Source organism: Lampris incognitus, chromosome 3 (genome assembly GCF_029633865.1).
Source record: "Lampris incognitus isolate fLamInc1 chromosome 3, fLamInc1.hap2, whole genome shotgun sequence".
Classification (NCBI taxonomy): domain Eukaryota; kingdom Metazoa; phylum Chordata; class Actinopteri; order Lampriformes; family Lampridae; genus Lampris; species Lampris incognitus.
In genome coordinates this window covers 80980901-81052989 of record NC_079213.1, presented here as the reverse complement: position 1 = coordinate 81052989, position 72089 = coordinate 80980901, and the positions used below count along the sequence as shown (strand labels likewise).

The 72089-nt window shown below is 42.2% G+C and overlaps 3 protein-coding genes and 1 long non-coding RNA gene across 5 annotated transcripts; 2 read left to right on the top strand and 2 right to left on the bottom strand.

Annotated features, from left to right (window-relative positions):
* The first annotated feature begins 14274 nt into the window (after positions 1 to 14274).
* On the top strand, positions 14275 to 18925 carry LOC130110762 (GTP-binding protein REM 2-like). The gene is made up of 5 exons (XM_056277943.1): positions 14275 to 14328; positions 14906 to 15215; positions 15485 to 15558; positions 17254 to 17431; positions 18627 to 18925. Exons 1-5 carry the CDS (start codon positions 14275 to 14277, stop codon positions 18923 to 18925), a joined length of 915 nt encoding a protein of 304 aa, XP_056133918.1.
* Positions 18926 to 20500: 1575 nt separating this feature from the next.
* paics (phosphoribosylaminoimidazole carboxylase, phosphoribosylaminoimidazole succinocarboxamide synthetase) lies at positions 20501 to 25500 on the bottom strand. The gene is made up of 9 exons (XM_056276272.1): positions 25366 to 25500; positions 25010 to 25207; positions 22862 to 23040; positions 22474 to 22653; positions 22265 to 22378; positions 22058 to 22141; positions 21538 to 21718; positions 21001 to 21159; positions 20501 to 20913 (listed from the first exon to the last, which is right to left on the bottom strand). The coding sequence occupies exons 1-9, from the start codon at positions 25379 to 25381 to the stop codon at positions 20747 to 20749; spliced, it is 1278 nt and encodes a 425-aa protein (XP_056132247.1). The 5' UTR covers positions 25382 to 25500; the 3' UTR covers positions 20501 to 20746.
* A 112-nt stretch (positions 25501 to 25612) lies between these two features.
* ppat (phosphoribosyl pyrophosphate amidotransferase) lies at positions 25613 to 64698 on the top strand. Of its 2 annotated transcripts, XM_056276271.1 has the most exons (12): positions 25613 to 25772; positions 25960 to 26125; positions 32566 to 32632; positions 32925 to 33131; positions 33586 to 33698; positions 33871 to 34016; positions 61722 to 61794; positions 61877 to 62028; positions 62376 to 62503; positions 62602 to 62823; positions 62931 to 63051; positions 63740 to 64698. In XM_056276271.1, exons 2-12 carry the CDS (start codon positions 25998 to 26000, stop codon positions 63907 to 63909), a joined length of 1527 nt encoding a protein of 508 aa, XP_056132246.1. In that variant the 5' UTR covers positions 25613 to 25772; positions 25960 to 25997; the 3' UTR covers positions 63910 to 64698. The 2 variants fall into 2 exon arrangements, with proteins under 2 accessions (XP_056132246.1, XP_056132245.1); XM_056276270.1 differs by having other exon boundaries at positions 25613 to 26125.
* On the bottom strand, positions 26587 to 28155 carry LOC130109388 (uncharacterized). The gene is made up of 3 exons (XR_008809996.1): positions 28128 to 28155; positions 27272 to 27340; positions 26587 to 26708 (listed from the first exon to the last, which is right to left on the bottom strand). It is a non-coding gene; the product is annotated as an uncharacterized LOC130109388 (long non-coding RNA).
* Positions 64699 to 72089: the final 7391 nt, after the last annotated feature.

The window sequence follows — 72089 nt, the reverse complement described above, 5'->3', positions numbered from 1 at the left end:
TTCATTCCAGTTCCGATTGTATGTGATTTCTGTGTGCTTGATGAGGACTTTTATTGCGAGGTTCTATTGGCGAGAGATGCGTGCATCCGGGGTCTCAGTTGGGGAGCTGCTGTGATTGGCTGGTTTGCGTTCTGGGGGTGACGTCGGGAAGGTTGGTGCAGCTTCGGAGCGGGGACTCTTTAGTATGACGGGACGAGGACGGACTGGTGAGTGATTGCGGGAGTGAGTGAGTTGTATTGTGTGTTAGCTTTGAGTTGAGGGTAATTGAATGATGTATGTTTGTATTTTGTGTGTTTTCTTTTTCAAGGTTCGTAACCTGTTGGTTAAAAATAAAGAAATTTTCGACCATTGAGTGACGTCCTGTTCATCCTCGCCTCAGCTGCGGGGCTTGTTTGACAGTTAGCAGCACACCTAGGACACTGGACAAATAAATGTATTAGAGTTTCACACTGTGAACAAGAAAGACACGCCTCCCTGTGATCAGGATCCAGGTTCGCTCTGTGTCTATTCATGGCTATCACTCCGTGCACAATCCTCCACTGGAGGTCAGCTGACAGTTTTTCAACTGGTAGCTTGTACAGGGACCAAAAGCAGCCTTTTGGGGAAGAGCCTGGGCCAAAAAATTCCAACCACCTTGACGCTCGACTGAAAGTGCCTCACCTTCACACACAGGATATAAGTTGCCTTTTTTCCCAGGTCCTCAAACTTGTCTAGCCGTGGGGTCATGAAAGAAAGGAGTCAGCCCTCCACCTCCAGCCTCTCAACTGTGGAAAGCTATAATCCACATCCTCCTCCCAGTGGCCAGCTAGCTCACGGTTTGCCATCATAAATGTCCTCAGGTACTCTGGAAGCGATGCACACACCTCCTTAATAATATGACTCAACAACCTGGGTTTGATTTTGGTTCGTTGTTGCAGGGTCCCTGTGGGCATCAGCAGATGTCCCAACTTCACACATCCGGCCTTTTTCAGAGATCTTATGCTGGCTGAGGACAGGGCCCGAGCCCGAATGAAGCTGTTGTAAAACAGTGGCTCCTCAAACAGCCACAGACCATCCATGTCAGCAGGCTCCCTGGAGGCCTTCAGAATCTTCCATGTATCCAGGACAGAAGTGTAGAAAGGCAACAGGCCTATGAGATCTGCCTCCTCCAGCCTCAGCAGAAACAGTTACTTACTGTACTCTAGATGACCAACTGTCTGCAGGATGAGCTTGGCTTTGTCTAGCCACCACACTCTACAGTGATAAAGCAGTCTCTGTGCGGTCTTCAGTCTAAAGGCCATCACTCGAGAGGTAATGTCCACAAGACCCTGTCCTCCTTCTTCCACTGGCAAGTATAAGGCAGGGACTCGGCTCCAGTGCTGCCCTGACCAGAAAAAGTCTGCCATGGCCCTCTGAACATCTTCAATCAGGCCTCTTGGTGGAGGTAGAACAATCAGTCTGTGCCACAGCATCAAGGCAACCAAGTTATTGGCAACCAAAACTCAACACCTATACGACAGCTGGAGTATTTAGACCTAACTTTCTGCTCAGGAGAAATGATCAAATCTGCCATGACAAGATGGTGATCAGTGAAACCAACTGGAGTAATGGGCTACTAACTAGACTGGATGCAAGGGATTTTGAAATGTAGAATTTATCTAGCCTAGCTGCACTCACCCTGTTATTGCTCACCCTGACCCACGTGTCAATGACGTGTGGTCAGGGTAGGCAGGGTAAGCAGTGTCTACCCTGTGATAATTTAATCAAAATAACCATGTAACAAATTCATAACAACATATCAAAATCTCACTCTAGTTACAAGTATGCTGTGTTATAATGTATTTTTAATGATATTTTTATGTTCTTGTCCTTTTTAAGTCATTCAACTTCTAAGAGCAAAACACCGTTTTGCGCACAAGCTCGCCTACCTTTTCAATCAGAAGGGTAGGCTCTGCTTCTTTCAGGATTTCCTTTAAAGAGCAGGGTAACCAAATTGACAGTTTTGCTTCAAAACACTTTATAAATGTGGGAGATGTATTGCTGTTGACATGTTAAAATTTGTTGAACCATGTGAACTGATCTGTGGAGTTAGACCGTTTTGGGGTATTTTTCCCGTTTTCCTTTCTTGATTTTTTGGTCGGCTTCCTTGGTGACGTCGCCGTCTTCCTTTCGGTGCCACGCCCCCAGAGTCTGAAACCAGTGGCCGCTGCAGATTTTTCCACGTTTTTGAAGCTTTGTTTCATATACTTCGCAACATTTTTAAAGTGGCGGGTAACTGAGCTCAAATCTGTGTTTTGGGATACCCATACCCCAGGAAAACATGTCAGTAACCACCCAGCCAATTCTGTATGATTACAAATGTTGCGAAGTATATAAAACAAAGCTTCAAAAACGTGTAAAAATCTGCAGCGTCCACTGGTTTCAGACTCTGGGGGCGTGGCACCGAAAGGAAGACGGCGACGTCACCAAGGTAGCCGGCCAAAAAATCAAGAAAGGAAAACGGGAAAAATACCCAAAAACGGTCTAACTCCGCAAATCAGTTCTATACATGGTTCAACACATTTTAACACGTCAACAACAATACATCTCCCACATTTATAAAGTATTTTGAAGCAAATCTGTCAATTTGGTTACCCTGCTCTTTAAGGCGAAATTAATGGACGAGGAGAGGCACTGCTTATGGCAGGAGTGCAAGTCAATCAGAGCCATCAAGGTAGAGATTCGTGGAGAAAGACAGGCTAATGGACTTCGTTTTCAAGTTAAGGTAAAACATTGATTTTGCGCTTTTATGCTCATGGCAGTGTTAAATTAAAATAATCTGTAAATGTGTTTTTCATGTACTGTAGCTGTGTTGGACAAGTTAACATAAATATGATTTTTAATTTGATTTTATTCACTAAATTTAGACTTTTTATAGAATGCTGCCCTGCATCAGACAACCGTCGCTGAAACGCCTTCCCTATCAGCTGCACACACTTATTTCACATCCTTATTAACAGCTCTTTATACTATACAATTATTTTACTGTTTTGTAGATGTTTTCATTCAAGTTTCATTGTTCATTTTTACAAATCAATGCAAAATTTGCATTGATATTTATCATTAATTTTTGCTGATCTATACAAATGTAGCGTTCACAAAGGTATGCAACTGTAGCTGAACAAATACAACATTTAAATTGACATTTATTGTTCATTTTTAGACCTCTAATTTGCATTGATATTTATTGTTCATTTTTACAAACCTCTACAATGTAGAGTTCACAAAGGTATGCCACATTTGTGTGCTTTTGCAATTGTGTAGCTGAACTGAAGTGTTTAGCTGCAGTGGATACTTGCATGCATTCTTTGCAGCCAGTATCATCTATTATGCTTTTATCACTTTGTGTTTTCTAAGATACTGGCTAAATGTGAACTTGAGTACTGTGAATTACATGAGTATATGGGTCATAATATCGCTTCCCAAGTCACATTCTTTTCTTCTTCTTTTTTTTTTAACTTGTAGTTTTGCAGTGTTTTTTTTTTCTTCTATTTTTCCAGGCTGGCTCATGGCATCATGCCACATTTTATTTGTATTGATTGACAATTCATCTCCTACTAATACATCAAAAACAGTCCTGAAAGTTGTCAACCATTTTAAAGTTTACAGATTTGTGCAAGTAATCTCCGTTTGTCTTCCATTTCTACAAATCAGTGCAGTTACAAATATTTACTGTTCACTTTCACTATACAATGTTTGGGATTATGTCCATTCACTTTTTAAAATTATTACAAATTGTGATATTATGTAGTTGAACTGGACTGGGATCTAACTGCACAGGAGTAGCATTAATGATGGGATACATGATATTATATGTTTACTATCTCACCATGTGTCACCTAATATGCTGATGTCACTTCGTATCTTATACGTTTGCTTCTAAATCGTTAGCGTAAAGGCATGCCCTAAGTGACTAACTGCTATTTTCACACGTATTACCCAAACATTAGTGTTTTAAGTTGATCTATAGGTGACCTCAATACATATGATCTCAACGATCTGTCACCTCAGCACCCAATTTATTTGTATGAATTCACTCTCAGTTCTACTAGTAGTAATTTTATTATACATCATAATACTGGAAATGAATTAATGAAATGATACATAATTTCAATATATGTATTTGTATATTTTACATATATTAAATTAAATATTTTTACCACAAATGTTGTTTCTTTGTGTTGTGTTTGTGTTATTCTTTTCAGTTAATGTTTCAACAATATTTACAAATAGTAAGTCATAACTGCTGTTTGTAGTGACCGCAATGAAATCCACTATAGTTTGGGAGCTCCAAGGAAAAGCAATGATGTAGCTTAGTCATCAGACCAAGCTAGTCTGACTAGCTTGGCCTAGTCAGAAAGGCACGAACTGAGGAAGCCTCTTGGATGAGCGGCGAAACGTCTTCACGGATATATACCAAGTCCAGTTGCACTTGATTCAACTCCTTTGGATTACCATGATGAGATGTTGATCAGTGAAACCAACTGGAGTAATGGAGCTACTAACTAGACTGGATGCAAGTGACTTTGAAATGTAATACCTAACTAGCTTGGCTGCACTCACCCTGTTATTGCTCACCCTGACCCACATGTACTGTCTAGCAGTGGGGTGTTTAAACCTCCTTGCATCTAGTAAATCTAACTGAGTAACTATTCTGTCTAAGCTATCAGATGACTGAATTTGTGGTTCTTCACCTGTCCTGACCATGGTGAAATCAATGGTGCAGTTCCAATCCCCACCTAGGATCAGCTGTTCCTGGCTATACTTCTGCAGCTCATCCCTAAAAACAATGAGAAAGGTTAATCTGTCAGCCCCCTGAAATGAGGCATATACATTGACCAAACAGAAAAGCCACCCTTTGATTTCTACCCTTACAATCAGACACCTTCCTTAACTAACTCCACAGATGATAAAATCCTTGGATTGCTTCTTTTAGTATGCAAAATTGCTACCCCCCACCACCCTACCACCCACCCGCACACACACACACACACACACACACACACACTGAAGTTGGTGCCATGGCTGAGTGTTTATGACCCCTCCCATCACCACCCCCAGTCTATCTCATTAGTTTGGTCACTATGAGTTTCCTGCAGAAAAACCACATCTATCTTTTTCTGCTTCACAACCTCAGCCACTAAAGTTCTCTTACATCTGTCCCTCCCACCATTAATGTTAAGAGATCCAACCCTGAACCCCTGCATAAGATGGGTAGAACAGAGAAAAGGATAAGAGACAGAAACAGACCGGCATGAACCAGAAAAAAAGAACACAGCACCCTGTGATGCGTTGATAATTTATTTCACATCTTTTGTCCATCTTAGAGTTTTCCGCTTTACTGCCTTTCTCAAGACTGATATGTTTTTTTAAGGCAAGGGAAGGGCAAGGCAAATTTGTTTGTATAGCACATTTCCGCAACAAGGCAATTCAAAGAGCTTTATATAAAACATAAAAAGGCACTAAGAGGTCCAGGTGGCATAGCAGTCTATTCCGCTGCCTACTAACACAGGGATCATCTGTTCAAATCCCCATGATACCTCCGGCTTCATTGGGCGTCCGTACTGACACAATTGGCTATGTGTGCAGGTGGGAAGCCAGATGTGGGTATGTGTCCTGGTCACTGCACTAGCACCTCCTCTGGTCAGTCGAGGTGCCTGTTCGGGGGAGGGGGAACTGGGAGGAATAGCGTGATCCTCCCATGTGCTATGTTCCCCTGGCGAAACCCCTCACTGTTCAGGGGAGAGGGGGAACTGGGGTGAATAGTGTGATCTCCCACGTACAACATCCCCCCGGCGAAACTCCTCACTGTCAGGTGAAAAGAAGCAGCTGGCGACTCCACATATATCGGAAGAGGCATGTGGTAGTCTGCAGCCCTCCCCGGCTCGGCAGAGCGGGCGGAGCAGCGACCAGGACGGCTCAGAAAATAGGGTAATTGGCCAAGTACAATTGGGGAGGAAAATGGGGGGGGGCATTAAGAGAAGCAACATAAGGCAATAAAAGGTATTAAGAGAAGCAACATAAGGCAATAAAAAGACATTTAAAAACAAATAAAAACGGTAAAAGTTACAGTGCAAAAATCAAAAGCTTTAAGTTTTATTTACTAAAAGGCAGCGGCAAAGAGGAAAGTTTTCAGCCTAGATTCAAAAGAACTGACAGTTGTAGCAGACCTGCAGTTTTCAGGGAGTTTGTTCCAGATATCTGGTGCATAAAAAACTGAAAGCTGCCTCTCCATGTTAGGTTTGGCTCTGGGGACAGAAAGCAGACCTGTCCCAGACGATCTGTGTGGTTCATAGTGTAGCAGTAGATCAGAAATGTATTTTGGTCCTAAAACCTTTCAGTGCTTCATAAATCAACAGCAGTGTTTTAAAATCAATTCTTTGATGGACAGGGAGCCAAGGTAGCAACCTCAGGACTGAAGTGATGTGATCCACTCTTCTGGGCTTAGTAAGGACTCGAGCAGCAGCATTCTGAATCAGCTGCAGCTGTTTGATCGATTATTTAGAAAGACCTGCAAAGACGCCGTTACAGTAGTCGAGTCGACTGAAGATAAATACATGGACATCCATCCATCCATTATCCAAACTGCTTATCCTACTTGGTTGCGGAAATGCTGGAGCCTATCATAGCAGTCATTGGGCGGAAGGCAGGGAGACACCCTGGACAGGCTGCCAGCCATCAGGGGGCCGACACATTCACACCTAGGGACAATTTAGTATGGCTGATTCACCTGACTTACATGTTTTTTCAAATCCTGCTGAGGCATAAATCCTTTAATTCTTGATATATTCTTCAGGTGTTAGTAATTGTCTTAATTTGGCTATCTAAATTCGGGTGTGAGTCAGTGACTATACCAAAATTTCTGGCTTGGTTCATGATTTTTAAGATTACCAATTGTAGCTGAGTGCTGACTTTTAGTCATTCTTCCTTGGCTCCAAAGACAATTACTTCAGTTTTACCTTTATTTAATTGAAGAAAATTCTGCGACATCTGATCATTGATTTGCTCAATGCATTTACTCAGTGCTTGTATGGGATTATAGTCCCCTGGTGATATAGTTATGTAAATCTGCATGTCGTCTGCATAATTACGGTAACATATTTTGTTGTTTTCCATAATCTGGACTAGTGGGAGCGTATAAATTTAGCACAAAAAGTCAGGAAATTTTTGTTTGGTAGATTATTTCTTTGTTGTAACAATGCTTCTTGGCAATGAATCTTATATCAGGCACCTGATTGTCAGCACCTGGGTTACCAGAAGCTCAAAACAAGAGTCAATAGCAACAGCAAAATAAGATGTTTGGCATTGGCAGAGAAGATTTGGCAAATTTTTCATGGGCGCAACCCATATACTCAGCTCTGCTGCTCATCCCACAAATGCAAGTTCCATACAAATGTGGCATCATTTAAAAGGGAAATAAACAGGCTTTCCAACGGTATAAGATTTATTGCCAAGAAACATTGTTACAACAAAGAAATAATCTACCAAACACAAATGTCCTTACTTTTTGTGCCAAGTATAGATGTTAAACAGAAGTGGCCACAGAATGGAACCTTGGGGAACTCCACAGGTCATCTCTTTGTATGCTCAGATTTGGAATTACCTATAGACACAAAGTAGTCCCTGTCTTTTAAGTAAGAGTCAAACCGTTTAGTGCTGTGCCAGAAAGTCCCACCCAGTTTTTCCAATCAGTCCAGTAATATGTTGTAGTCAACTGTGTCAAATGTAGAACTGAGATCCAAAAATACCAAGACTGAGATTAAGGTGAAAACGTTTTTCTCATCAATCAGCTCAAAACTAACCAGCTTCTGCAAATGACAAACAGACCTGATGAACTTCTTTGTATTATTGAAATAATCTTTTACTTTTACTGACTTCCCAAAAGTTTCATCCAAAAAACAATTTATGTCCTCCAGAGAATACGGTATGATGTATTGCGGTATGATGTTTCACCAACTGACACACTATCAGATTCCGACTCATAATCCATATCCTCAGCCTCACCTGTTACCTGGCTACTGGGAATCTCCTCTACAATCCCAGTATTCCCTTCAGTAGGCCTACCTACTCTGTCCTTCACCATTGAACACTTCCTCAGTCCCTGCTAAACTGCTGGATGCAGCCACCTTGTTCAGCTGCAAGTATTTCTGCAAGATCTGCCCCCGACTCCGAGGCCATAGGCTGAGAGCCTATTTCCTCATCTACAACTGGTGGGGCAGCTTGTTCTTCCTACTGAATCAGGGGGCAGGATGTTAGCATCCGTGGTGTCTGCCTCCGCTTGCTGTCTATGCGGACACGCAAACCACTTTTGGCCAGCATCGCCACACTCAAAACATTTCAACTGCCCCGAAAACCATGTATGAGCCATTACCGTGTTTAGCTCTAACATAAACTCCAAACTCTGTCGGAGAGTCCAAAAACATAAACATCTGTCTCCTGAGTGACAGACTATGTTTTAGCTTCGGATCTTTACATCTGAGACTGACAGTTTTGAAAGCACTGGCGAATTTACCAAACCTCCGCAGCCCATTTTCCAACAGCTCAGTTAAGATAAACATCGGAACACCAGACACTGTGATTCTGGTCGAGGGAACCGACAATGGGGAAACAGCACTATAGATATCCCTGATAACTATACCACTCTCAATCACCTCATTAACATGATGCTCCTCCTTCAAAAATACCACCACAGCCTTGTTCATCCTGATCATGCACATAGGACAGATGAAGAATACGGGGGGGATTTCCAAAAAGAAAAAAAAAAGACAGCAAACAACTAAAACACCGCACCAATCTCACATCCACCACCCTCACTCACGTCCCACACCAATCTCACATCCACCACCCTCACTTACGCTCACACACCCAACCTCCCAGGATGCAGTGCAGAGAGAGAGAGACAGACAGGCAGACAGACAGACAGACAAACAGACAGACAGAGAGAAAGAGAGAATTTTATTATAAAATGAATTTTAAAATGAATTTTAAAATGGACCTTTATTTCTATCTGGTTCCATTTATACAAGTTTTTCAGTCATCAAAAACTACAACTAAACAAATTCATGCAAAAACCCAAAACAGAAATACTAAAGATAAAAATCTCAAATATTCAGAACCAAAGAGTTCTCTCTGTCTGAACACAGCACATCCTGCACACCCCAAGTGTTCACAAAAACTTTTGTCTTTTTTGTCAATCTGTAAAACATCCTCCTTGATAGGGGGAAGAGGGAACGACCATCCCTGAACGGGGGGGGGGGGGGGTCTAAGAGTACAGAGTACGTCTGTCGCCATTTTACAATGCTGTAAATGCAACTAATTCCCTAACCCTCTGTGACTAGTACACACGACCACTGAAACTCTAGTTAATGGGCATACCCATATTTGATCATGAAACTGGTCGTTAGTTCAGTCGTTATACATCTGTTGCCATTTTACAATGCTGTGATTACAACAATCCCTAATTCTGCGTGAATAGTACACATGATCAATGGTCACACCCATATTTGCATATGAAACTGGTCGTTGGTTTCGGTCGTTAGGCCCTGTATTGTACTGTATTGTTTGTAAGGGGTGTGGCAAACAAGAGCACAAGGCGCAGAATGTTGAGATAAGGAATTCACGTTAATCACTGCTATTGAGATGTGCCGCCCAGCGGAACAGACGGACATTCGAATGAGAGCAATGGGAATAGCAAGGCCACACACCCACGTGGTTCACACCGTCGCTAAGCAACAATCCAGGCGTAACCAAGTGAGGCGGAGTAATTCACCCAAATCTGTATATGCAGACTATGCATGTAAATACTGTGGCAACATTCAACTTTCAACTTTATTTCACACAAAAATGGAAAAATAACATTTATACATATATAATAAACAAAATGGTGTCGAGAAGGGACACCCCAAGGAAGCTCAGTAGAGCTTATGGACGGGAACTCACATTCAAGGAGCAGAGAACCCTGCCCAGCATTTGGGAAACGATGCAAATGTGGAATGCATAATCACTTTAAGAAAGTGTGTCAAAAAAGCAAAAGAAGACCTACTGATGGAAAAGTGCACTGCATGGAAAATATGGCAGAAAATTCAGTGATGAGGACATATACATTCATGAGTCAATCTGTGCAGTACAAGCTAAAAGGAATGGTTTGTAACATTACAATTTCACGACAAGCCACAACAATGTCAGTTGGACTCTGGGACCACTTGTAATGTAATGAGCCTCAAGAATAAGAAAAGGCTGGCACCCAACGCACCACTCCGCCCAAGCGACACCAGAATAAAGCTGTACTTGGGGGAGACATTGGACTCCATAGGCATCTTTGAGACTGAATGTACAGTAAGTGGCCACAAATATGAGTTCTCATTTGAGATAGTGAAGACAAGCCAAGATCCTTTTCTGTCGGGCTCTAGCTGTGAAGGCCTGGGTCTCATGCACTTTACAATCCCTGATGATGTACTTAATGTGGAACATGCACAGCCCGGAGCCCTAACCAAGGAACAGTAGGTCAACAGATACAGTGATGTGTTCAACTCACCTGTGGAATCCGTACCCGGGGAAGTCCATTTTGACCTAGATCTCAGGATTCCTGCAGTTCAGTGTGCTCCTCACAACATTGCCATCACAATGAAGGCAGCTGTTAAAGCCCAGCTGGACATTCACGAGGCTGAAGGCAAAATTGCACCCATCACAGAACTGACTGACTGGATCAGCAACATGGTAATTGTGAAAAAGCTGGAGAAGCTGAGACTATGCATTGATCCTAAGTTCTTGAACAAGACCCTAAAGTGCTCTCACTACATTATGCCTACTCTGGAGGAAGTCCTATACAAATTACCAAAGGCAAGAGTCTTCACCTTTGTGGATGCCCGAGATGTGTTTCTGCAATGCAAAATCAACAACAAGAGCAGTGTCATGACCACTTTCTGGACCCCCTGGGTGAGGAAACGCTGGCTCAAGCTACCATTCGGGGTATTGTGGCACCTGAGGTGTATCAGTGAAAACAACATGAGCTCCTGGTTGGACTGAAAGGCATTGAGCCTATTGTGGATGACATCTTGGTTGTGGGCTGCGGAGACACAGACAAAAAAGTTGAGACTGACCATGACATCAAGCTCCTGGCACTGATGGAGCACTGCCGTGAGGTCAAGCTGCAGCTACACTTAAATAAGCTGCAGTTCAAGGTAGCTGAAGTCCTGTTTCACGGCCACATTCTCTCATCTGCTGGACTGAAGCCTGACCCAGAGAAGGTGAGGGCCATCATCGACATGCCCAATCCAACAGACACAAAAGGTGTTCAACATCTCATCGGCTTTGCCAGCTATTTGGCCAAATTCATGCCACACCTGTCGAGTGTCTGCGAGCTGTTGCGACGCTTACTGGACAAAGAAACCCCCTGGCACTGGCTGTCCAAACATGAGGTGGCAGTTCATGAACTCAAGTCTCTGGCTACAACCATGCCTGTCCTCCGCTACTATGATGTGACTAAGCCAATCACAGTCCAGAGCAACGCCAGCCAGAGTGGGCTCAGCTGCTGCCTCATGCAGGAAGGCCAACCCATTGCGTATGTTTCGAGAGCTGTTACGCCCACAGAAGAAACTACACACAAATCAAAAAAGAGTGCCTCAGCATAGTCTTCACCTGTCAGAGGTTTCACCACTACTTATGCAGACGTGACCTGATCACAGCAGAGACAGGCCATAAGCCTCTGATTTCTATCTTCAGGAAACCTCTCCTCAGAACACCCAAGAGGCTTCAAAGCATGCTCATGACCTTACAGAACTACAGTCAGAAGGTCATCTACAAACCAGGGCCTGAAATTTTCATCAGTGACACGCTCAGCAGAGCAACAGCAGGATGCACCAGCAGAGGAATGGCCTACCAGCGACACACTATTTTCTCCTTACAGCAAGAGCAATAGGATGCACAGCACATGAACCAGGCAGACTACTTAAACGTAAGTGACCAGTGCTTAGAACAAATCAGGCTGCACACTGACTGTGATGAATGTCTGCAGACACTAAAGTCTACAGTTCTCACGGGCTGGCCGGATGTAAGAGAAAGAAGTGCCTCTCATTATCAGAGAATACTGGCCCTACCGGGATGAGGTCAGCTCACAGAACGGCATCTTATTCCAAGGGCAGAAAGTCATCATCCCGAAATCGCTATGCTCAGAGATGCTTACATGCATGCATATGAGTCACATAGGAGGAGACACAGGCAACTGGCAAGCTTGAGAGACATTGTACTGGACCAACATGCATCCAGAAATAAAGGACTTTGTGAGCACCTGCTCAACCTACAATGAGTATGCTCACAAACAGCAAAAAGAGACCATGCTCTAACATGAACTGCACACTAGGCGATGGCAGATCATGAACATGGACCTGTTAAGCCACAGGCAGAAGGACTATCTGCTCATAGTTGACCACTATTCAGATTTTTGGGAGGTTGAGCTCCTCCCTGACTTATCTGCAGACAGTCATCAAGCATTGTAAGGCACAGTTTGCACGATATGGCTAGCCAGACAAGGTCATCACAGACAATGGCCCACAATTTACTTTGCAGTTTAAACGTTTTGCCTCTGAATGGGAGTTCGAGCACTTGACCTCCTCTCCAAGTCACCCGAAAGCAAATGGTAAGGCAGAGTCGGCTGTCAAGATTGCAAAGAATCTATTGCGTAAGGCAATGCATGACAGTGACAACCCTTGGAAAGCCATACTACACTGGAGGAATACTCCCACTGAAAACATGGGACGGCAGCCTGGCACAACTCTTCATGTCTCGTTGGCTGAAAACCTCCATTCCAGTGACAAACAAACTTCTTGAACCAGTCGTTGTGGTAGGGGTCACTGAGAAACTGCACCACAGGGAGAAACTTGCCAAGTTTTCTACGACCGGTCCACCCAGGACCTGCCATAGCTGGAGGTAGGGGAAACTGCCCGAATGAAGCCCCTGCCTGATGATAACACTGGTCTCTGGAAGGTCGGGGCCTGCTTCGGCAAGGTTGCACAGAGATCTTACCTGGTGGATGTCGACGGCTCACTCTGTCGATGCAACATGGTTGACCTCAGAGTGGCAGAGTCAGCTCCTACTTGGGCCTGCGAAGAGAATGAGACAGAGCCTACAAGTGTTCCAGAGAATAGTGCGATGGAGGCTCCCCCAATTGTGGCCGAGTCAAGTCCCATCAGGCTCACACCAAGGGTCGCTCCCATTTCAGCTGGAGCTGGACCCTCAGAAGGACACAGATAAGAACTACGTATGGCTGTTACCATTAAAAAAAAAAAAGGAAGAGGACCAGAAGGAATGCAGAAAAACAGTAGTTAACAGAGACTGTTGTAGTGTTTTGATATGGGAAAAGATTTATTTTATTTACAAGTTATATTGTGACATTTTGCACTATGTACTTGGACTATGCTCTAATGTGTTGGTGTTTACTTTGGAAAAGGATGATGTTACGGGGTCTAGTCAGATATGCCACAGCAGTCTACTTGTTTGTTTTATGCATGTCCCCTGATGTAGGGAGTTGTTACATGCATTTTCAGATTACACATCCTGAACTTGGCACACGTGTCTTGTCATTTATTCATGCATTCAGTACATCCTAGACAAACAACTAGTGTAAACTCATCGTTTACAAGCAAGCTATTTTCTATCAGCTGGTTGACAAACCCCTGTTCCTTCATAAATACAACCACCGCTTTATTCAGACGTTTCCATTCCCTACCTGTTCTCCTACCGCTAACTTCACCTGCTCCACCGTGGTACTGGGACGCAGTACTACCCTCACTCCCTGCCTCAAAGACAGGGACGGCGTCTCAAACGACGCCATGCCCGCCAAGAAGCACGGTTCACCATCCACCAAAAACAACCACCGAACGCAAACCAAACTATAGTAAGAACAACCAAAACAATCATACAATAAACACAGTAGGAAAAAAAGAAGAAAATCGAGAAAGTCACAGACTCTCAGCCAAACTTACCAAACTCTCCACCACCAAACTCCCAGCATGCACTCAGAGAGCGAGAGCGAGAGAGGGGGGGGGGGCGTGAAAGAGCAAGAGAGAGCGAGAAAGCGAGCGAGAGCAAGAGAGAGCGAGAACAAGAGAGAGCGTGCTCACTTAGTAGTTGCTTGCGCGCGCCGTGTGTCAGGTGAGATCGTGCTGTCTTTTGAGGCTGAGCTTGCGGGGCTGCTCAGCAGGAGGGCGGGAAAACAGTCTGGTCAGAGTCTCCATGTTGCTCGGTGTATTCAGACCGCAGATGCCTACAGATGTGCCCGAAGACAGCACCAACGCCGAGGAACCATCGACCAAGGTAGGTGGAAAACGACACTACTGAATGAATATAGGCTTTCTGACAATTTCCAAATATTTCTTCCTTTAAAAAAATGGTTTCTCCAAAAGCTCATGTTCAATTAGCCAGTCTTAATTTAAGCATGCAAGAGCATATGACTGATTATTGTTGGATGAGCTAATTGTTTGATGGGCCTTTTTTTTGACGGGCTCACCGGTTACAGATATTATTAAGTGACGAATATGTATAACCTATGATATCAGAAGAAAGTTAGGCTGTGAGCCCATGTGTACTTGAGAGAAGCCTATAGGGAGAATGTAGTGTTGTGCAGGGGGTGACGAACACGACAGTCATATTGGGGTAGACTGGATATAGTGATATTCTCACAAATCAGATTTAGCTGACATATCTGTGTGCGTGTGTGTGTGTGTGTGTGTGTGTGTGTGTGTGTGTGTGTGTGTGTGTGTGTGTGTGTGTGTGTGTGTGTGTTTGTTACTCCTCTGTCTTACCTTAAATTTGAGCAATACCAGATCTGAATGATCATTCACTGAGATGTCATGTTGTATCACTATCAATTCCATATTCATTTTCCCCCCAGTGTGACAGTATGACTCTGTCTAGTACCCCAACTGTTCGGCGAGGAAGCACTCCTCTGCCAATCAAACATCAGCTTAGAAGAGAGGAAGCTGTCCATGATGATTGCGATTGGACACTATCTGTGGCTGGACCTTCTCCACCTCCAATCAGCTTCAGCCCAGCTCTGGAAGACACGTTGCCTGGGGTTGTTGAAGGCAGATCTGATGGGCCTCTGAGGATTGCCCTGCTTGGGCAGAATGGGGTAGGAAAGTCATCCCTGGCCATCACCCTTGCTGGAGATATGGACAGGGCTGCCTCTGTGGATTCTGATGGTACATTGTATTCACTCTCTCTCTCTCACTTTCTCTCTTTTTATTTGTGTATGTGTGTGTGTGTGTGTGTGTGTGAGAGAGAGAGAGAGAGAGACAAAATGACTGAATCCAGAGCAGTATAATGGTGTTGAAATTACAGGATAGCCCATGGCAGTGCCGTTGCCACTATGCTGTCTATATGCACATCCCTTCAACAGCAAATTGCTAGTTAAGACATCACAACAGGTATCTCCCATCTGAGTCATAACAGTTACTCACCCTTTCCCTAGGGGAGGGCTACATGCGCACAATCACCGTAGATGAGGAGGAGAGCACCATCATTATCTATGACAACTGGAGACAGGTGAGCAAAAGAACACCTTACTGTTCCCACCTCTGCTCCCTTGTTAGCTTTAACAGCCCTGCCTCACTGTAGCCTGTCTTTCGACTGAGCTTCTCTTGCCATTTAGATGTTTCCCCATAAGTGAGTTCTTTCATCCTGTTTTTTCATAACACTGCTGGCCTATCTCCGTCTGCAGATACGCCCGGGGAGCAATGCACAGAGATCTATTTCTGTGTATGTGAATTAATAGAAGAAATAAACACCCATGTTTCCAAACATGGAAAACAGTCATTTCGATACAGATAAAAAAATAAATAATAATAAATCACAGAAAATGAGACCAGGTGAGGAAAGGATAATTCAAAGGGAGATGAAAGATAAAAAATACTTGCAAAGATATTATGTACAAAGAATATGATTTATTTTTTTTACATTCTTTGCAGTGTTGCTTTCAGAGATGCATCAGTTTTTGCTTTGTGCCTCCAAGTGAATTGCTCCAAAAATACACAGAAATATTTGAATAAATATGAACATTTCATCATGAAGTATAAAAAAAATTCCTTTTCATTTATTTTGTTATTTGGGATTTTCTATCTGCACAAGGTATTTAGTTATATCTAAATATCACACACACACACACACACACACACACACACACACACACACACACACACACACACACACACATATAGCTTTATTTACAGCTGATGATTGCTTATGGCATGAAACAGGCTTGTACTGTTTCATAAAGAATTTATCTGACTCACTGGATTATTTTGCTCCTTGTTTGTTGAGCACGTTCCCTACCATTGAGTGTTTCTTTTGACAAAGTTATATATAAATAAATACATTTAAAATATTTTTTTTGTTTTTGTTTTTTGTTAGAATATCATATATTCTAAATATCAACATTCATCCCTGAAAGCAACACTATGGTAAGAATGTAAAAAATAAGTCTGCTATTACAGAAGTTAACAGTATGTGAATGTTTAATCGCATTTACATCTGGTTTAGTGTAAAGAGCTCATTATCAGGATATTTTTCACTGCTTTTTTTTCTTGTCTCCCAAGGTCTGTTTGGAGGCATCAGTGGGTGTGAGAGAGGGGTGACCACAGAGGAAATGTGCCAAATGACTGCATTTTCTACTTATTAATGCTTCCAAATGAGGGAGATGTTTGGGAATGCAAACCACACATCCTCTGGGTCACGTTCTGTCTTTTTCATGTTATATGATTTATGTGTTTGTAGTCTTGCAATTAGCTATTTTTTTCACCAGTAACATGAGATGAATTCCCATTGGCAATTTGTCTCTTAATCACAGGGCACCATCTCTTTCGTGTTATGTGCAAATCTATGGCAATATGCCTTTGTTCAATTTCACAATAACTGCCTTTTCACAAATTCGTCTGGCTTTTTTTTTTTTTACCATCATGTGGCCTTGACAATCGGATTTGCTACTAAAACATTGACTGTCTCACTCACCATGCTTTCCAGCAATTAAGTGTGATGACATTGACTCACAAACCATTCAGACCGATGATGGCAGTTGTCTTAGAAAATGTGGCCATGTGGGTCTCTGGAAACCCAGTTAAACCAGCTCTTTAATGAATGCTGCCTGAAATTTTGGACGAGTTGTGATGATACTGGACCCCCGAGTGGTATTTGGCTGGGGGAGGGGGAAAAGTGTATATTGATGTTTCCCTCTCCATCCCTCAGGACCTGTCGGCGCTGCAGTGTGAGGTGTGTGTTCTGGTGTTCTCGGTGACAGACAGGCGGAGTTTCCATCGCACCGCCCAACTCCGACTTCTCTTGAGGGAGACTCAGCCCCAGACTCCCATCATCCTTGTTGGTAACAAGAGTGACCTCGTTCGCTCTCGTGAGGTCAGCACTCAAGGTAGGTTGGCTTCTCGCGCTCTCTCTCTACTACATATGATGCTGTGTTCACTGCCCATCTTTACTTATGTAAAACTCCCATACTACCCATGTTGTTCTTTCGTGCAGTTGTGTTCCTGTCACCTCAACAATGAGTGTTGGTATATTCAGCTCTGTATCCCAAGCAGCAAGCCTTGAGAGGATAAAATATGCCAAATAGTAATTGGTATAGTGTTTTAGCTGCACCACAGTGTGGGAGTACGAGGGCAGGAATAATAATAGGTGAAAGTAGAACCACATTCATTGTGAGTGCACTCCATATCCATATTCACCAATTTTACCAGGATCTGGCTTACCTACCCAATATGCAATTGAAACCCTGGTTCTTACCTATGTAGGGAGGTCCATCTGCATGGCTGTCTACCTCTTTAAGTGGTGGACATTAAGCAGGATTGCCTGTTCATCCAACAAAAATGCAGGCCACGTTTTGGTGTTTGGTAAATCAAAGTAGTTATCTACTAGTTTTTTTCTGACCATCTTCATTGCTTCTAAGGAAATATAATATGACCCCCCCCACCACCTCTCTGATTTCTTCACAAAGGTAGCCCATTGCTTGTCTTCATACTCCAAGCATTTTGATACATGGACTAGGTTCTTCTCTTCCTGTCTGTTAACGTCTTAAACGTCCAACTATAGGCATGCATTTGACAAGATAAAACATGGTCCCCAGATTTCATTATGGGAGATAACTTGATCTCATTTTACAAATGTGATATTCATTCAAGCTAATTAAGAAAAATTGCTCTTGCTGCTTATCACCCTCTTGCCTCTCCCCTCCTTCGTGCCTTGTTTAACTTATTTTACACTCCTGTGTGTATGTGATTGCATGTCAAAAAAATGTGAGGGATTCTCATTTGTCATTCAGTGAGGATCTAACTCTGAAGATTCAAAGACATTGTAATGTTTTTTTGTAGGTCAGAGGTGAGCATTGCTCTGTGACAGCAGTATAATGAGATGAAAGGAGCAGAAGTCATTGCCATAAGTGCCAATACACTGGCATCTAGCACCGCAGCATACCCTCTTTATATGCAAACAGTCTTAGTTTGACAGCTTCTTTCATTTTTGATGGATTTTTTTTTCTTCCTCTTCCTCATCTCTTCCCACTCATCTTATCCCTCCCTCTTTTGCCCTATATATCTCACCAACTCCTTTGTTAGAGGCCATGTCCAGTGCAGCCTTGTTTGAGTGTCTGTATCTGGAGATCTCTGCCTCTCTTGATCATCGCACCCCAGAGCTTTTGGAGTCTGCAGTGAGGCTAGCCAGGGGGCTGACCCCATGGCCCCCGGGAACCAGTGGGGAGGACATGACCGGAGGGGGCCAGCGTGAAAGCATAACATCCCGTGCCAAACGCTTCCTGTCTAACCTGGTCCCACGGTATCCACGTGACAGAGAGCGAGAAGCAGGCAAGTTCTTCAGGCAGAAGTCCCGGTCTTGCCATGACCTGGGGGCACTGTGACCATTGAAGACATGCTTTATGATGAGGTTTTAAACAAGGAATGTCACATAATATGTAAACAGAGCAAAAAAGTTAAACGCATCAATCTGGAAAATAAGACACCGAGATATGAATTAATAATGTGATAAGGAGGCGCAAATGTGAAGGTGCTGCAGGTCCTGAGGAGAATATCGTGGATGATGTTCATGACACAAGCACACAACAAACAGGACCAGAGTAGTGAATGACAACCAAGTAGTGATCATGTTTATGTATCATTTGATATTCAAATTTTGTACTTAAGACTCGAGCATTAAAGAACTGGGGGGGGGTGCTGTTTTAAAAAAAAACTCTTGGTAGTGATACTCAAAAGCCAATTTCATTGTTTTTGAGAGAAAAATAAATGCTTTTAGAAGTCTTGAGAAAGTCACCGTATTTGCCTCTGTTTGACATTACACAAAACAGCCATTGGTTTACTAGGTGCACTGAGTGATAATTCACAGCAACATCGAGGGATACTGCAAGCAAAGGACAGTTGTCCACAATAGTCTATTTACGGTTCAGACTTCACTGATGATTCAACCAAAGCGTCTCATTTTCTCCAGACAAGGGATCATACTTGCAGCCCAAGGAGAGAGAGTAATAGATCAAATTTTAAGAGCATGAGAAAGAATTAACGATGGAGTGCAGATTATTGTATGCAATTGTTGCCAGGTTACGGTTGTCTAGGAGACCTAGAATCATAGTGGCATATGCATTGTGTAAATTGCAGCTCTGTATTTGCGTCCCACTTCTCTTTTTCTTGCAGATGGATTGTGATTCAAACATGGATTTTCTAAATATGTACAAAATGCAACCCTCTAAAATAAAATGCAGAGGATTTTGTCAGATACCAGCCATACTTCACTCATCTGTACCACGCTACTCTCTGCTTTTCCTTCCTCCCACTTACACCCACACATAGTGAGCATATCATGGGTCATTATATATCCATCATTTGTTATCACAGGCAGTGAGTGCTCTGCTGTAATAAAAGTTTAAAAAAAAGAAAGAAAAAGAAATGTAGCAGGAGATTCTGACTCATTTCTTTCGCTCTAAAGCACTGGCGTAGCGAGGTTCAATTTTAAATTCTAGGCTTAATGCTCCCTCTTGTGGTAGGATAAATCAATGGACAATTTCATGAGCGAGATCTTAAATTGTCAGATTTTGATTTATGTTCAGTTCCTACTGAGAAAAAAAAAAGTGTGTGTGGGGGGGGGGGGGGAGTATAAATGGGAGCTGTGATTTGACAACTAATTTTTTTCTCTGCGGTAACCTTACAGATGTTGCTAGAAAACTATCTGCCACATTGTGGTTGCTACAAGCGCTTTGACAGGATGACACCATGAATAGCAATTGTGATCTGAATTGATAAACACGGTCCAGTTGGCAAGCGAATACTCACTGCTATTATAGTGCCAAGTAACAAATGTAACCGAAAGGGGACACATAATCAAGGGCCGGGGACAAATTGTGTTACCAGACCACACAATCAGCATGCAAGAGACTCTGTATGTTTATATGTTAACATGTTTTATGTTGACAGATCCACGCATACTGAGAACCATAACCACCTTTAAAAACATCACAAAAAAACAAAATGCTGATGCAAATTCAGTTCCTTTTAATGGAATGATTTTTTTTCCCAAGTATGTGCTGATGTCAAGTTTTAATATCAAAGATTTTTCATGGTGAACAAGAAAAGGTTAGGTAGAGTGACAGAAACTGGAACAGTAGAGGCATAAACAAGGCTCAAAAGGCAATCTGGAATGAAGCAAAATGGAAAGAAAAGGATGCATCTCTTCAGAGGCTGCAGGCCTGTAACTTCTTATCTGCCAGCTTGAGAGACACCCAGGTGTTGAGCATGGAGGCCCTCAGTTTGCACCACACCAGATGGTCACTCAGCCCAAAGATCTGGGCAGCAAATTGAGCTGCAGCCTCTGGAGAGAGGACTGTGGAGCAGCTGAGACCTGCAGGATGACAAAGTAGCAAAACGAGTGAGACAGATGTGAAAATAATGCAATGCACACACACTGACTGCTGATAAATATGCTTACCACTTGGCATACGAAGGGATGACCAAACATCTTGCGCCCCCCAGTCTGGAGTTAGGGGTGGACAATTAATGACTGGATAAGCAGTGTTTCCTGACATCACAGGACCAAGGCCATTACTTCTACCTGCTACAGCTACAAACACAGTTCGTGTACCATCACCTAAGGAAGAACATAAGTGAAATAAAAATGTTTGAAATTGTCACACAAGTAAAAGGGGGAGAAAAAAAGAGAGGAAGAGACCATTACAGAAAATCCCTTGGGCTCATTTCACTGCAACTTCAGATAAGACAGACTCTAGTTGCAACTGAATGGCTTTTTTCTCTAACATAATGACACTTCAGTCTTAGAAAATAATGTCTGTTAAGGTCTGAGGGATCATAAGAGTGCTAGAAAGGCAAAATTGTTGTCCCCACCCCAACAGAAGTCATATTATAGGTTGACAAGCAAGAATTCCACAAGAGCACCCCCTGCACAGACACATAGAAGCTGATACATAGCATTATTGGTTATAGTCCAATTTTTGTTCAAGATATTTACCTTCATATTCCGCTTTGATGCGGAGTGTCTCATCAGGTCCTTTGTGCGCCGAGGTGACTCTCAGGATGCACTGGATGCCATAGGAGTTACAGGCCTTTCTGATCTTCTCACAGTGAGCCATGTCAGAGGTGGAGCCCATCAGAACCACTACTCTGCCACTGGCCTGGGGCTCTAGCAGCAGCTACAAAACAAATGACTCATTAATTCTACAGCTAATAATCCATGGACGTGGTTCAATAAAATGATACTACAACCAAAGTTACTGCTCATAAGTGACTTTAGTTTTGACAAGCAGGGTTATGAGTTAGAGCTGAACCAGTCTGAACCCATATCATAAGCACCCTAACTCAACTATACATCAAAACTCAGGAAATTGGTTTATGTTCAACTATGATTCTCTACAAGTACATGTTGACTCTAAGCAAACAGCCAAACCTGATAACAAAAGAACACTTTGATGTAAGGTCTTGTAGCCTAAAGGTCAAATTGCATGTAGCGAGGGCAAATGGGTTCAGCATACCTTGACTCTTTCAGAGACCCACTCAAAGTTTCTCTTCACCATTTGCATCGCTTCAGGTGTAACTTCTTTAAGGTCACGGTACACCTGTGTGGGGGGGGGGGATTTCACTGCTGTCAACTAAAGAAAAAAATCTCAAAAGACAGCATTTTTCTAAGAGATGTGAAAATAAAAAAAAATTCAAACAAGGCAAATCAGTGACCCACACACCTGTTTATCTTTCTGCTGGGTTCGATCGCCTGCTGGCCACAGCCTCCATGAATCATTGTCAATCACATCAGCAAGGACGATGTCTTTGGTTTTCACATTAACACCAAACTCTATCTGTAACAAAAAATGATAACGACAAACTGCTCAGTATCGACTCAAGGATGCCATAATCCAATACAGCCAACAGGGGGCAGAGTAACACTACGTGCCTTCATGTCCACCAGTGTGCAGTTTTGAGTGGCCCAGGCCTTTTCCAGAATCTCAAAGATGGCCACAGTGCTGCGATTCATGATATCCACCTCACACTGGCCAATGGTGAGTCCAGCAAGGGAGAACTTTGCCTCCAGCAGCTGCTCCTCTGACCATTGGGGATCATTATTGGCATCATCCTACAGCAAACAAACACCAATACAGTATTAGGAAAACAGATGACATGCGCTACCTATAAAACAAGAGGCTAGTTTGTGAGTGCAACTGCTTCCATTATGATGGAAAAGACGTAAGAGCCAACCAAGACATGCAGATATGTAAATGTTGGCTATTATTTGATTTGAGTCAGATGTCAATCCATATTTCATAAATAAAAGACAAGCGTACTTTGAAAAACATCTCCATCTTCAGAGGAGAGAAGCGGTAGCCTTCTTTTACTCCCGGATTTCTCTTGAGGAAGGAGCCCGTTGCCACTCGCCGACACACCCACTCGATGGGAATCATCTCACAGTGGGCTGCAATAAATGCAGTATCCGAGTGCTGCTTCACAAACGCAGTCTTTATTCCTGGAAAATGGGATACAATTTGACTAGACTCAGACTACTCAATAGCCTAAACTGTTATCTTTTGACCTATATCATTTATGAGTCTAGCAAAACGTAATGTACCAGGTGCGGTTTTTTTTAAAATTCTGATGTTTAATTACTTTTATAGCTTTAATATACATCTATAACTGGTGTTACATTTTACTAATACACGGTAGTTACAGTATTTGCAGACAGCTTCACAGTGGAGTCATAAAATATCTAGAAACAAGTTCAGACCAGATAATTGCAAGGTCTCTTGTAACAACTGTAGGGATGTTGCTCTGAGACTGATTAGGTCATCATGAGGAGGTTATCGTCATGTGACCTGACCACAAAAAAAAATCTTTTTTTTAATATTCCTTTTAGAGGGTAATGAATCGGACTGAATCAGATTACTGTGAGAGTGAAGACCTGCCCTCAATTTTATGTGATTAATGGTAAAGCAGTCTCTCTCTTCACATTCAAAGGTATTTGTGAGGGCAGACTGATACACTGTGTACAATGTTGTAGCCTGAGGAACAATCCTTGCCTTATGTTGCCATCTAGTTGTTACTTGGTGGTATCGTTACGTGAGGTGACTGTCAGGTTGAGAGATATTATTTATTGATACCTGTGGGGAAATTACGCTCTGCATTTAACCCATCCAAGCTGTGTAACTAGGAACAGTGCACAGCCACAGTGCAGCCCCCGGGAACCAACTCCAGTTCGTCTTGCCATGCCTCGGTCAAGGGCACAGACAGGAGTATTAACCCTAACATGCATGTCTTTTTGATGGTGGGGGAAACCGGAGCACCCAGAGAAAACCCACTGCAGACAAGGGAAGAACATGCAAGCGCCACACAGAGGACGAACTGAGATGACCCCCAAGGTTGGACAGCCCCGGGGCTCGAACCCAAGACCTTCTTGATTTGAGACGACAGCGCCAACCACTGTGCCACCGTGCCACCAAAGTTAGCTAGTCGACTTAGGTTAATTGAACGGGTCACCTTAGCCATCATCGCAACAATTGCCACCACCCAATTGAGATATTAATGCATTGCATGTGTTATTATGTCTGTTAAATGACTGACACCAAAATTAACATTTTAACAACTCTTTCAAACAATTTAAAATCGCCGCTATCCAACGCCTGTAAATACTGCAACGCCACGGTGGTAGTCATGGTGCATCGGAAACGGCATCTGTAACCAGACACATTGGCAATAATCAAAAATCAAATTTAGATTATTACTCTGCACTGGAGACCGCTAGTGTGTTTCTAGGACAGAGCAGTGCACTTCGCAAAGGAAATGATGCGACCAACACACGTCGCAAATGGTGACGCGCAACATCACTCGCAAATTACGAGCGGTCTTTTTGACGACTCGTGGTCGTTTTAGGTAGCTCTTATAACTTTTTTTTTGCAATCGATATAAAACGCGTTTTAACGCAAATATGTGTCATTTTAGGAGCATTCACGGAGCGGCAGGTCTGCATCTTCTTTTTCGCAGTTATTTAATTTTGAAAATCCAAAACCGTCAAAATGACGGTCGTTCTAGTTTGAGGGTGGAATTTGCCCCCCCCCCATCCGCCCCTGACATAATATGCGGAGGATGTGGTTGGTCACATTCTAGAGAAATCAGGAGCATAGTTTCAAGTCACAAGACAGTAATCAATTTGGCTGACAGATGACCGTCATGAGGGGCACATGGGTAGCACTTTCCCCAATTACTTTAAATTAATGCAAGTTTGAGAGCAATTTTGGAATCAGGGCTTTTTCAATAGAATTTAAACTCAAATAAGGTCAAAATACATGCATCACGACATTAATCAAGACGGCAATATGCCTCAGCCAACTGCGGGCATGTGTATCTTTGTCCATTTTCCCCCGATTCAGTTGAGCATGCCAACTCGATATATTCCCAAGTGAATCACAGTTGCCCTTAAACAGAGCAAAAAAAGTCCTTACCAGACTCTTGGAGCAACTTGAAAACGCTGCTGGTGGTTTTATTTGCGATCGCGGCCTTGCCTTCCATCTGATCCTTCCTCACGGCATTCCCAGCAGTGATCTGGTCTTTGGACTGGACCAGGACGAGACCGGGCTGGTCCACAAGCTCAAAAATTTGCTTCGTCTTTCCCTCACTTAGTTTTTGGCCAGTCTTCAGTACTGATTCGAGACACACATGCAAAAAAAAAAAACTCAGCGAACATTCAACATCACAGTGCCACTTCAATAATGCCCTCGATAATTAACTTGCGTCATGTGCAAGCAACTGTAAAGTGATCATCATGAATAAGCATACGCCGCTAATTAATGAACTGTACCTGGTGCAGAGGCCATGGCGTTCCTGTAAAAGTGTTCCTGAAAGGGAAAAACAGAAAGCAAACAAGGCTCAGCTCAATAGGCAGCGTTTTTTTAAAAAGTCGCGGAGGAAACTCGCAAGAGTGTTAGCGGCACGTCAGGGGGAAAGAACAGGAAAGACGCCCGAGTCTTACGTGAAGTAACAGCCAATTACAACTCACTATCATTCGGACGCAACCAATCACAGCAACGCCGTTCCCTTCCCACTTGCCATGTGGGGGTAAAAAAAACTAATCACCAGTAAAAAAAAAAAAGTTGTTACGGAAAGTTTTAACAACAACCAAAAGTAGAAGACGCTGTTTCAGATCGTCGTCCTCGCGTACTCCGCATCTCAAGGGATGCGTTAGGAGGCATCGGAAGGAAACGACACGTACGACTTGATGTGTTTGGATTGATTAACGATAGACACGTTAGACACGTGTGTGTAGTCGGTGTACATGCGCGGAGAGTTTAGGAACCGAATTCGCCATGTCGAATCGGTGTATTCGCTAACTGGTGTAACTAGTAGTCTAAACTAGTATATACCGGCTGACTAGAAGTCTGATCTGTCTGTCAAGGTGAGACACGGGGACGCTTGAGGGAGAGGATACCGGAGATGGAGTTCGAAGAGTCGGGGATCGGAGAGGAGTGCGGGGTTTTCGGCTGCGTCGCTGCCGGAGAGTGGCCAACGCAGCTAGAGGTTGCACAGGTGTTAACTTTGGGACTTGTGGCGTTACAACACAGGTATGTTAGGATGACTAAATGAAACAAAGAAAAATGTAGTGTAGAACGTAGATGGAGCCCGTTGTGAAGATCCCGTTGTCACTACGGCGAAGTCAACGCAATCATTGGTTGTTGTCGTCCATCCTCCGAGTCAAATGACTCGTTATCGCTTTGTAAAACACCCTCCTCCCTTTCACACACTTTAGGCCGGTTTAAAAAGTAAGCAGATTTGATTTATGAAACGTAGAGGACCCCCCCCCCCCACACGCACACACACACACACACACACTCACACTAATGCGCGATCGATGACTTAATGGGGGAGTATGTTTATTGTCTTTCAAGTTTGAAACTGTTTTCCCCACGCTAGTCCGATGGCTTTCTGGAGATACTCAGTAACCGTCGCTTAGAATTTGTTTTATTTCTTATCGCACAGTGAGTACGCTTACCTTCTCCCCTGGGAGCAGATCGAAGGGGGCCATCGAGCACACCGAGTTGATCTCTATTATCGGGATGTGCTCCTGCTCCTCTTTACAATCGGCCTCAGTGTTTTCAGCACAGCCGGACACAGTAGACTGTCTTTTTGCTAGTCTGATTGTGGTATCTGAAATTAAACACAGGGTCACACGCGAAAACGATGTAATCGTTCTCTGTGCTATAGGGTCAATATTGGGTCCCTGCCAGCACAGCTCAGATACAGCCGATTTTCTTTTTACTGGTGTGTATTTAAGATTAAAAATGAGGAAACATGTAGTTTTTCTTAATACCTATATGCTTTTGGGTCGCCATTAGATACATGATCCAGAACAGACAATACACGCACTCACGCGCGCGTACACACACATATATATATAATGTAAAAGTACTTATTTTCCTTAACCAGAGCATCAGATGCAAATGATCAATTTGTCAAAATGTTCTGTCACTCTAGAATAAGTGAAGCATTCCTTTTCACGTGGTTCACTAAAGGACTACATTACTTTTTTTCTTTTGTCAGGTTTTACAAGTTTTACCCACCCCTCCCCCATAGTTTAATTATGGGACTCCATGGTAAGTCACAAGATGCAGTCGCCAAATTAGAAATTACAAGGCCTATCATTTCTTTGCTTTAAGAACTCTTATCTTGTGACATACAATTTAATTACAGGGAGAAGGCACACTTCAAACCTTGATCCATAGCTTTCCTCTTCATTCCTCTGTTTGCTGGCAAGGAATCTGCCTTACTCTCAGCATGGCCTGCAACATACATGTGACATTTTGTTTAAAGATGGACAAAAGAGGATTCTGTTAAAGGAATAAAAAGAAAAATCACAGTATTCACTTATTTGTGTAAGGTACATCAACAAGTCTTGCACAAAGTATGCATATATGCTGACTATAATGTCCACCGCCACTTGACGGTGCTCCCAATATTGCCATTATTGAATAGGACACTACTCATTGCACCTAGTGAGGATAAAGGTAGTTGTTTCTTACACAGGTCTTAGCCGTATTACTGTTTAGAGGGGAAAATGATGATATGACAGAGGAACAGGTCCAGAAACAGGTCTTATCACAGATAAGAAATTAAGTTTATGAGCTTATAGCCTTTGGAGAAAGTTATTTACATTACTGAACACCAATTTAAGTGTCAGAGCAGAAAAATTCTCTAAATCCTCAGGTTATTTTCCTTTTAAATGCCAACTCTGCTGAAGAGGAGGTCTGCATAAATTTGGTTCAAGTAAAATTTAATCTCCGCAACACACTTTTACTTTGCTGTGCACTCATTGCAGCATGACATCACTGGCAATTAAGCTTTCCATAGAGTCTGTCATTTATTTTCAGGTTCTAAAAAATTTGTTTTGCATGTCTAAATCTGTTCTAAGCATGAGAGAGTGGATTGCGAAATCTTTCCAATGTCTAATCATTGCCTAAGCCAATTGTTTTTGGGTTAAGAAAAAAACTATTCCAAGAAAATTGTCCCTTCACCTATGAAGAAAAAAAAAATTTTGGACCCCCCCCCCAATTGTACTTGGCCAATTACCTCCACTCGTCCGAGCCATCCCAGTTGCTGCTCTACCCCCTCTGCCGATTGGGGGGGGGGGTGCTGCAGTCTACCACATACCTCCTCCGATACATGTGGAGTCGCCAACCACTTCTTTTCACCAGACAGTGAGGAGTTTCACCAGGGGGACGTAGCACATGGGAGGATCACGGTAATCCCCAGTTCCCCCTACCCCTGAACAGGCGCCCAGACCGACCAGAGGAGGCATTAGTGCAGCGACCAGGACACATACCCACATCAGGCTTCCCACCACAGACACGGCCAATTGTGTCTGGAGGTAACATGGGGATTCGAACCGTGATCCCCGTGTTGGTAGGCAACAGAGTAGACCGCTACACTACCCGGACGCCCCCTATTTTTCTAAAGTCAGTAGGTCTTCGCAACCCAATATCTAATGAATTGAAATCATTGGGTTCAATTTAAATTCGGTACAAATCAATTTAAATTCAATTTAAAATCAATTAAATTCCATTTAAAATCCTGAATTTAGATTAATAGGTTCACGGAGACAAGTGTTTGTTAATTGGGAATGAAATCTTAGCGTAGTGAACCAAACTGATTAGAGAATCAGTATCGCATGTAGATTAAACAAGCTGAAAATCAATGGAAAGAATTGCAGGCTTTCAATAATTGTCAGTAATGCATGTTCAAGATATAATCAATATCTAGCTGGAAACCCCCTCGGATTTATTTTATAACTTTGAATTTGCAATGTGATTCAAAGGGATGCATAATAAGCAATACAGAATAAAGAATTGCTATGTATTGCTGTCATAGCTGAAGTTTCTTTTGAGCATTCAAAAATTAATGGAATTATGTGGTTGAAAAGTAAATATGCTCTAATGTAGAGTACCATTTCTAGTTGTTTTTCACCCAACAGCTGCATACTAGATTCGAAGTGATTATGATAGTTGGCTCACTTAAAGTGAGTATTTTTTGTTGTTGAGCCAAGCCATACTCCTTGCCTGTAAGTGACTTTGGGTCAGCAATGTTGTGTGTAGGCTCAAGGCTTGTAGATGAGTCTGGATTGTGAATTTTTTCATCCTTAGCTCCCATCGTTGAAGTTACTTTAGGCGCATTAGTCAGATTGATGTCTGTATTGCTGGTCTCCTCACAGCCTGCTAACAAGGTTAATCCTATTGTCTCAGCTTGGTGGTGGTCTATATGGCCTATGTTGCATGGCGATCCATCATTTGTGCGGTTCAGAATGGCATCCACCTCGTCATAAAACCTCATGAGGCGTCTTGGATCAGTGCCGTCTGCCTTGCCCCTTTGGAGAGAGCGGTACAGGTACTTCAGGTTCTTATATTTGGTGTGGCACTGTTTCCAGTCACGCTCGACACCCTGCTGCATTAACCTGTTGGAGATTTGGACAAAGATGTCCCTCTTTCTGGTGGAGCTCTCAAGCTGCCTGCACATGCTCTCCTCGGACCACACTTGAATCAGCGCCCGGACCTCCTGGTCACTCCAGTTTCGACCTGTGTCCGACACTGTGACCACATGGAACTGGTCTGAGCTGGACAGATCTGTGGGTGATAGATGGGCATCTGGGGCAGCAGAATATATTTTAGAAGGGGGGGGGCATTGATGATTGACATTAGGAATGCAAGTAAACTTCATTCATGGGTTAATTGATTCACCATACCTGCTCTCCTCCATTTTGCTTCCATCTCGACGTCGATTTCATAATTGTCACTGCTGTCATCTGAAATTAGAATGTGATCAAACGATAAACAATTTTTTGCTGTATTCTGACCACAATAGTACTTGTGTGCAATGCAAAATGAATACTCGCCATCGTCGATCTCAATGACCAGCTTGTTCTCTGGTCTTGTTGTCTGTGTGGTCTGGCCTACTGGTGATCCTAGCTGTCCTGCTGCTATCTCTGCATTACACAATCTCCTCTGCATCTCCTGGGTCCCATTTTCCAGTCCTTTGTCCATCAGAATGGCCTCCACCTCATCAAAGAACTTCATGTACTTACCTGGGCCACAGCTGCTGCCTTCAGCAGCCTGTGCACCCTTGGCTGTCTTGTATTCATACTTGAGGTTTTTGTATTTTGTACGGCACTGTTTCCAGTTACGTACCACTCCGAAGCTTTTCTGCATCTTACAGGCCATCTCTTGGAAGATGGACTTGTTGCGTAGCGTACATTTCAGGCGCTCCCGAATCCTCTTGTCAGCCCAGACACACAGCAGTGCCCGCACCTCCTCATCGGTCCAGTGGCGGCCCCCTTCTTCAGCCACGCACTGGGTATAAGGGAGAGCCCCATGAATCCGACTCTTGATCACTGCGCACGAACGTGCACACACACACACACACACACACACACACACACACACACACACACACACACACACACACACACACACACACACATTTTTCTTTGGGATACTACAGGTACAAAGTATAGAAAGATTCTGGCTCGCTTTTGTTACACAGGCTGAATTCATTGTTGTACAGTTTTGATTTCCTACAATCTGAATTATCAAATGAACTATTTTAACTAAAACAAAAAAAAACTTGTTCAGTTTGTGGCCAAAGTAGGTCAGCTGAGATGCTTTTTTTTCTTTTTTCCTGTTCAATGAAAAAAAATTTTTTTACACAGGTTTTGAGTAATGTGATGTTGTGATCCAGCCAGTGGATCAGTTATGCCAATGCCAACAGACACTGCAACCTGCAGGGGGCGACAAAAATGGTGTCATGAGGCATTTCTCCATAGACAACTGTTATAATCCTAGGCTGTGAAATTTGGAAATTACGTTTCTGATGTCCATTCTGTATTTAAAATTAAGATAAATAATCATAGATTCTGTCATTAAAAAGCAATCAGTCCTCTGTTGCCTGTAAACATCCTACATTATCTTTTTTATAAAATCTATATTAAACATAATACCTCGCGTGAAATCACATGTAGATCTGCTTAATCTACCATTACCTTACGAGCATAGTTGTGTCCATTTGTCTGCATGTTTCTCATTTTAAAAAGGTTACATCATTGATCAGATTCTTGTAAACAGTGCCTGAAGTGGTGCTGGTGGCTTTAAATTGACAGTGCAGCACTTTTTAGTAAGTGTTAGATTGCTCATTGTTAGATTGATCATTTGTGATAGCGTTAGCATTAGCACATTAGCATCTAGCTTTAAACTAACTTCATGTGCCGCTCAAATAAGTTAAATGATAAATGAATAAAACATAATCCGAGTCTTTATTTACTAAAGGTGTACATAAAACACAAAAAACAAAAGTAATTTGTGATTTGTAGCTTGAGGAAATAGCATTATAGCCATGGGGCTCTCTTAACTTGATTGGTCCGGCAGGACTTTGCCATTAAGGCTGAAGTGAAATCTTGTTGTTATGCTTTTAGTTCTGTCTTTTTATTGTTTCAATGAAATGACTGCTCACCATCCCGGATTTAGCGGGGGGGGGGGGGGGGAACGGCTTCAGTGCATGCCAGTAGAAACCAACTGGGTTGCTCTTTCAAGGTTTATAATATTATTGCTATGGATCCAGCAGCACCATGCTTGTTCAAACTAAAATTACCTTCCTGTACTGGAACTGTGACTGAGGAAGAGTAGATGCCCCTCTCATTGGCCACATTGCCCTCTTCGTCCCAGCCCTCTGTTGGCCTTGCATTAGAGGTCACGTGGGAGTCCACTCCTGGGCTGTAGGTTTTTGACGTGCCTGCTGCTCCAGCAGTCCCGCTCTGCAGTCCCAGACTCCTGCACTTGGCTTGGCACTCCCGCCAGCTGCGCAGCACATTGAGCCGTCTCAGACAGTCTGAGACCAACTCAAATGTGGCTCTGCTCTTACTTGTGCGCTGTGCTCCCACTTCTTCCCACACTGACACGAGAGCCAGCACCTCTGCTTCCCCCCACTGCCTCTCCACCCCGGTGTTCGCCTCCAGTGCCTCCCCCTCCTCACCTCTTCTTTGTTTCTCTGCTCTCCTCTCCATGTTTGAGCTGACCTGGAAACGCTTTGCTATCTTCCCCAAACCCGCCTGTCTCTGCTGCCCCGTTCCTGTGGCAACCAGGCGGTTAAGCCTGAAAGCAACGCCCACGCGCAGCAGAGCAGCCTCACTACTGGCTTAAGCTGTGTGGTGTGGAGGCGGGATCAACTGTAATCCGAGAAGCAGCTTGGGTAAATAGGTTGAAACTGCAGCATGATGTCTCTCCATATATGGCACCTCCCCCGCAGACACACACATGCACGCACACATTCTTTGGCTTTCGCTGCTGGAATACCTCGCTCAGTCCTCAAACCGCTTTGATATGCCACAGGCTGTGCTTCTCTGAGTTGGAATTGACCAAGTTGATTTTTGTTTAGCTCTTGTTGGTTTGCAAAAAGTGCAGGATAAGCACTCTTCACCTGGCATTGCTGTTAAATGAACTAATTTGTGGTATTTGTCTCTACGTAGGGGCCAAGAAAGTGCTGGAATTGTCACGAGTAATGGAGCCAGCCCACCAATTTACACAGCCCTCAAGGTAAAATTACTTTAAGGAGCAAAATATTGGCCCTGATCTGTGCCAGTAAGTAAGGCATATCTTCAAAATTGATCCCCAGTTTCAATGATGAAACGGTTCAAACACAACTACAATCAAAATTTTAAAGGAAAATTCTTGGGTCTAACAAGGATAAATCTTCCCTCATTTACACGTATTCAAACTGTGGTCCTGTGTTCCACTTTCCAGGATGTGAACTGAGCAACTTTTTTTAATTTGTGCACAGACTAGGTGACTGAAGCTCAGTTCTCAGTGAGTATTTCTCTTGTTTTAGGGAATGGGCTTAGTGAGCAGTGCTTTCCCAGCGGAAGCCCTTCTGAAGCTGCGTTATGGTAACTGTGGTATCGGGCACACTCGCTATTCAACCACAGGAATCTCAGAGCTACAGAACTGCCAGCCCTTTGTGGTAGACACACTGCATGGCAAGATTGCTGTAGCACACAATGGGGAGCTGGTCAATGCTGCTGCTTTACGCAAAAAGGTAAGCCCTGCCTTCCACATGTCGGCAATAAACCAGGCACATGAAGTTACTCTGGATTCCTGTAAATTTGTCATCCTTGCCCATCCGAGGGTTATCAGACTGAGGTTTTATTTAAGCTCTTTTGGGGTGGGAGGTGGGGAGGGGGGACATGTTGGCACTGGGATGCTTTCCACCATGTGGTGATTAGTAGTACCACAATGTGAAACCAGCCTGTGGGCATCATGAAAGCATACCCTATAATCTTATTCACTTGTGACTGATATGATACAAATTGTTTGCTTTAACAACATGTAACATTTTGCTACAGTGATGTGATGCTTACACATTAACTCTTTCCTCGATTCAGTACAAAGACTATACATGGTAATGAATAATTTTGTAATATCTGTGTATGACTGTCACTTTTTATGTGTAGTGTAAAAATCAATTGTGTGTGCGTGTGTGTGACCTGCAGGTGATGCGCCATGGTGTAGGCTTATCCACCAGCTCAGACAGTGAGCTTATTACCCAGCTACTGGCACTGACTCCACCTATGGAGGAGCTAGATGCTCCTGACTGGGTTGCAAGGTAAGTGTGATAACAGGTGATATTGTAGATAATATTAAACTTCTCTTAAAGCCTAGGAAAACTCTCCCCATTGTTGAAGATATTTTGAAACCAAGAAAACACACTGGAACAGCACTTGGTGAATAGAATTAAAAATGATTTAATCACTTATTTATTTGGACTTTTATTGCAGAATAAAAAATCTGATGACCGAGACGCCTACGTCATACTCACTACTGGTCATGTACAAAGATGTTATCTATGCTGTCCGTGACCCTTATGGAAACCGACCCCTCTGCATTGGACGGCTTGTTCCTGTTTCTAAATTACACACTTCAGGTACTCTGTTTTGCATCTTTATCACTGTGGATGGATAATAAAAGATACTCGGCTTTAAACAAGCTAAATATTAAGATTATTCACGGCTACGAACTATGGTGGCCCTGAAGTGCAAAACACTACGACAAATAGGAAAGCACAACAAATCAAAAAACAACAGCATATGACAACGACAAATAGGGATTCCCAATGGCAAATCACAAAACACAAGGGCGAATTGGAAAATGAACAACTTACAAAACACAACGGCAAATAACAAAACACGACGACAAATTGCAAATCAAATTAACAAAAGAGAAAACACGACAAATCAGAAAACACTACAAAATATTGGAAATCACAATGGCAAAACAGAAACCATAACCACAAATCAGAAAACACAATGACAAATCAGAAATCACAATAGCAAAACGGAAACCACAATGACAAAACAGAAAACACAACCACAAATCGGAAAACGCAATGAAAACACATAAACTCCTACCTCAAAAGGTGGGTATCTATTGACAAGGATCGTCACTGATTGGACACACTGTCCGTCTCTTTAAGAGGAATAAAAGTATCTTTCATGTGGCCATACGAAAGAGAAACCCAAAGGAACCACGACAGGGGAATTAAAAATATTAATATGCATTGCCCTGATTGTGGCAAAAATAATTGCATGTCTCACTTTATTTTATGGTACACTAATAAGATGTACTTTATCAAATTAGGCAAAAGCTAGAAATATGTTCTTTATTAGACAGTTAACAAACGGTTATACCCTAATTAGACACTATACACCTAAATTATGCTGTAATTAGAAACCACATATAATGCCGTAATAGACCCAAAATATACTATACTTGGACACTATTATACCACCAATCCCACCTGGTCACTACTTCATACGTACCTTGTAGCCTGGATGTTCTCTGCGGAGTTTTTAGGTAGTAATACATATCCTAATACATGCTTTCTCAATGCTCTACTCCCATATCATTAAGACATCAGACCATTTCATGGCATGTCAGTATGTTGACTACTAAACTTGTTCTGAATAAACACGACGTTTATCTTCAGTGAAACCGACTTTATTCACTCCATTTCTTTACGATACCAAGCGACCAGCAACTTGCTCTCAGCATCAGCACCACCACAACTGCGCATGACAAGAGACTCCCGCCTAGAAGGGGCAATACACTGCACATGCATAACCTGACCAGAAGGGGAGCTGTCCTCCATTACATTAACTAAATAGGGATGCATAGAGATAACAACATGTTAACAATCTCATTCTCTTTTTTTAAAGAAATAAACAGAAAACAAAAAATGAAATTCACAGCGTGAATTATGGAACATACATTTCCAGAGAAATCAACATGTCATGGAAACATTTGAGAACAAAATCAATTGTCCATCCAACACCCTTTTAACCCAGGTCCCATTGTCCTTCACAGAGTGCCTTTAAGAGCACAAGAGCCGATGCTCCTTTCTTTGTGAGACAGTCAGCGAGTTGAGTTTTCGTGTCTGACCAACGCACCTCCTTGATCTTCTTGCTTTGTATGAGTTCTTTAATGCTACTGATTTCCAGCCGAAGTCTTTTCTCTGTGACTTGCTTTGTAGACTTGAGAGCATCATACAGAGAGTGGTTATCAGTCACACAGAGCACGGAGGGAGCATTCAGTTCAGCATTGCCAGTAGTTAGTTCAGAAAATAGTGTGGCCAGAAACATTGCATTGTCTACTCCATCTGACATAGCAAGAGTTTCCCCTGCGAGTGTACTGCGGACCACACGTCTGATTTTCTTAGAGTGCCAGCTGAGTGGGGAAAACTTCCCTCTTTCTCCCATAAGTGTTATCAAAGTACCTCCCTGTGTACCTCCATCAGGGAGGTTCCCAAACGAAGCATCACTGAATACTATCAAGTTCAAAGCATCAGTGTTTCCAAGATGTTGGAATCTGAGTGTTACCTTTTCAGATTTAAGCTTACGGATAACCTTATTAGCCTCATGAATAGATTGTACTGTTGCCCCTTTTATATTAGAAGCCAAACAACACGAGTCAAACATAACATCAGGTCTTGTTTGTTTAGCAACCCATAGGATTTGTCCTATTTTTGACCGTAGCTGCTCTCTTTCAGTGTCATTAAGGGGCTCACTTCTCTGTGTGGTCCGACCTGCTTGAATGGGTATAGGCTGCAGATTGTCAATGTAACTTTGTTGGTGTACCTGTACCTCACCGTTTACCGTTACAAAATCCATTCCTACATAAGAAAACGTTTCATGCTCCTCACGACCAACCTTAAACACAGATTTCAGTTGCGGGATTACGTTTGATGAAAAGTTTGATGTGCCTGCCCAGAGAAAATCATCTACATGACATGCAAGCACCCCAGTGACCTTACATTGCTCATCCAACCAATAAAATATTGCTGGATCCACCTGAGACACTCTACCACCAGTAGTCTGCATGATTTCCTTCACTTTGTTGTACCAATATAGTGATGCGTCTGCAAGTCCATAAACACATTTCTTAAGTTTCCATACAACATGTTCACAGCCTGCTTCTGTAGGGGGGCGGATATAAATATCCCTTGATAGTTCCATACCCTGTAAAAATGCCGATTTGATGTCCATAGAATGCACTTCCCACTGGTTTTGACATATCACTGATAACATAAGTCTAAGTGAATCAGTAGCACATGTAGGGGAATCCTTTTGTAGCTCTTGAATATTTATCTCTTCAAAACCTCTGGCAACCAGTCGTGCTTTAGGCACAATACCCTTAGGTGTTTCTTTAAGACTACAAACCCATCTAGTAGAGATACATTTCTGACCTGCATCTTTAACTACCTCGAAGACATTATTATTGTGCCAGTTCTTTATTTCTTCCTGTTTAGCTGCATCAAATGAGATGTCTTTCGTTATAAGTACATCAGCTTCTCTGTCTGTTTCTATGTGGAGATTATCAACTTCTGAGATATCAACTGATACCTTTTGCCCATCACTTCCATTATTCTCTAGATGTTGCATGTTATACCATGTTTTATATTTCCCTGTAGCTTTGCCTGCTCTCCCCAAGACTCTTGCTCTAAGTAGAGTATTGTCACCTCTGTTCATATGTGTTACAGTCTGTCCTGTTTTTAAACTCATACCTGCAGAGGGGACAGGATTATCATGTGCATTAGGCTTATGGGCCATTTCAGTTTGTGCAACATTACTTTCAGGTAACTCATTCTCTCTATTTTGTTCACTGGCTAAATCATCAGCTACATTGTTTATACCTTGTTCATCATTTCCTGTTTCTGTGTCTTGTTGATCATTTACTGTTTCAGCATCATTTTCATTTTGTACCATTTGTTCTTCGTTAACCCTTGTGTTCACCTTGGAAAGTCTAGAGTGATGTACTCGCACTAAGATTCCACCATGCCTTACAAAAACAACAGCTCCATCCTGACCAATAACAATTCCTGGTCCTTTCCACTCATTACATTCAGCTCGTTTGTAATACACCTTGTCACCCATGTCATATTTTTCATCTGTAGCTCTGAGCTGTTTACGTAGTGCTCGTCTTATCCTTTCTGAGCACTCTGCTTCAGTGAATGCTTTTCTAGCAGCATGTAGGGCCGAAATGTGCTCTCCTACTCTAGCACTCATAGTAGTACCCTCTAGTGCGGGTGGTTTATCAACCAGTACAGAAGGAATGTTAGGATTCAAACCATACACAAGTTGACGTGGACTGTAGCCGTGCACATTATGCATACTGTTCTTAGCCATAAGAGCCCAGTCCAGGGCCGTTTCCCAGTCACAGCCACTTTCTCGCCTGACCTTCAGAATGATGTCGGTGAGGGTCTGATTATGCCTCTCCAGTAGTCCGTTGCTCCAGGGACTGTATCCCGCTGTTGTTTTCGTCTCAATGTTAAAGTTCTCAGCCATATCACGGAACTCTGCATTATTGAATTCTCCTCCGTTATCGCTGTAGAGCCTCTGGGGGGCGCTGTGGATTCTTATCCATGTATGAAGAAATGACTTGACGATCTCTGAGGACTTCTTGGTTTTTACAATGCTTCCTGCGCTGAACCTTGTGAATTGATCAATGATGTGGAGGTACCATACCCCTGGTTCCAACTCATGCAAATCTACTGCCACCGTTTCATTAAACGTTGAAGCAAGAGGCAAGCCCACAGCAGGCTTTGGCTTCGTCTTGATGTATCTCTGGCAAATGTCACAGTCCTGTACTATGTGCTGCAAAATCGTGTCACACTCTGTCTTTATTTCCAGAGCTATGGATGAGCCGCTGTAGCCTCTCGGCGGAGGCGTGACCGAACTGTTTATGCAATTTCAGAAGAACTTTGTGTTTCTCATTTGCGGTCATATTTTCTGTGACTGTGAGGACCTCATCTTCATTCAGGCTGTTCTCTGGAGCCGTCAGTGCTTCAGTTTCTATTGGCTTTGTTTCTGTGCTCTTGTCTCTGATATCTATACAATAGTGTCCCGAGCTGGTTAATTCAAGAGGGATATTTTGATTAAACATCACAGCACTATCATTCTCCATATCCAAAATGGTCCCTGCCCTTTTCAGTGAAGTCTTACTCAGAAGCAGTGGGATATCAGCTTTAACTACTTCAGTTTCCACTTGACATTTTGTCTGTCCTATTTTTGCAGGCAGTTTCAGTATTTTGGAGGAATGTACTATATTCCCATCTCCAAAGCGAAATGGTCTGCTACTTGGAATTTCACTTTGCGCTATCTGGTTCACTTGGCTTTGACTGAGGTCTGCGACAAAATTTTCCAACCACTTTTCTCCGCATACTGTGCGGGTACATGCAGTATCAATGATAGCTGTCCCTAACGACTCAGTCAGAAAGATCTCTCTTGCTGATTCAGACAGCGAGGCTTTGGTAAACAATGTGTCCTCTACTTTTGCTGGCTCTTCAGTTAGCTTTACTTGCTCGCTATTCTTGTGGGGACAGTCCTTGGCCCAATGGAACGTGCTCTGACATACAGCACATTTTGATCGCCTACCGAACCTATCCAGTGGGTTAGTACCTTGTAACGGTGGCTTTTGTTGTCCAACCTGTTTTGTCTGTGACTCTTGTCCAGCTTGCTGCACAACGTTACTTGTTCGTTTAAATCTTCCTCGCGAGCGCTGCTCTGTGTAGAACACTTCATCTTTTACTTGTATGCCATTAGTCGCGTCGACTTGTATTTTCCCTCCAAAAATCCTCTTGAGCGCGGACTTCATTGCCGCAAACGTTAGATCCGTACATGCTGTCAGCGCCATTTGCCTATTTTTCTCGTCTAGACAAGCCGTATCCAAAAGGTTAAACGCCAATACGGCATCGGGAAGAGTCATATCATACTTTTTCATTCTATTGTATCGCTGCTCAAAGTCAATCACATAGTCCGCCATGGACACAGAACTGTCCTTCTTGATACAGTCAAAATACGAATAAGCATCGTAAGCGCGGTCCCTCTCTTCTCTGAGAAACATTCCATCTAGTTTTGCAATTAAAACGTCCATACCCCCATCTGTATTCAAGTCTGCAGCGGGTATTTCCATGGCGATATCCCTTGCCCTTCCTTCAAGCCCCAGGACGACAGCAAGGGCCTGTTTCTTCTTATCCAGCTCAGTAACGAGCTTCCACATAGCAACTTCATTTTTCCAACTCTCGTACGGTCGGGACTCATCGAACTTCGGTGGAACTTTGTAGCTAGCAGAAGCCATTTTCTGCTAACCATCCTCTGCTACCAATGTTGACTACTAAACTTGTTCTGAATAAACACGACGTTTATCTTCAGTGAAACCGACTTTATTCACTCCATTTCTTTACGATACCAAGCGACCAGCAACTTGCTCTCAGCATCAGCACCACCACAACTGCGCATGACAAGAGACTCCCGCCTAGAAGGGGCAATACACTGCACATGCATAACCTGACCAGAAGGGGAGCTGTCCTCCATTACATTAACTAAATAGGGATGCATAGAGATAACAACATGTTAACAAGTATCCGACCCCAGTAACATTAGGCTATGGAAGCTGTCGGGACATTGCATCTTTATTTCCCACCATTTGGCCCTTATTAGACTTTTTTACAGGATAATTTGCGACACATTACAACAGAACTGTACCGTAAACTAAAGTGAAATCCATCTTTGTTTCCCAATGTAAGACCCTTATTAGACTTTCTTAGAGGATAATTTGCAACACATTAGAAAGCAGTGGAGGGAGTGGGTGCAAGGACTAACTGGTTTGTGGTTTTGTTTGTGTGCCTGTGACAAAGTGGGTGAGAACACACCATTTGTCCCGTGCCTTCTTTCCAGTGATTCCCCTTCAAAAATCAAACACATAGAATTACTGTCCTCCTTTCTCCCCTTCTCAAAATGTAGTCATTCTTCTTGCCTCACACACACCTACAACATCCCGAAATGACTCAGCCTTAACTGACAGTGGCACGCCACATATTACTCCATTCATCCATTCTTTTGATCCGAGTGGGAAGCAAGTCACACAGTAATAATCTCTATATACATCCATCTTAACAGCTCTATCTCTCTGATAATTTGATATACAATCAATGATAACCATCCCACTTCTAATTATCCTGATCGATTGTACATGTTTTCTCCCTACAAACTTTCTGACCGCATTTGGGTCCTTGAAAATACCATCTTCTCTTGTCACTCATCTCTTGTCATGGCTATCATCCCAACAAGATACTTTCATCTTTTCTCAATGACTGACTAGAATAACTTGAGCAAATTGATGTATTCTTCCTTTTCTTTTTATTTTCTAACCCTCTCGTGTCCTCATTTCCATTTCAAAGATCGCTCTCTGACGACGCCATTTCCGCCATCCAACGACCACTACCATATTGTGTCTACAACAGTGTGTTTTAAAAGCAGGGTCGCATAATCTTACGGATCACGCACTGTGACTAAATTCACATACTTCCGTTGGCATACACAGTGTACTCCATGTTAGTACACTATGTACTTACTTGCGTAGTGGGTGTCCTGTCCTCTACCTCCAGCGCCTTGCTGCAGTTGACAGTCGTCTCCAAAATTACCATGCTGACAAGAGGGCTCAAGATCACTCTCTTTACTGAAGCCAGATGAAGTAGTGTAAAACTGAGAAACAAACATAGAATACATACAACAAAACAATAAACAGCCACAAACAATTTGACTGGCAGGAAAGAAAATATGGTCTGTATATATGACTTGTTGGCCAAAATGCAAGTCAGCTTTTTCTTTATTAAACGTTCATGCTAAATTAACATTGAGTTCACACACACCCCGAATACTCTTTGTTAACAGAAATAAACTTTGTAATTTACATTACATACCAACAATGCCTCCAAAGACCGGCTTAAAGTCAAATAATTTGTAAAACACAAAGTGCAGCATACTTTCAGAATAGAAAGAATAGCGGACTCCTACTAATGACGTTATTAAACAAGGACAGATTCGCGAACATGTTGCTGTGAATGGTAATCGTTCCAAGATGGCGACCTATGCATTGGTGTATAGTGAGCTCCTAAGCTTTACAATTCAGTTCAATTCAAAACTTTATTGCAGACTCAGGGTCCATAACAGACAAAGACAAATAGGTAAAAGACAAACCCCCGATAATACAAAGAGTAAACACAATAAATAACATAAATGGAACAAATCAGTGTCTTATAAGAAGGCAGCTATACCAGTGGTCCCACTGCTGGGATTGGTAGCGTATCGCACTGAATCTTATATTAGTTGAACTGTTGATGATTACATTATCAGAGTCATTGAGCCAGCAAATGAATTTATACATGCGCTTTCTTAGAAGAGCCCAAAAGGTATTGACTCCTGCAGCCACAAACATTTCACTTGCACTACACCATCTAGGTCTTTTTAGCAGTATTCTCATAGCATCATTATAAGCTACTCGAAGCCCCTGTAAGCTTGCTTTTTTATAGTTTGACCACAGGTGTGCAGTATAGAGTATTTTACAATATGCTCTGAACAGAGACATCTTCACACTAATTGAACACATACCAAACTTGTGTGACAGAGTGTTTGCTTGTGCATACATCATCCGGCATTGCCTAAATATATCATCATCGTCTGTCATTTGTTCAGTAATATAGTGCCCATGATATTTCACCTTATTACATACCCTAAGATTATTATCAGACAATTTAAAATCAGGAAATTTTAGATGATTGACCTCTTTGGTTCTCAAGATCATGACAACACTCTTACTAGCATTTTATTTGATATCATGCTCCACACCATACACGGAACATATATCAAGGAGCTGTTGGAGACCAGCGCTACAGGGACTAAGAATGACAAGGTCATCTGCATACATAATATGGTTCACCAAGGTATTACCAATCATGCACCCAGTGTTACAGGCTTTCAACTGCTTGGACAAATCATCAGTATATAAATTGTAGAGAACTGGAGACAAAATTCCCCCTTGTCTGACACCATTGCTAACCCAAAAGGGGCTGAAACACTACTACCCCATTTCACTTGCATAGTCTGGTGGGCCTACCAATAAACCAGAATTCTCACAATGTATTTAGGCACCCCTCTTTGACTCAATTTAACAAACAACTTTCTATGATTAACACGATCAAAAGCTTTACAAGCATCAATAAAACACAAGAACCGATGAGTTTTGGTCTCTGTATTTGTTTACAATTTCCTTTAAGGCATATATACATAAGTTTAGCTTATGTTTAGCTTTAAAACCAAACTGGTTATCTGTGGAGTTGATAAATTCATGCACTCTATCCAGCAGGATTCTTTCTAGGGCTTTTGACAGTATGCTGGCTGGAGCTGTAGGCCTGTAGTTCTCTAGGCTGCATACTTTACCAGCGTTGTCTTTAATGACTGGCACTAACAGTACAGACAATATTGAGTCTGGTAACAAGCCATGGACCATAAAGCCAGTAAAACAAATAGCAAGGAGAGGAGCTATCCTCAGACTGGCATATTTAAGGTGTTCAGCAGTAATATGATCTAAGCCACTTCCCTTGTTAACAGACAGCTTGTTTATAGCTTGGTACACCTCGTGTGACATGATCACCATTGAATCATCCCTCTCAATATTGCCCACCTTATACAGATCACTGTGGATACAGTGATCTGTCTCTTTTAGTTGTACCACAACAAAAAGAGACAGATAAACCAAGCATTGACTGCTGTGCCTATGTTTTGAAAAAGAAGAACATTGTGAGTAAATGGAACATCACATAACCCGGATTTCTTCGAAATAAACCTGAAAAAGTACCACGCTAACTTCCTAGCTTTACTTAGCCTAGTGCTAGTTTAACATCAAGATCAACATGCCAAAAAGAGACTCTAGAACCAAAGACTGTACATCACTACTTAAACAAGAAGTCGTGGGCTTTGACGGTTTGTGTTCGCCATTACCTGTTACTACAGGCATAACTTATGGGGGGGTCACGGGGGACATGTCCCCTCAATATTTAGAAGAGGTGAATTTGCCCCCCCCCCCCAAAATATATCATGAATGATAATGTTAACTCCCTCGCCAAAAAAGGTAAAATAACAACACAGACCGTCGAACTACTTAAAATGCAATTCATACTTGATTTCCAACGATTTCATACACTCCTATCCTTGGACCATACCATTTTAACCTTGCCACTAGGATTGCCAACCTCGTTGCTGTCTTGCAGTTGCTCCTGACAACCAGGAGACCGGAGCATGAATGATCGTGTAAGCAAGTGTAAGTAACGTAGCTAGCCAGCTTGCTTGTCTAGCCCAGTACACCACCCTTTCTTACCTTTGGGGTTTCTGAGTTAGATTTTCTTACGTATTTCTGGATGAATTATAGCCTTATCTAGTTTATAACTTGTGTTTGGGGTTATCAGTTCAGACCCCCTCACGAACTAGCTAGCTAGCGCTTGCTAACAGTAGCCCCAAGACGTTTATGTTAGCTTAAATGAACTTGAACTGATAATTTCGGGCACATGAGATAACATAATAGGTACATCTACATAAATAAGACATTTCCACAATAAATTGATGTAGAAAAAGAGCAAATTGGTGCATACAAATTCACCAGAAGGCAGGAAATTAAATGTGTGATGCTCAAAATTTCCAGGGGGAGGACCCCCTGACCCACCGCTAAATGTGTCCCCCCCAATGTTCAAGTGAAACTTACTCCTCAGCCTGTTACACCAACTAAAAGCCCAGAATCAAAGAAACAGCACTCCAATGATGTTGAAGAATCCAAGGTCAAATACTGATATCCTAAAAGCAGTGATTGATTTGACAAAACACTTCACTACTCTCTTGAGCAAAACATATCCAAGAACACTGACGCCATTACCACAGTGTGCGAGTAGCTGAAACGGATGGAAATTCAAGTAAAAAAAAACAAAAAAATGAAAGAGATTTCGGGGCAAGTCTTGCAACTGCAAAAGAGAAGTGAAGATGCTGAACGTTACAGTAGGCGATGGAATTTATGCCTGCATGGAATGAGAGAGACACCTGCAGAAAACACCAAAGGTGAAACCATCAACCTTCTCACATTGCTCGCACCTGAAGATAAGGAAAAGATGGGCTTCTTGTCAACACGGTGCATAGAGTTGGAGTGCAACATGAAAATGCAACTCGGCCTGTTATTGTGTAGTTTATAATGCAATCCTTCAGAGACAAACTCTGGAAGATTTCCCATGACAGTGGGATCCTGAAAGAACGGAAACTACTCCTCAAGGAAGGTTTGACACAGGCCGACAAAATGGAAAGAAACAAACTCTGGCCACTTGTGGAGGCAGCCAGAAAGCAAGGAAATTGTGCCGGTTTTTGTGGTAAAAAAAAAAAAGTTGACCCGTTAAGTTAACACTGAGTTTAACATTCACAATGTTCCAGAAAACAAGCCACAGTGGTATTGACTCTTTTTTTTTTTTTTTTTCTGATTTTTCCCTTTTTTCTCCCAATTTAGTGGCCAATCGATCCCTATTTTAATTCAAACACCCACCCTCGTACTGCATGCGTTCGCCAACTGCATCTCTCCAGTCGGCAGTCTCGAAGGAGACCGCCTCCCCACTTTGATGACCAGGCGACTCCAGGCCGAACCACTGTTTTTTCCGACACGCACAGAGACGCATTCACGTGACGAAGACAAGACAACTCCGCCTCCCTCCCGAAGACAGTGTTGCCAATTATCGCTGCTTCATCGAGTCCGGCCATAGTCGGATCTGACGAGACCGGGGCGCGAACCCCAGTCCCCAGTAGGCAACTGCATCGACACAAAGCCAATGCTTAGACCGCTACACCACCGTGGACTAGTGGTATTGACTTTTAATAATACTAAATGGTTTAAAATGCACAATTGAGTGAGTTGGTACTTAAAGTTATAGTTGAGGTTTACTGTTGGTAAGTACCTATTTCATTATCTTTCTGCCATAGTAAGGAGTTGTTGTTTTTTTTCTTCAAACATCAGCTAATCTTTTGTTAGTTTATTTTCTTAAAGTATGACGAGTTTTAAGTTTGGTGCATTAAATTTGTTCTATCAATGTGAGGGGATTACGTCATAGCACAAAAAGGAAGGCAGTTTTTCTCAGTGGGAAGATATAGTTTGTAATGCAGATATAATTTTCTTACAAGAAACTCATTCATGTAGTGATGATGAAAATTTTTGGAAATTTCAGTGGGGGGGATAGTGTATTTTTCTCATGGCTCAAATCATTCTGCTGCTACTAAATGGATTTAATGGAGATGTACTGGTATCTGTTGTTGTGGAGGAAGGACGGTGGATTATTTTGGCCTTAAAAGTGGACAATCTTTTGTTTATTACTTGCAATGTTTATGGACCAAATAGGACAGTTCAAGCAAAGGATATTTACTCTAAGCTGTCTTTAAAACTGACTGACCTTAAGGGAAAATACAAAGATCCTATTTTTATCATTGGACGGGACTTCAATGACGAAGTGGACCGATGGCCTGCCAGATCTTCGTTGTCATTGGGTTTTAAGCCTACATAATTTATAAGTGATCACCTCTTGCTTTCAGGGTTTATAAACCCCAGTGTCAAAGACTATACATGGACCAACTCTAGCAGATGCTCTCAGTTGAGAATTGACTTATAGTTATTATCATCACAACGATTACAGTTCATTTCAGAGGTTTCTCATTCTCAGGCTCCGCTGTCTGATCATAAAATAACAAGTCTCAGATTAAAGGGCTCTAAAGAAAACTCAAACATCAGAGGATATTGGAAGTTAAATAACAATTTATTGGCTGATAAAAATTTTAAAGAAACTGAAATTACTTGCAAATATATTGTTAATGAAAAAGAAATGAGTCCAATTCAAAAATGGGAATTCTTTAAATTTAAAGTTAGATAAGTGAAATAAAACGTAGCAAAGAAATTAAAAAAAAACTCTAGCAAAGAAGATCTCTTAAAGAACCAGCTAGAGTTGTTAACTTCTAGACACAATGTATCTGAAAAAGAATTAAAAAGATTGTGATAGATTGTATATGAGACACCAAGGGTGCCTTCATCAGGTCAAGGGCTAAGGGGTTAGAAGGGGGGGGGGATTACAGTTACTTTTTTGGTGTAGAAGAAAGAAATAGGAAAATAAATAATCTTGCATCTCTTAATGTAAATGGTATCATTAGCGCTGACTCCAATAGTATTGCCCGAATTTAATCCAAGTGTGACACATTTATGGAACATGTTAAAGAATTTACCGCTCTGATTTCTGAAAACTTCAGAGATCTGTGAAGGTGAGCTTTTAAGTTCAGAAATCACTGAAGCTGTACCAGGCCCGGCGCCAGGATGAAGTTAACGAGGGGGCAGTTAAAAATGGCGAGGGGGCAACTCTTTTTATACAGTACAACAGTAGGTTATCACCCTGTTATGCCTAGGTTTACTGAAATTCATTGATTTAATCATGCAATAGCATCTGCTGAAAAGCTAAATAACAACTTAAGACTACTGTTTCAAAATCAAATAATTTATTTCACAACCAGGAAAAAAAATGTCAAGACCCACACGGATCATCTCTTGAACTTTCATCTTTGTGACACAGATAGCGCAAGGCACTGAATCCAGACCTATTTACGCATGTATCCTGCTATCAACTGGGCTACTAAAGGCAGTCCCTCCAGGAAATTGCGATTTTGCGATCTCAGGTTACACTCTACTCTGTTGTTGCCATAACAGCTACTGCAACATTTTCGCGATACAAAAATGGCGAGGAGACAACGACAAGTCTCTTGAAGCTGAAGGGGAGAATGTCAGTTTTCCCCGACGTTTTTGGGTGCATGACATTTTACGGGGGATCTAGCTGCGATCTAGCCAGCTGCCAGCGATATTGCTGGCTATCTAGTTACATTGTTGCCGTTAGCTACGGGGTAGTTTTGCCAACGATGTTTCTTAACTGTCTGGTTTTGCTAACGACAAGCAGTAGCTAAACACTTATCAGAAACTCCTAGGATCCGTCCAATTTGATTCCAAATGGCCTCTTTATTATGAATGTTATGATACAGTTCAGCTGTCATGTCATACAGTTCACTGTGCTCAGAAACTAACGTCAGCACAATTAACTTCTCCGCCGCTAAGTTACATTCTCCATTTTTGATGGTTGTTATGGGAAACGACAAGGTCTCACTACTCCGCTTGTGATTGGTCAGCTGTCAAAAAAGTGCTTGACGTAGGACGTCTATTTCTGAAAAGAAAAGACGCCCTGAGCTGCAGAAAAAGACGCCGGCGACGGCGTTTAAAAAAACGTCCTGGGCGTTTTTTAAAAGACGGTCTGCTCCATAGGGTTATGTAAAAAAAAGACGCTGACAGCTTCAGAAAAGACGGATTTTTCCAAACTTTGCGTTGAAAACGGACCGTCAGAGTAGCCGGAAGTAGGAAGTACATTGTGATAGCGATTCACCTACTATTCTATGATCAGTAGTGACATCAAGTTAGCTTGCTAGCTAACAAGTACAGTTTAGAGGTAGGAATAGACGAGCATTGGTGAGGTGAATGGTCTGTTCTTGTCTTTCGTTGTTGTTATGTTATGGCTAGGCTGCTAGTTGTTGTAGGGTAATGTTATGCAGCCAACAGCTCCCCCTGGGGGCACTGATTGATGTATACTTGCCCTGTGTAACATGCCTCAGTTGCGTTATGGGCACAGCCGGTGAATACATGTTACTAAGCGACACAGCCCGACTCTGTCTGTTATTTATATGCACCTACACTTGCAACATGGTGTCAGAAGCTGTATTGGAACCCAACGTGAGTCTTACGTTGCCTGTTGCTTGAACAGTGTGCGTTTATTTTTTTTACTAAGCGTAGCTAGAAGTTTCAGTTAGCCTGCTAGCATTAGCATCGAGCCAAGACAATGGCTTCCAATATTCCGCCGCCGGAGCCCATGAAGATGGCTGGGGATCTTCACAGCAACTGGGCTAGCTTTCGATCAGAGTTTGAGGATTATTTGCTTGCGACCGGGATCGACAAGGCAGAGAAGCCGGTGCAGGCAGCGACGCTCCGGAGGCTAATGGGGAAGGAATGCCTCCATGTTTACGAGCACAACCTGGGACTCACAGCGGAAGAGCAGAAAGACGCCGGAGCGATACTCGACAATCTGGGGGAATACTTCACACCTACCAAAAACGTCATCTTTGAGAGGTATGTTTTGGGCAACCTTAAACAAGAGGAAGGAGAACCTGTGGATGTTTTTGTCACGAGACTGAGAGAACAGGCTGCCACATGTGAATATGGAGCTATAAGAGACGAGCTTATAAGGGACAGGCTTGTTCTTGGAACAACTGATGAGGGTGCCAGACGACGCATGCTAAGAGAAAAGGAGCTTAAGTTGGAGGGAGCTATTGACATTTGCCGTGCAGCGGAGGTGTTGGACAATAAGTTAAAATCCATGTCACTTAGCAGCTCTGTGACTGCGGAGAGCATCAATGTAGCACATGGACAGCGACCAGGACAGACCTACCAGCAGGCCATCCGAGCCCACCAACACATCTGCACAGCCACAGAGAGGCACAGGTGAATGCAAGTACTGTGGCACACCGCACAGATGGGGGCGAGACCTGTGCCCCGCATTTGGAAAGTCATGTCGCTTGTGTGGCACTGCTAATCACTTTGCCATAGTATGCATGAAAAGAGGCCAGCAAGCACGTCAGTTGAACGCTGTGGATGACCCGCCGCTAGGGGACCCGGAGGACAGCGACCGCGATGAGAGGGATGTGTACACGGCTGAGAGCGTGGGGGCTGTGAACACTCAAAGGAAAAAGTGGTTTGTAAACCTGCCACTGCACAGAGGGGTCCAGAGGTGCCAGCTTGACTCTGGAGCCATCTGCAACGTGATGAGCTTGAAAGACAAGATGAGACTGGCGCCTAGAGTGCCTCTTCAGAAAAGTCTCACCAGGCTGAGACTCTACAACAGTGAGTGGATGAGCTCAATGGGCGTGTACAGCACACAGTGTGTCATCAGGGGCAAGACGCACAGACTGGACTTTGAGGTTGTGCGCACCAGCCAGAAGCCCTTGCTTTCAGGGGAGACATGCGAGAGACTTGGCTTGATACACTTCACCATTCCCGAAGAGCTGAATAAAGTGGAGCACTGCAAGACAGGTGAGCTAACCAAAGGCTGTCTCATTAACACTTACAATGACGTGTTCACCAGCCCAGTCGAGTCACTGCTGGGTGATGTTCACTTCGAGTTGGATAGCACTGTGGCCCCTGTCCAGTGCGCACCAAGAAATGTCCCGGTGGCCCTCAAGGCAGCTGTTAAGGCGCAGCTGGACCAATATGAAAAGGATGGACACTTAACCACAGTCACTCAGCCCACAGACTGGATTAGCAATCTGGTCATAGTGAAGAAGCCAGACAAATTGAGGCTTTGCATCGACCCCAAGCCACTTAACCGAGCCCTGAAAAGGTCCCATTACCGCATGCCCACTTTAAGCTGCCTAAGGCACGTATCTTCACCCTGGTGGATGCGTGCGACGCATTCTTGCAGTGTCGCCTTGATGAGGAGAGCAGCCTGATGACAACGTTCTGGACGCCGTGGGGTAGAAAGCGATGGCTGAAGCTCCCTTTTGGCGTGTCAGTCGCACCAGAGCTGTACCAGAGGAAACAACATGAGCTGCTGGCCGGTTTGAAAGGAATTGAGCCCATAGCCGATGACATCCTCATAGTCGGCTGTGGGGACACGGAGGAGGAGGCCGTTCGCAACCACAACGCAAACCTCATTGCTTTGATGGACAGATGCAGGGAAATGAAACTGAGGCTGAGTATAAAAAAGCTACAGTTTCGTGTGAGGGAGGTCCGCTTCCACGGCCACATACTGTCGGTGGAGGGCCTCAAAGCGGATCCCGAGAAGGTCAGGGCAGTCCTGGACATGCCAAACCCCACGGATGCAAAAGGCGTTCAGCGGTGTGTCGGCTTCGTTAACTATTTATCGAGGTTCATGCCCCGCTTGTCAGAGGTGTGTGAACCGCTGAGAAGGTTGCTGGACAAAGGTGTGCTGTGGCACTGGTTGCCCAAACATGATGCTGCTATGAAAGAAATCAAAACGCTGGTCACGGCGGTGCCAGTACTACGTTACTATGATGTCAGCAAGCCAGTCACTATACAGAGCGACTCCAGTCAGACCGTTTTGGGCTGCTGCCTGCTTCAGGGGGGACAGCCCGTCGCGTTCGCCTCCCGCGCGCTGAACCAGACGGAGCAAAACTATGCACAGATTGAGAAGGAGTGCCTGAGCATCGTATTCGCTTGTCAACGCTTCCACTACTACCTATATGGGAGGAGTGATGTGACTGCAGAGACCGACCACTGCCCGCTGGTGTCAATCTTCACTAAGCCCCTTCTCAGTGCACCAAAGCGCCTTCAAAGCATGCTCCTCACACTTCAGAACTACTGCCTCACGGTGATGTACAAGCCAGGCCCTGAAATGTACATCAGTGACACGCTCAGCAGAGCCACCACCCCGCCACAGAGAACGGACACTCAGTACAGACGTGAAATGGTCTGCAGCATGCAGCAGGTGCAGTACGACACGGCAGCCATTCAGCAGGCAGACTATCTAAACGTCACCAGCCAACGCCTCGCACAGATTCGAAAACACACAGAGGAGGATGTGTGTCTTCAAACACTCAAGTCGGTCGTGCTGGAGGGATGGCCAGAACACAAAGAGGAGAGCCCCATAGCCATCAGAGAATACTGGGCCATCAGAGATGAAATAAGCGCACACGACGGTGTGCTTTTTAGGAGCCAGCGTGTCATCATTCCGAAAGCTATGCGTCCTGAGATGCTGAAACGGATCCACTACAACCACGTGGGGGGTGAGGCTTGTTATAGACAGGCCCGGGATACTCTCTACTGGCCAAATATGCAGGGGGAAATCAAACACTATGTGCAGCAGTGCTCAGTGTGTAACGAGTATGCACACGAGCAACAAAAAGAGACTATGATGTCACACCCGCTCCCCACACGTCCCTGGCAGCTGGTGAGCATGGACTTGTTCAGCTATGCAAGGCAGGACTTCCTGCTCATGGTGGATCACTATTCAGACTTCTGGGAGATTGATCTACTCCCAGACCTGTTGGCAGAAACGACCATCCGAAGGTGCAAGGCGCAGTTTGCATGGTACGGTATCCCTGACCAGGTCATTTCCGACTGCGGAGGTCAGTTTGATTGTGGAGAGTTTCGGGCGTTTGCGAGGGAATGGGGCTTCAAACATGTCATGTCCTCCCCGAGACACCCAAAAGCTAACGGCAAAGCAGAGTCTGCAGTGAAGATTGTGAAAGGCCTATGCAGAAAAGCAGACCGGGCCGACGAAGACCCCAGGAAGGCTTTTCTACACTGGAGAAACACGCCCACTGAGGACATGCGCTGCAGCCCAGCACAACGGCTGATGTCACGGAGGCTGAGAACTCTTCTCCCTGTGGCCGACCAGCTGCTAGCACCTCAGATCATCACTGGGGTCACAGACAAGCTGAGGGTGAAGCATCAGGCAGCGAAGTTGACATATGACAGAACTGCGAGGGATCTGCCAGAGGTAAACGTCGGCCAGCCTGTCAGGATGAAACCAATCCCGGGTGAAAGGACAGGACGATGGAGGAGAGGAGTATGCCTGCAGCAGGTGGGACCGCGGTCCTATCTCGTCAACGTGGAGGGAACCACGTACCGTCGCAACAGGGTTGATCTCCGACCAGCAGAGGTTGCCCCTCCACAGCCGTCAGCCCACACAGAACGGCCACCGGAGCAGCCTGTGGGCGCGTGTGCAGCTGAAGGGGGCCATGTGAGCGGGGGCAGCACGGAGGAAGTCGTCAGCAGCCCTGTAATGTCTCCAAGGTTGTCAGCCCCGAGGTCGCCGCCATCTCCCCCACAGGCTGTGACCACACCATGCTGTGAGTTACAGGGCCGGCCGGGCCTTCTCCCGGAGCGGGAGGCAGATTAAGCCTCCAGAAAGACTTGACCTCTAGGTCATACACTGTACTGAGATTGACACACATGCTCACACGCACACACACACACACACACTGGACTGTGGACATTTAAAAAAAAAAAACGAAACAAAAACTGTGACGTTCACTTCTAATGTTCTTATTCAGTGGTCTTGTGGATGTTCTGATGCTACCATTTTGTCGTTATTGTTCTGCAGAGGTTTTGGTTGATATTGACTTGCTGTTCCTTCTTGATGCACTATTTCCATTGCACTATTTAATATTGGGATATGAGCACTAATGTTCTAATGGCTAATACTATCCATTATATTACTTAGTATTGTATTCTACGAAAGGAAGGGAGATGTTGTAGGGTAATGTTATGCAGCCAACAGCTCCCCCTGGGGGCACTGATTGATGTATACTTGCCCTGTGTAACATGCCTCAGTTGCGTTATGGGCACAGTCAGTGAATACATGTTACTAAGCGACACAGCCCGACTCTGTCTGTTATTTATATGCACCTACACTTGCAACACTAGTGAGCCAGCCAGCTAGCTATAAGATCGTGGGTTTCCCAAACTGAATAAATATAAAAACACAAAACTGCCTTGTTAGCTCCATCTGTTGTAACTAAGATGTCTGTTGAAAAAAAAATTTCCATGGACAGATTTAGCTACTAACGTTACTTAGATTTGAAGACGAATTATTTGCTTCGCATCAGTTCGGTCCGACTCCGCCATCTTTTTTGAAAAAAATGTTTCCTGAGTGCGGCGTCAGGGACAAACAAACAGCGCTGCCCATGGGTATGAAATAACAGCACTATGTTTATGCTGTTTGTGCAGTGGGAAAAGAGACTTGATCAGATAACAAGCTTCAAATATTTTATGGGGAAAACTTCAAAGGTGTTTCATACTGTAGTCTCTATGACATTTGTATCTCGGGCAATATTTTTTTGTTGTTTTTGCTATTTTTGCTATTTTTCTATAGGGTACATAAAACGTAAACTGAGGGGGCTAAAACTACAACTGAGGGGGCGTTGCCCCCTCACGACCCCTTGTGGCACCGGGCCCGAGCTGTACACTCAATGAAATTAAGGAAATCACCCAGAAATTATGGTCTCGCAGTAGAATTTTATCTTTGTTTTTGGGATTTAATTAAGGACAATTTATTACTCATGTTCAAAGAACATATAGCTAGAAAGGAGATGACAACAACCATGAAACAAGGTTTGATAAGCCTAATTCCTAAACCAGATAAAGATCATTTAGTAATTGAAAATTGGAGGGGGCCCATTTCACTTTTACACACAGACTATAACATTTTTATCGTATATTCATGCAAATGTTTAAAAAATAATCTAGAGCATCTGGATTCGCCTTGTCACGAAAGTGGCGAGGCGTCTCCTTCGAGACTGCCAGCCGGAGAGATGCAGTTGGCGAACGCATGTAGTACGAGGGTGGGTGTTTGAACTAAAATAGGGATCGATTGGCCACTAAATTGGGAGAAAAAGGGAAAAATCAGAAATAAATAATAAAAAAAATAATCTAGAAGAATAATAAGTGAAAACCAAAATGGTTTTATGGCCAAATGTCACATTAGCTCTAACTAAGATTGGTATTAGACTTAATTGACTATTCAGACTACATAAATTCAAATGCATTATTTGTATTCCTGGATTTTTATAAGGCATTCGACTCTATTGAACATTCTTTCATTATACAAGGCCTGCAAATTTTTGGTTTTGGAAACAATTTTATCAATAATATTGCCATGTTCTGTAAGGACATAAACGGCTCTGTCATTCTGTATCCCAACGTTTCAAAAAGGTTTCCCATTTCAAGAGCTGTAATTTGAGGATGTCCTATTTCTTGTTTTTTGTTTTTGATTGTTGCTGAACTTTTGTCTTTAAATATTTCACATAGTCCAGATACACAAGGCTTAACTGTTTTTGACAGAGTAAAGTTAGCTGATGACTATTATTTCTTAAGGATAAATGGTAAATACAGAGTGCATTACATGGAACTGGTGAATTTTCAGAAGCTTCAGTTCTTAAGCTCAGTTTAAACAAAAGGGGAATTTTATGTTTATATGAGACTGACGAGAAACTTATGTTTAATATCCCTTTTAAACAATGTGTAAAATACCTTGGTATTCACATTTCAAAAGATGGCTCAGACAGCTGCTAAATTTTCCCCCTAAAATTAAGAAAAACAAGTCAATTCTTGAACATGTGGCTTCAGAGGGATCTTTCCGTTTTTGGAAGAGTGTTATTGACAAAGGCTGAAGGAGTATCAAGATTTGTTTATCTTACTTTGTCACTCTGCTAATGATGTGCTCTGTAAAGAAGTCAATAATTATCAAATTGTATGGAAAAATACACACCATTACCTTTAAAAAAAAGATATACTCAGATTGGAGAAAGCTGATGGAGGATTAGAAATCTTAGATTTTGTTTATTTAAATTGCACCCTCAAGGTCAAATGGCTTAAAAAATGTTTGGAGCTCCCAGAATCATTATGGAATTTTATACCACACAATATATTTAAACATTTTGGTGGCTTAAAAATTCTAATGGGGTGTAATTATGCTTTCTCTAAATTGCTAATAAAACTCTCAAAGTTCTATCAGCAGGCTTTACTGTCTTGGAAATTGTGTTACGTTCACAACTTTTCACCACTTGAGGATATAATTTCGAAAGAAGGAGATATTTTCCTTCTTTCATAAAATGTCTTGCGTATATGTTTGTTGTTACATTTAGAGTTCATAAAATCAACTCTGTTTATCATCAAAAGGGGTTCTATTCTCACTGCTTCTTGAAATTGAAGATGACTTTTCATTAGAAGGGATAGGCCATTAGGAATAGCTTTTATTACATAGCTAAACTTTTTGCTTGTAATAGGGAAGGATTTGATAAGAAGGAAACGTTCATAGCTTAACAATACGCCCTTAGTGTCAAAGAGATCATTTACATAAATGGTACCTTTGTCAACCCAATTCTGCTTAAATATAGATTTTTTCCTAACCGTAATGTCTCTATTATTCCATATAATAGTTTTATGTGGGGAAAAATTATGGGAGTAACATAATTTCCAAGCTAGGAGATCCTATTGATAAAATTTAGATAATTTTAGAGGCAATTTGGTAATACAGAAGTTGGTAATACAGAAGTCCACCCAGTTTTCTAAAAATATTGTATGGAATAAAATACCAACTAGAGTTTGGGGCTTTAAGACATTCCTTAATCCATTTTATCTCAAATGTGTTATTTAAATCAACAAAGTTTATTAATTCAGACCCTCCTTCTTTTCTGGATCCTGAAAGAATTTCTTTCTTTAGGCGGTGTTGTTTATTTTTCCATGTACAGTTAGTGAGTATTTTGTTAATTTCTTTAGATGTTGAATCTTGGACAAATAATGATAGAGCAGGATATACAAGCCTTGGAATACCTTCCGCCTTGATAAAAAGGATTCTGCCAAAAATAGATGGGTCACGCTGAAGACACATATTCATAATACTTTGGGTTTTTTTAAGTCTATGAAAGAAGTTAAGTTTTTGTCTAGTTGTCATATCTTTAGTAACATCAATTCCTAAGTATTGACAGTTTTTTCCACCGGGATATTGCGTATGCTTTCGTTATCTGTATTACATAGGCTTAAGATTTCACATTTTTCTATGTTAAGATGTAATCCCGAAGCTTTTGAAAATTCTGTAATTAGTTGTATAGTTCGTTCAATTTGGTGTTTGTCTTTTAGAAATAAAACCGTATCATCAGCTAACCCCAACCCTAACTTCGAATTTCTCTTTGAAATATAGACAGACCTTTTATATTGGGACTAACTGCATTAAACTCTGCAACAAACAAGTTACAATGTACTATGTCAAGTCCAACTACTTAACAACCGAAGTTAACTACTTTTGACTTTCTTTTTTTTTTTTTTTTTTTAGAAAAAATTAGGCACACATTTTCAAATTTCCTTTATCTTTACCTCTTTGAAACTATCGTTAACTTAGTGTAAACTACTAAAAACACTCACTGGCCGATTGGCCAGGGGTCAGCCCACTTGGTCAAGTGATTAGCGATGTGGCCTCGTGGTGCAGTACAACGCTGGTTCGAATCCCATAGCGGGTGGAAGTATGCTCGGTTACATTGGCGGCAGTGTTTGTGTGTTTAAATGTTGCCGCTGCTACACAACAATTGCCCCTCTGGGGACAAATAAAACCTACTTGACTTCTTAAGACGATTTTTGCACTTGCATTCTTGTTGCCGAGTTATGCACCGTATTTACCTTTTCATTCTAGTTAAGAGAATAACTAGTTTTCTATTTTGTCTAGTATAGGGTTTTATTTTGTGTTTAAATTTAAGTTTTATATTTCTTTGTCTCTAATATCAGTCAATGCCAGGGGTATTAAAAATAATGTCAAATGTAAAGCTTTGTTCCCGTTTGCAAAAAAAAAAACACACACACACACACAAATCTGATTTTTGCTTTTTACAAGAATGCCACTCAACTGATAAAGATACTAACTTTTGGAGATCGCAATGGGGAAATGACGTATGGATGGCCCATGGATCGGAGCATTCAGCTGGGGTAGCTATATTAAAGAATAGATTTTCTGGGGATATTTTAGGTTGTGAAAAGGACAGTTTGGGTCATTTTTATTTAATGGTAATCTCTCTAAACCAGATAACAGTCTTCATAATCAACATATGGATACAACTCATCTAGAGAAAATAACATGTTTTTTTGAAAACCTGGAAGAGGAAATTAATCTTTGGTTAAAAAAGTACCCTAGGGCATTACTTATATTAATTAGGAGGGGATTTTAATGTAACTGGATAATATGATGGACAGATGGCCACCTAGGAATTCTGGATCTTCTAACTCGTATTTAAAAAATTTTATAGAAAAATTTTACATAGTAGATATTTGAAGAGAAAATTTTCCTCAAAACCGTCAATACACCTGGTGTAATAAAGACCTCTCGCGACAGTCAATGATAGATTTTTGGCTAATTTCTAGCTGCCTGGCTGATCAGGAATTGTCTGTTACTATTAATGCCACACCGTTAACCAATCACAAAACTATATATATTATTGTTTCCCTTACTTCTAACTCTTTTTCATCCCCTATCAAAGCCTTGCTATGGAAACTCAACAACTCTACTGTTATATTTGATCAGGTGCAGCATAAGATAAGGGAACTTATTAGCTCCTATTGGAATGAAGCTAGTGGTAAAAATTCATATGGCTATTATTGGGAACTGTTTAAATTTGAAATGGGGAAATTTCTCAGGAAATTTGGAAGTGATCTGGCTAAGAAGAAAAGGACTACAGAAGAAAGAGTTATCTACCATTTGGCATGTGTTTCTCAACAAGAGAACTTATCTGATGATGAGCATAAAGAATATTTATAATTACAAAATAAATTAGATGCTATAAAATTAAAGCAGAAGGAACATTTATGCCCTGTGATGGCCTGGTGGCCTGTCCAGGATGTCTCCCCCGCCTGCCACCCAATGACTGCTGGGATAGGCTCCATCATCCCCACGACCCTGGGAGCAGGATAAGCGGTTTGGATAATGGATGGATGGAACATTTATTAGATCTAGGAAAAGATGGCTGGAGGAGGTGGAACAAAATTCCTCTTACTTTAAACTCGAAAAAATAAATTTTAATAATTCCACTATAGATCAATTACTAATAGATTATATGTAGTTAATGACCCTAGAGGAATTGCTTCTTTCTGTGCCAGTTTTCACAGCAATCTCTACAAGTCTCGATACTCTGAAGAGGCAGCCACAACTTTTCTTGACTCAATCTAAAGTCTTATCCACAGATGATGGGGATTAATGTGATTATACAATTGATGTTAAGGAAGTTGAAAAAGTGATAGGAGAGCTGAAAAATAACATCACCTGGAAATAGTGGCTTTACCGCTGAATTCTACAGAATGTTTGCTGAACAATTATCCCCCGTTTTGGTTAAAGTTTTTTTTTAGAAAATATACAAAAAGGAGCTCTCCCACCCACCATGACTCGAGGGATCATTACTTTAATTCCAAAACCTAACAAAGACCCGTTATTGTTGGATAATTGGTGCCCCATCACACTTCTCAATAATGATTATAAAATATTAGCCTTATTGTTTGCTCAAAGATTAAAAGATGTTTTAGATACTATACTGGATGAGACACGATCAGGATTTATGAGAAATTGACACATCACAAATAACATTAGATTGGTTTTAGATTTGTTAGATTAGAACGACTTTGTTGATAGTGATGGCCTCATTCTCTTTCTTGACTTTTATAAAACCTTTGATTCTGTGGAACATGACTTCATTTTGAAAGCCCTATCAAAGTTTGGTTTCAGAGACTTCTTTTGTAAAACTATCAGAACTCTATAATAATGGTAGTAGCTCAATTAAGTTAAAATGTGGTACTTCTCCAAGGTCAACCTTTATCGCGACGTTAGATAAGGTTGTCCAATCTCCCCTTATCTCTTTTTGATCACTGCCCAACTTCTTGCTAGTTATATTTCCAATTGTGATTTGCAGGGTGTTATATGCTGTTATATGGTTTGGAGACAGTGGCACTGACGGAAAGACAGGAGGTGGAGCTGGAGGTGGCAGAGTTGAAGATGCTAACATTTTCATTAGGAGTGACGAAGAAGGACATGATTAGAAATTGGTATATTAGAGGGATAGCTCAGGTTGGACGGTTTGGAGACAAAAGCAAGAGAGGCAAGATTGAGATGGCTTGGACATGTGTGGAGGAGAGATGCTGGGTATATTGGGAGAAGGATGTTGAATATGGAGCTGCCAGGGAAGAGGAAAAGAGGAAGGCCAAAGAGGAGGTTTATGGATGTGGTAAGAGAGGACATGCAGGTGGCTGGTGTGACAGAGGAGGATGTAGAGGACAGGAAGAAATCGAAAAAGATGGTCTGCTGTGGCGACTCCTAATGGGAGCAACCGAAATTAGTAGTGATTTGCAGGGTGTAGCGGTTGCGGATAGACAGGTCTTAATAAGCCAACTGACCGATAATACAACCCTCTTCTTAAAAGACGCTGTTCAAATTCCTCGTGCCTTCAATCTCATTAAGAATTTTTCCAATGCTTCCAGTTTATGTTTAAATAAAAACAAATGTGAATTAATGCCTATCAAGACATGTGAAATGTCATCTATATGTAGTATTCCAATTAAGAATCAAGTTACATATTTGGGTGTAAATATTACAAAAGATGAATCTGTAAGATGTTCTTTGAATTTTGAGCCGATCATTGAAAAGACAAGGAAAACATGTAAAATGTGGCTACAGAAAGATTTGTCATTTAGATGGAGATGTCTTCTCTCAAAAGCTAAAGGCATTTAAAGAATAAGCTATGTTGCTCTTTCCTTACCTGTTGACAATGCAACTGCAAAAAAGATTGATAACCTTTCATTTAATTTTCTATGGAAGAACAAGACACGTTCTGTAAAAAAAAAAATATTATTATGAATACTACTGATTGTGAAGAATTAAACTTTTTGGATTTTACAATATTAAACAATACATTTAAGATTAATTGGATAAGACAGCTCATGAAAAACACTGCTTCCTTGTGGAATTTCATCCCCATTCATACCGTTCTAAAATAGGTAGCCTGAAATTTGTTCTAGTCAAGTCAAGTAAATTTTATTTGTATCGCTCAATAGCATGAATTACAAATTTGCCTCAGTAGGCTTTACAGCAACACAATATCCCGTCCTTAGACCCTCTCATCGGATAAGGAACAACTCCCTAAAAACAAAGAAACCCTTTAACAAGGAGAAAAATAGGTAGAAACCTCAGGGAGAGCAACAGATGAGGGGTCTCTCTCTCTCTCCCAAGATGTACAATGTGCAATGGATGTTGTGTTCACACAATTTACAGAATACAACATTCTACAATGCAACTATGATATTCTCAAAATACCCATCAAATTATCAAACTTTCATAAACAATCTCTGTTGGCTTGGTCTCTCCTATATAAACACAACTTCTCTCCTCACAAATACTTTATATGGAACAACAGGAATATAGTTTATAAAAATTGCTCATTATTCTTTGAAAACTGGTTTAACAATGATATTAGGTTGGTGGGTCAACTGCTCAACTCAGAAGGTCACTCGCTAACTCTGAATTTTTATCAAAATTTCAAATACCAGTACCTCCGAGGTTGTATGCAATTTTTTTTAATGCATTCCTTCTGGTGCTCTGATGCTGATAAGAGGCTCAAACTTAAGTGTTTCTGTTGTTCCCTCTATAGAGCTGGGTGAATCTGTAATTGGTAAACTGTGTTTTTCAAATTATCATAAAAGTAGAAATAGATGTATTAGAACTTCATTCCAAACAGATAAAGTAGCAATACCTTATGTAAAATTCTTCTGGGACAAACTTGTAGAAAACATTCCTTGGAAAAGAGTTTGGACCTTACCGCTCAAATACCTGTTAACTAATAAAGTGAGAGAAAGCACATTTAAACTGATTCGTAGATTCTACCCTGCTAAATGATATCTTAAGAGGCTTAAAAATGATTTTGATATTGGCTGCTCATTTTGTGTTACTATGCCTGAAACTGTTCTGCATCTATTTTGGTATTGTACACATACTAAAAAGTGTTGGTCTGACGTCCTTTATTTTATTCAAATACACATTATTGCCGATCTTTCCTGTACCTTTTGAAAATGTACTTCTTGGCTGTTTTAATTTTATCTGTTTATGTATGTATCTCTCTGTATAAATGTATTTTGTCATGTTTTGTAATTGCAAAAAAAAAAAAAAACATTGGAGAAGCTAAACAAAAAAAAAGTGGTTTCTGTTTTGCCATTGGGATTTCTGGTTTGTTGTTTTCTGGTTTGTCATTGGGTTTTCTCTTTTGTTAATTTGATGTGGAATTTGTCGTGACGTTTTTCTATTTGCTGTTGTGTTTTCTGAGTTGTCGTTGTGTTTCCCTATTTGCCATTGTGTGTGTGTGTTTTGTCGTTGTGATTTCCTATATGCTGTTGTGGTTTTTTTAATTTGTTGTTTTCCTATCTGTCGTTGCGATTTACACTTCAGGGCCACCGTAACTAACAAATCTGTATATTGTGCTTTTCCTTGAATAACCCAACTCCTATATTAGAGGAGGCCTTGCTTATCTGTATAGGGGTTTCTTAATAGTCCTGTCTCAGCATATTTTTGTCACAGGTAAGACACATTGTAAATATTTTACTTCATCAGAGGTCAGAGGTGTAAGCATGTGGATCAATAACTGCGTTCTCTGTCCTCTGTCAGGTAATGGAGAGGGGGACACTGAGGGCTGGGTGGTGTCATCAGAGTCCTGCAGCTTCCAGTCCATTGGTGCAAAGTAAGGGCAACATCTTTCTCATTACCATGGCAGCTTGCAGTCCTATGGATTAACTTTTTGTGTTGCCTTCCTTGCCCCCCAGATACTACAGGGAGGTCTTGCCTGGAGAGATAGTCCAAATCTCCAAACATGGAATTAAGACCTTGACCGTTGTCCCTCGTCCTGAGGGAGACCTTCCTGCCTTCTGTATTTTTGAATATGTTTACTTTGCTAGACCAGACTCCATATTTGAAGGTATGACTCTCTATTTGAGGGTATGTATATTATTAGTATGGGTCAGTCTTAATATTAGCCCATAACTTTGTTAAAAGTAAATGTGTTGTGATGGAACTGATTTGCTTAGGGATATACCCTTTTATGAGGTGTAAATGATAAAATTTAAATTATTGATTTGATATCTATTAAAATGTATCCACTTGTATTCTTATTTTTAAACCCAGTAGTGCTGTACAGCGTATATATAAAAGCAATAAACACCCCAAGCCTGTGCTTGACTGCAATTTCTTGTCCGGGGTTCACATCGTACCCAACAACACAGCTAAGCTTTGTCCTCTAATGTATTTGATTCCATTGCGCTGTAGGACAGATGGTTTATACTGTCAGACAGCGCTGTGGTCAGCAGTTGGCCATTGAGGCCCCAACCAATGCAGATGTGGTCAGCACTGTGCCAGAGTCTGCCACCCCTGCTGCACTGGGTTACGCTCAACAAGTCAGTCTACTCACAGTATGCTCAACCCAAAAAAAAAAAACATACAACTGTTTGTCCTTTGTCCTCCCAACTTGTCCACATCTGCTCTACCTCCACAGTCGGGGCTGCCATACATAGAAGTTCTGTGTAAGAATCGCTATGTTGGGAGAACATTTATCCAGCCAAACACCCGTCTGAGGCAGCTGGGAGTTGCTAAGAAGTTTGGAGCGTTGACAGACAACTTTGCAGGGAAGAGAGTGGTTCTAATTGATGACTCCATTGTCAGAGGAAACACCATCTCTCCCATAATAAAACTGCTGAAGGAGGCTGGGGCAACAGAGGTAAGTTGTCTAGGGGCTTCACATACCGATTCTTCATCTACACATTATTTGAGTATAGTTTTATTGTTTTTGTTTTTAAATCTTGATCTGTATTTCCTGCTTGAAAGGTCCACATCAGAGTTGCCTCTCCACCTATCAGGTTCCCATGTTACATGGGTATCAACATTCCAACTAAGGAAGAGCTTATTGCCAACCGGCCTGAATTTCAGGACATTGCAGGATACATTGGTGAGCACCTGACTGTGTTTCACAAACAAATTATTTGACTGATGCATTACAAAAGTTATCCCTTTTTTAAACTCCTTTGTTAGGTGGCATGGTGGCCCAGTGGTTAGCACTGTCGCCTCACAGCAAGAAGGTCCTGGGTTCGAACCTGGGGGTTGTCCAACCTTTTTTTTGGGGAGGGGGGGTCATTGTTATCTGTGTGATGTTTGCATGTTCTCCCTGTGTCTGCGGTGGGTTTTTTTTTCCCGGGGGCTCCGGTTTCTCCCACCATCAAAAGAAACATGCATGTTAGGGTTTATACTCCTGTCTGTGCCCCTGGTCAAGGCAATGAGAAAAGAACTGGAGTTGGTCCCTGGGCATAGCATGAAGGCGGCAGCCCACTGCTCCTAGCTACACAGATCACAGCTAGGATGAGTTAATTTGCAGTAACTGAATTTCCTCGGGGGGCTTAATAAAGGAAACTTAATTTTAAAACTCATAGAGGGTGCATGAGCTGAATCAGTTCATCTGGACTTATGAGTGCATCTCATAAAAGATGCACTCATTTATGAGGATTTGTGCCCAAGTATCAAATACGGTTTGGATTCGCCAACAGTGAAGAGATAACACAGCCTCAGTTTCACAATGGCCTGCCTCTTCCTATGTCTTGTTCAGTTATCTCCGCTAACAATTAATACTCTGTGATCTACAGGTGCTGACAGTGTTCAGTATCTGACTGTAGAGGGCCTGGTGTCTGCTGTCCAGGAGGGAATTGCCTCCATCAGTGAAAAGGAGATGATCAGCAATAACAAATGCAGCAAGAGAGTTGGCCACTGTACTGCCTGCTTGACTGGTAAATACCCAGTGGAGCTTGAGTGGTGATTGCTGCAGCACTGCTGCCTTGTGACACAGATCCCAAAACCTTTAATGGTTAATGAAATGTAATCTGCAGATCTAACCTCAGAAATGCCTAAATTGTGTACAAATAACTGGGACTTGACATGAGATCAAATAAACGCACAACAGCTTGTGGTGATGCAATAATGTATGAGTGACGACTACCCTGCCGTGGGCACATATTCCATTGAACCCAATGTATTTTCTGACCAGTCTGTTTCATTTTGTACATTTTTTTTTATTGCTTTAAGCTGTAATCCAACATGGGCCCATTTGTTATAAGTTCCTGTATGATTAAAATGTACCACTCACCACCAAATGTCAGTTTAACCCTCTCACACGCCTCAAGTTTTTGCTTACTTTTCTTTATTTGATTTACTTTGACAGATCTTTGTTGTAGTGTTCTGTCTGAAAGGGTTTTACTGCTGGATCTTCTTGTTGACTGTCATGGTCTTCTAAGTCCAACACCACAATGAGGAATTCATTGATTTTATAGTCCAGGGGCCATATTCATGAAACATTTTATCTTACCTAGAGGTCTTCCAAATAGCAGTAAAAGTTTCTAGCTAAGTTTCCTCTTAAAACCTATTCACAACTCTGCTTAGACCAACCTTTACTAAGGAATGGGAAGAAATATTAAGCTAAGACAAAGGGTGGGGTTGACCTCATTGCTATGGATGATGTCGTGTTTCATGGACAAGCTTACTTACTGTGCCCAGAGTGACTGACTGATAGGGGATGGGTCTCTGTCAGTGATTTCATCATAGAAATACTGTAGAAGGAGGTATCATGTTGACATATTCAAATAAAATTTTCACAATAAAAATGTAGGCTATGTGTCACTGATTAAACATGAAACCAAGAATAATATACTGACTAGTGAGGTATATGTTTAGCTAATTGTCAGCCTCTTGCGTGTCTGGCAGCTCGTAAACAATTGGCAGACATGCATGTAAGCAGCCTTTTAATTATCAGACTAGAATAACCATGGCTGATGGTAAGATGATGATACATTGTGCAAATGAAAACCAAACTGGACACAAGAACATATTTTACTTATGGCCCAACTTGTGCATGAAGAGGAGGACATCATTAAAAGAAAATTTGGGAGTTGGAATAACTTCAAAAACTTACCAAAAAAAAAAAGAAGCGTGGGAAAATATATGCTTGCAAATAAATGTGGCTTTCCCACTTCTGTCCAGAACCACCAATGACTGTGAAAAGCACTGGTATTCTTTGCAGTCTCAAGCAAGGGCAGAGATTGTAGAATTCAAGCGACAAACAACTGCCACAGGCAATAAGACATTAGGCCAATTATTTTCATCTACACTAGACCACAATGTTTTATTTTCTATCATTCAATGTATTGATCCTATACAAAAATGAAAAAATGTATTGATACATAAATGAACCTCACTATACATGTAATTGCAGATTATATTAACATGTAATCTATAATTCTATTGCATTTATTAGGAGGCTCAGCACCCAAGGCTGTATCGCCTATTGCCTGAGGGGTATACAGGGTCCTTGGGCAGACACCAGCATAATGGGGCTGGAGGGGAACATTGACCCTGCAATGCAATTGCTGAATGAACTTGATGGGTTTTTCTAACTGAAGATTTTCCTTATAATTACTCACAAGTGAGACACAAACACAATCATTAATGATCTCCTGTTTAAGCAGTTACAGAATTATATAATTATAACTTTCAAAATAATAATCATAACGATAATTCTGTAAAGGCCTCACAAAGATATATAGGCTAGACAAAATAGGATACCAAAACACTCTTAGGGCCAACAGTTCAGTTGCCAGTCCTGCAGCAGGTGGTGGTGGTCCTGCTCAATCATCCTCTCTGTTGTAAAAGAAATTTGAGCTCGAAATTAGTTAATTAAAGAAACAGCATAGGCTCTTTGGCACACAGGAGACTCCTCCACTTACAGGACGAGTACTATTCTCAGAAACTGAAGATGCTTGAAGACAGAAAATCTCTTGAATAAATACATTACAACAACTTGTGTTTTGACTGATCTGTGTAGATGCAAGCCAAAGCTACAATAATTGTAATTGAAATAGGTGTCTCCCCGCCTGCCACCCAATGACTGCTGGGATAGGCTCCCACATCCCCGTGACCCTGAGAGCAGGAAAAGCGGTTTGGCTAATGGATGGATGGATTATGGCTTGGTAAGCCAAGGTCCATGTATTAAAACTGCACTATCGCACTTTTCAAACTGAAAAGTCACATTATTCTCCTAGTTTGTGATGCTGCTCTTATCAGCAGGGTATTGTTATTGTGATGGTTTACCTAAAGTGTGTATTGGTGAAGTGGTCCCTGTATGCCAATCCACTTTGTAGTACGCGAACAGCCACTCCGCCTTCATCATCATCATCAACCTGCCTGTATTCTCTGTAAAAGCAAGAAAGGGACATGAGAAAATTATTAAGATCTGCCTGACCATTTTAAACTAGTCTTCTTCTGAAGGAACACACCCAGGCCAGAGATGTGGGAGGATACTTTTCTTTTTATGTCATCTGTCCTCCTTGATCTGAGATTTTTGAAGGCCGCTGGGGTCTGAATACTTGAGCCATGGCAGCTTTACTGTGGATGGAAGAGAGGCTTCTGTGAGATAACTCTGTTGCTGTGGAACAGAGGTGGCTGCTACTGGAGTGATCCTGTATTCTCAGCATTTCTCTCTCGTAGCAGAGAGACCCTGGAGAGTAGGAGCAGTGCCCCTGCCTGGAACGCTTGGAGTTGTGAGACTTGTCCCAGTCCAAATCTATGTAGTGCTTCCTCAGATGTGAGTGGTGGGGAGACAGGGCAACAGCTGCAAAAGCTGAAGTATGGCCTCTGCTGGCTGTAAAGCTCCCAGCACATAAATTACAGGGCATGGCACCAGGGAGAGATGATTTGCCCAGGCAGACCAACTTGTGGTAGTGTCTCTGAAACTCATCCTCAAGTTTTATGGGGGGGCTGGAGACACTGCTAACCTTGTGTGGAGTGTATAAGGGAGTGTGAACACCCGCCATTGAGGATAACCGAGGTGAGTGGACCTTTGACTGGGAGGAATGAGAGGCATCTTGAATGAATAGTCTCTTTGGTGACATAATGCGCCTCTGGATAGAGAAGCCAGGAGAGTCAATCAAAGCTCTGGGTTTCTCAGATCCTCTGGAATGGCTTGTCATAGAGTTTGGCCTGGGGTTTCTGGACAGGTAAAGTGAAGATCCATCGTTACCTTTGGCAGTCGTCCACCTATTTTTGAAGACACCTTGCCTGACTGGAGAGTGCAGGATAGTAGGACGCTTCGTGTGAAAGGTTTCCATTTCATACTCAGTCTTTTGAGGTGTATGTGTGGAGAGAGTAAGCCTTTCACAGTTTGGCGATGTTTCCATAAAGGCATCAGTTTTGGGGAAACAAATTCTCATTGGACTGGCATTAGGGGTAGGTAACAGTTCCCTTTTCCACGAGGAGCTGGTTCTGGGGGACAGCTGAGAAACTTCGAAGGTTTGATTCAGTATCATGTCCTGCAATTCAGAACAATTCTGTGAGAGTCCAATCCTTTGAGCAGAATGGGACTCTTCTGTCTTCATTATGTATATCTTTCTCTCAGAAGACTGCTTGTCTGCTTGTGAATCATGTAGATTGGTGATAGGATGCAAGGGAGAGAAGGGGGCTGCCATATTCGATTTGTGTGATTTTTGCAAGTAGTTTGCATTTATTGAACTGTTGGGAGATATTTTGAAGGTCGCTCTGGGACTGATCTTCCTATTTGGCTCACTTTCAGTTTGCCTCCATGGGAGACTTAAGGTGTGTTTCAATATCCTTTTATTAGACGAAAATCTCAGTTTGCGGTACCTCCGTAGCACCGAATTGGCAGCTTCTGCAAGGTGCCAGGCTTTCCCTATTTTACTGGCCATGCTGGGGTACAGTTCCATTAGAGAGCTTCCTTGACTAAGCAGAGAGTTTTCAAGTTCCTCAGCCTGGTCCTCCAGCTGTAATGCTGGATCCAAAAGGTTAATTTGGGTCTGATAAGGTGAGCCCGCCGTTACCAGTGCATTATTGTTTGCAGAAACTCCTGTGGGATGCAAAACAAAGTAAGTGCACTTATTTTGACAAGAAATGTGTTGTTTTTTCTCTTTCAGATTTTTAAAATATTTTAGCATCTGTAAATTTTAACTAAGACATCTAGTAAGAGTAATGAACTTTTTTCCCCACAAATACAAAGCTCCACCTTGTTGAGATTTATAAATTAGATTTTTTTAGATGGTTTCCATATGGTTGATGCTCTCACCATAATTGTCCAGTGCCATATGACTCTCATTGGCTTCACTATCGTGATGTGAGAAGTCGGGCTGTTGAAAATAAAACGAGTCAAAATAAATAGACAGAAAAATAAGAGAAGGTATTGTTTCAATGAATTCAGTCACTTTACCTCCATATCCCTTGTAATGTCCTGAGCTGTAACAGAAATGAACAAAAGTTATAGTATTAGATGAAATTAATAAACTTAATGAGTAAATTACATTTTAAATTAAATGTGTTGATAGCTACCTCTTACTGACTGTTCACTTAAACTTGTAGAGGTCTTAAGGTGGAAAAAGAACAGTTTTAATTGTGAAGAATACAAAGTGCAACAGAAAATATAGTGCATATTCAGATTTCACCAGTTTACTGAACAAAATTAGTAGTAAACATGTTAAAAATGTTTCATTATTGTAGCAGGAGCACATTATTAAACTCCTTTTCATACATGTATAGATTCCTACAACTGTGGGCTGCATTGTACTAATTCAGAGTCAGGTCAAGCAACAGCGGGAGGTGATTATAGGGTGTTTCGTGTTCTCATGAACTGATCTACATAGAGTAAAAATATTTGGTCACAACCCACCGACTTATATAACAAATACGATTTAAATCTTTCCAAATATTTTTTTCCAATTGAAATTCAATTTGAAACAAGGGTGACTGTTCTTTAACTGTTCCTCAGTTAGGACTGAAACTATGTTGAACTGAAAGTGACTATGCATTTGACCTTTGTGTTTATATGATTCTATAGTCAAAATAACAGTATAGACTTAAGTGTTGCTGTTCAAATACATAGGAAACTTTGTGAGTGGTGTAGCTTAGCAAATCTATGTGGAACGCACGCTCAGTGTAGTTTCAAAGCAGAGCGATGGCTTCATAGTATTTGAAACAAATGGTTACTTTTGTGTGTTTATACACCAAGTGATTCTCAAACCTTTGATTCCAGCATTGACATCTCCATCTTTGAAGTTGACATGTACTGTGTCAGCTCTTCATTATGCAGGAGAAAGGGAAATCATGAAAGACAAGACAAGCACAACTTGTCAAATACTATAATTTACCACATGGGTGGAAATAAGTAAACAATTAGCCTGTTATCTGCGTGGCAACATCCTTTAGTGAGGGTCCAAGAAGATGTTCCATAAGTGAGAACGGACTCAGCTGTTGCTCGAAAAAATTCCTGCTTCAGTTTGTCTGGTAAGGTGGACTTCCAGATGACGTTAAGTCCCTCAGTGGCACCCCAAGCCTTTCCAATTCGAAGCTGCACATCTCTTTCGGTGGATTCGATGTTGCTTCCCAAGTAAATGAATTCTGAGACAGATTTGATGTTATGACTATCTGATGACGAGATGATTCCTTCTTGGTTGTAGCTGATGAATTCAGTTTTCCTAGCGTTGATGTGGAGGCCTACTTGTTTCGCTGCATTTTCAAGACTGTGCAACAGTGAGGTAGCATGCGCAATGTTGTCAGCGAGAAGGGCAAGATTATCTGCGTAGCTGACATCAGTTAAGGTTTGAGCAGGATGGCAAGTGCTTCTCCTGGGCTTCAGTGTAAGGCCAAACTCCTTGATTGTGTCAACGGAGGTTCTTAGTACATAATCGAGACACAGAATAAAAAGAAATGGTGCTAGTGTGTCACCTTGTAACACGCCAGCAGCAATATCAAAAAACTCTGTGTCTCCATCCGGAACGTGAACTTTTGAGCGCGTGTCTTTGTATAACATAATGATAGCTGTGACAGTTTCTTGTGGAAGGCCATAAGCTAGCATGATTTTCTCCATTCTTTCACGGTCGGTCGAATCAAAGGCCTTGAACAGTATGACAGCAAATTGATCAACATTTTGTTTTTTCCAGATGTGTTACATTGGAATGAAAAAATGGCAGGATCGATCTTGTAACGCAACACTACCTTTTACTTTGGTATTGTGCATGTCCATCTCGACACCTCCATCATTCAGTTTGGAGAACTGTAAAATGCAAAAATTGACAAATTAGAAAACCTCAAGTTGGCTTGCATAAATGTGTATAAACCATGGTGAAGATGGCTTCACGTCTGATATTCAATTATTTGACTCATACTACTACTACTACTAGTACTAGTACTACTTTCAGCTGCTCCTGCTAAGGGTCACCACAGTGGATCATCCGTGTCCTCTTCCTGTCCTCTGCATCTTCCTCTGTCATGCCAACCACCTGCATGTCCTTCCTCATCACATCCATAAACCTCCTCTTTGGCCTTCCTCTTACCTGGCAGCTCCATATTCAGTATCATTCTCCCAATATACCCAGCATCTCTCCTCCGCACATGTCCAAACCATCTCAATCTTGCCTCTTTTACTTTGTCTCCAAACAGTCCAACCTGAGCTCTTCCTCTAATATACTCATCCTAATCCTGTCCTTCTTCATCTCTCCCAACAAAAATATTATCATCTTCAACTCTGCCACCTCAGGCTCTGCCTTCTTTCTTTTCATCAGTGTCACTGTCTCCAAACCACACAACATAACTGGTCTCATTACTGTCTTGTAAAACCTTCCCTTTAACCCTTGCTGGTACCCTTCTGTCACAAATAACTACTGACACTCTTCTCCATCCACTCCACCCTGCCTGCCTACACCCTCTTCTTCGCCTCTCTTCTGCACTCCCCATTACTTTGGACAGATGACTCAAGGTATGTAAACTCATCCACCTTCATCACCTCTACTCCTTGCTTCCTCACCATTCCACTGTCCTCCCTCTCACTCAGGCATGTATTCCGTCTTGCTCCTACTGACTTTCATTCCTCTTCTCTCCGATGTACATCTCCACCTCTCCAGGCTCTCTTCAACCTGCACCCTACTCTCACTACAGGCCACAATGTCATCTGCGAACATCATAGTCCACAGAGACTTCTGCCTGATTTCGTCCGTCAACCTGTCCATCATCATTGCAAACAAGAAAGGGCTCAGAGTTGATCCTTCATGTAATCCCACCCATCCGTCATTCCTACCACACACCTCACCACTGTCACACTGCCCTCATACATATCCTGCACCACTCTTACATACTTTTCTGCCACTCCCGACTGCCTCATATAATACCACACCTCCTCTCTCGGCATCCTGTCATATACTTTCTTTAAATCCACAATGTAACTCCTTCTGACCTTCTCTATACTTCTCTATCAACAATCTCAAGGCAAACATTGCATCAATAGTGCTCTTTCATGGCAAGAAATTATACACATCATCACCTCTCTTCTTAACGTAGCTTCCACTACTCTTTCCATATCTTCATGCTGTGACTGATCAACTTTATACCTCTGTATTTTTATGCATGCTCAATAATCCAGGTAAGAAAATCAAAGACAATTGAATCAGTTCTTCTGGACACAACGTTTATTGAAATAAACGTTTCATCACTTATCTAAGTGACCTCTTCAGTCTAAACTGACTGCAGGTATCCCCACCCTTATAAACAATACAGTTGCATACGACTGAAACCAATGATCAGTTTCAAATGCAAATAGGAGTGATCATTAACTAGAGTTTCAATGACCATGTACACTATTCACAGAGGATTTAGGAATGTTTGCAATCACAGCATTGTAAGATGGCGACAGATGTACTCTTAGCCCACCCTCGGTTCAGGGATGGTCGTTCCCTCTTTGTGCCGGCACAAACAGAGCAATATAGTGTGACTAACCCCCCCCCCCCCCTTGGTTCAGGGATGGTCGTTCCCTCTTCATACGGATGGCCTCTTTGACTCCCTGTTCAAACCAACGTTCCGCCCTATCAAGATTGTGCATATCCTCATCCTTGAAAGAGTGGCCACTGGCCTGTAGATGGGTGTAGACTGCGGAGTCCTGGCCTGACGAGTTAG

Coding starts and splice junctions, on each gene's coding strand:
- LOC130110762 (XM_056277943.1), top strand. CDS start 14,275: ATGCCTACAGATGTGCCCGAAGACAGCACCAACGCCGAGGAACCATCG. Junction 14,329..14,905: donor CCGAGGAACCATCGACCAAG/GTAGGTGGAAAA, acceptor TTTTCCCCCCAG/TGTGACAGTATGACTCTGTC. Junction 15,559..17,253: donor TCTATGACAACTGGAGACAG/GTGAGCAAAAGA, acceptor TCCATCCCTCAG/GACCTGTCGGCGCTGCAGTG.
- paics (XM_056276272.1), bottom strand. Junction 23,041..25,009: donor CAAGTTGCTCCAAGAGTCTG/GTAAGGACTTTT, acceptor CCCATTTTCCAG/GAATAAAGACTGCGTTTGTG. Junction 22,654..22,861: donor AGATGGAGATGTTTTTCAAA/GTACGCTTGTCT, acceptor TGTTTGCTGTAG/GATGATGCCAATAATGATCC.
- ppat (XM_056276271.1), top strand. CDS start 25,998: ATGGAGTTCGAAGAGTCGGGGATCGGAGAGGAGTGCGGGGTTTTCGGC. Junction 33,132..33,585: donor CTGCTGCTTTACGCAAAAAG/GTAAGCCCTGCC, acceptor TGTGACCTGCAG/GTGATGCGCCATGGTGTAGG. Junction 62,504..62,601: donor CACTGGGTTACGCTCAACAA/GTCAGTCTACTC, acceptor CTACCTCCACAG/TCGGGGCTGCCATACATAGA.